At 46.9% G+C, this 72,089-nt stretch overlaps 1 protein-coding gene, 1 long non-coding RNA gene and 1 pseudogene across 4 annotated transcripts; 1 reads left to right on the top strand and 2 right to left on the bottom strand.

Annotated features, from left to right (window-relative positions):
- Positions 1-22,304: 22,304 nt before the first annotated feature.
- LOC123063563 (syntaxin-61) lies at positions 22,305-25,884 on the bottom strand. The gene is made up of 6 exons (XM_044487382.1): positions 25,636-25,884; positions 24,130-24,243; positions 23,866-23,979; positions 23,352-23,506; positions 22,779-22,869; positions 22,305-22,628 (listed from the first exon to the last, which is right to left on the bottom strand). Exons 1-6 carry the CDS (start codon positions 25,687-25,689, stop codon positions 22,452-22,454), a joined length of 705 nt encoding a protein of 234 aa, XP_044343317.1. The 5' UTR covers positions 25,690-25,884; the 3' UTR covers positions 22,305-22,451.
- Positions 25,885-38,161: 12,277 nt separating this feature from the next.
- Positions 38,162-46,764, bottom strand: LOC123057305 (peroxidase 1-like; annotated as a pseudogene).
- On the top strand, positions 42,276-46,366 carry LOC123059522 (uncharacterized). Of its 3 annotated transcripts, XR_006427467.1 has the most exons (6): positions 42,276-42,833; positions 44,464-44,535; positions 44,619-44,940; positions 45,289-45,435; positions 45,788-45,949; positions 46,038-46,366. It is a non-coding gene; the product is annotated as an uncharacterized lncRNA (long non-coding RNA). The 3 variants fall into 3 exon arrangements; XR_006427466.1 differs by having other exon boundaries at positions 44,464-44,940; XR_006427468.1 differs by lacking the exon at positions 44,619-44,940.
- Positions 46,765-72,089: the final 25,325 nt, after the last annotated feature.

The following is a 72,089-nucleotide window of genomic DNA, read 5'->3' on the forward strand; positions in this document are numbered from 1 at the left end:
GGATTATGAGATTCCTCAGGACAAGGTCTTCACTCAACTACAAAGCTGATTTTCAGAATCACCTCAACTACTTGCCCCCGATTGAAGTCCTCAAGAGGACCTATTCCTCAGTTGATGAAAAGGGCAAGGCACCAGCTGTTATAGATGAAGGCATTCGTCCATTGGATGGACAGTTTCACAAAGCTGCATCTTATTCCACCAATGATGACTCTGCCACACATGACTCTGCCAATGCACCCAAGTCTACTCCTCAAGCCACTGCTCCTCGTGTGATGACTGATCGTGAGCTTCTGCTTAGTCTTCACCAGAAGGTGGATCAAAATCATAAATGGGTTAAGCGTCAGTTTGGTTCATTTCTTCACAGCATGACTGCTACGCACAATGCAGTGAAGCAAAACCATTACTACCTCCATGAAGTTTTCGGTCGCACCTGGGCCATTCTATCACATCTGTATGGTGAAGAAGATCTCAAGAAAATGGGTCTCAAGGAAGATTTTGACTGGCCTGCACCTCCACCAAAGAAATTCAAGAAGGTCAAGGTTCCTTCTTTGGTGTCTAGCTCATATTCTTCCTCACGCGATACCGACGAGTACGAAGACTTGGACGACACTGCAACATGCCCTTCCACGACAAACGACCCAAACAACGCTGGCGCTCCTTCATCAACTTGATATTCTTCAGGGGCGTTAGTCCTCATATTCGATCCTTTTGGTCATTTGATGACAAAGGGGGAGAATTTTGAGTTAGTCTTCAAGCGGGTCTTTCTATATGGGCGTTTTTTTTGTTATTAAGTTACAACTCTCGTTCTTCTGAGACTTTATTGGATCGAGTTGTAAACTTAAACCCGATGGTGCTCTGATACTTTTGATATTTTTTTGCATGCTTATTCCTCATATATGCTAATGCACGCATGCTGAATTACATCAGTCGCCATATTTCATCATGCATTTCAAATTCTTCATTGTGATATGTCAAATGCGTGTATGAATTACAAGATATAGGGGCAGATCTCCATGATTCTACTCTTCAAGTGTGCAATGCTTCAAAAGGAAATACCTCACCATGCACATATTCAGGGGGAGTTCTTCTATATCTTGAAATTAAATTCCTCAATATCAGTATTTACACTTCATATGTTTATCCTCGTTGAAAACTTAACCTATATTGTCATCAATCACCAAAAAGGGAGAGATTGTAAGTGCATCTAGTGCCCCTTAGTGATTTTGGTGTATTGAAGACTTATAGGTTAAGGGACTAATGCGTTTGTGAGTGTACACAGGTCTATAAGTCTGAGGAGCTTGATATTTACAGAGAAAGTCGACCCCTAAAAATGAAGTTCTTCGACTGAAGACTTTGGATTTCTGAAGACTTACTGAAGACTTTGAAAGTGAAGAAATTGGTGTGACCTTGAAGACTTGGTATTCATTCGAGGAACATGAAGCGTGAAGACTTTTGTTTTCGTAGTTTCATTTTCTCTTTCTTGGGTCATAGGAAACACCGTACTGTTAAAGGAGGTCGAGGAAATACTAAGGAAAATTTTCCATGTGATGCTCAACTCAAATCCTACACCTACCAATCCCTTCAAGTGAAGCCATTGGAAATCTCATACAGTTTAGTCATATTCTTCAGTGACAGATACGAAGTTCTTCTGGTCTCTGTCGGATTCGTGGGTTTCGGCAGACCCTTAAGGTTCGAACACTGGGGTTCGCGCGCAGATTACGCCTTCAACCTCTCCGTCTCGCAAGGATCTAAACTACTAAAAAGAACTGCGCAAGAGACACAAGATTTATACTAGTTCGGGCCACCGTTGTGGTGTAATACCCTACTCCAGTGTGTGGTTTGTGGATTGCCTCCTGGGGCTGGTGATGATGAACAGTACAAGGAAGAATAGCCTCGCGAGGGTCTGTTCTTGGCCGGGGTGATGAACTGCTAGGAGGAGTTCAGTCACCTTTCTCTCTCTCTCTCTCTCTCTCTCTCTCTCTCTCTCTCTCTCTCTCTCTTGTCTATGATTCGGAACCGAACGAACCGACCCCTTGCTATGTGAGTGGCTAGTCTTATTTATAGAGGCCCTGGTCCTCTTCCCAAATGTTGAGCGGGAAGGGATCCAACAATGGCGGGCTAATTTGAAGGGGGACAGTGAGTACACTTATCCTGACAAAAGCAGTCTCCGCCTGCCAAAGGCTCTGGTGATGACGCCGTGCTGGGCTCCATGGTGACCTCCGTCTCGTAGTCCTCCTGGTCTTGGTCTCATTGCACCGAAGTGGCAACCTTTGCCTGATGCCTCGGTACTCCGCGGCTGCGCTTGCCCCCTTTGCACCAAAGAGGAAAGAAGGACGCTGCGCGCGCTGGCGCCCGCCTGGCACCCTGAGTCGTCACGGCTTACGTCATGGGCACCTCGCGAGGTACCCCGCCTTGAGCTCTCCGCCTCCCCGCGAGCCAGCCTGATGAGGCTGCGCCTGAGGATGCGCCGTGTTGTCTGCCTCGCGAGGCTTGGCCCCTCGCGAGGGTCTTGAGTCTTGTGTTGATGAAGATGGGCCATGTTGGGCCCCCAATTGAGCCGCGCCGCAGGCCGCAGGCAGGCAAGTCTGGGGACCCTCGTTCCCAGAACACCGACAGTAGCCCCCGGGCCCAAGGCGCGCCTGGACTTGGCCGTGCCGAGAGGCGAAAGGGCAAGGGCGAAGCACCGCGGGTCCTAACAGCCTGCGGCCTTGGGCGCCGCGTGGCGGTTGATTGGACGTGGCGTCTCCACTTCCTTGCGACGCCTCGGTGATCGCGCAAGTTGGACGAGTCCCTGCATGTAGATCGTGTTATGATTACCTGTGATCGTGGAGGTCGGCGGTTGGCCTTCACCAGCTATAAGTATGGCACCGCGCGTGCCCTTCCAGTCCATCCCTTCTTGCTCTCTCCTTCGCCTCAGTTCTTGCTCCGTCTTGGTGTGATGGCTCCATCGAGGAGGTACTCGGCTGCAGAGAAGGGGAAGGCCCTCCAGGTTGGTCCTGCCTCTCCTCCGCCCAAGCGCGGTCATGGGCGTCCTTGGAAGCATCCGGTGGCCGCCCCGGTAGCATTTGGTGGTCACGGGGGCGGCTCCCAGCGCGGCGGCGGGCGAGCCACCGTTGCCGAGGGACGAGCCTGGGTTGCGCGCTCCCCCAGGCCGCGCTTCCGTGCTGTGCAGGCGCTGCCGGAGTTCGTCGTCTGGTTGGCGGAACCGACTTGCGCCCGGCTCCCACTCCCTCGCTTCCTCCTTGGTGAACTCCCGGCCGGCGCTCCTGGTGGCCTCTAGCTTCAGGAGGAGGGTTGCTGCAGCAGGTCTTCATGGGTCGCGCTGGAGGTCTCCGCCAGCGGAGGCTTGGCCTTCACCCGTGGCTGGCAGGCGTTCGCCCGCGCTCGCGGCCTGGAGCACCGGTGCACTCTGCACTTCAGGTTCGACGGTGATGCCACCCTCTATGTGAGGGTGTTTGGGGAAGATGGTCACCGCGCGGGGTGCTGCCCCGAGGACGACGACCGTGTCCGCGGGCCCCGCTCTGATGGCGATGGAGGAGATAGCGCCCGCGCGGATGGCAGCGTCCGCGTCTCCTCAAGCTTCGTCGACTCTTCCTCAAGCGACTCCTCCAGCGGTGGCAGCAGTCCGCCCCCACGCCGCCGAGCTTGCTTGGGAGGTGGTGGTTCGTCCGCCCGCCGTCGTGCCCCAGTGAAGCGCGAGAGGGAGTCCGCCTGAGGCCCGGAGGAAGCCCGTGTTGCCTCCGCGGGCAGATGTGAGGAGGGCTGCGCCGGGCTCGTCCCTTTCTTTTCCTTTTGTTTCCTGCGTCAGACAGAACAGCTGCATGGAGCCCCGCTGGGGCGTGTTGGGAAATATTGCCGTTTCAGCTATTACCTTGATCTTATTTTTGTGCTTCTTAATCACACGCCTGTGCATAGATAGCTTTTGACCCCTGCCGGGGGGGCGGCCGACCCAGGCCCTGTGTGTGCGTCGTGGTGCCCGAGGGGCACAGACTAGAAGGGGTGCTCCTGTGATGTGCCAGGGCCATGAAACCTTCCTGCGGCTAGGGCAAAAACGCTCGCGAGGACGTCTGAGCACCATCCCTCGCGAGGTTGGTTACAAGAGAAACCAAAGCGAGGAGCAAAAATCGACGAACCACAAATCAGCAACAGTGATAACTTCAATAAGACTTCAAATGCAAACAAACACGTCAACTGCGGAAAGCAAATGAAAAAGTCGCGTCCGGCACCTAATCTAGTCTTCAACGTCTTCTCACCAGCGCGGAGCTAAGTGCTGCCACTGGGTGTGGGAGGGAGCCCCAGGGCCTGAGGCCGGCGCTCCTGAGACTCCGGGGCGTGTACAGCCCACTCATTATTACGTGAGAGTGTCACGGGGCGGCGAGATTCATAGGCATTGGCCTTGCTTCACAGGCTCCGGGCCTTTTTCCAAAGCGCGATAGCTTCACAGGCACTCGCCTTGCTTCACAGGCTCTGGGCCTTTCAAAGAGCGATGATCTTCACAGGCACTCGCCTTGCTTCACAGGCTCTGGGCCTTTCAAAAAGCGATGATCTTCACAGGCACTCGCCTTGCTTCACAGGCTCTGGGCCTTTCAAAAAGCGATGATCTTCACAGGCACTCGCCTTGCTTCACAGGCTCTGGGCCTTTCAAAAAGTGATGATCTTCACAGGCACTCGCCTTGCTTCACAGGCTCTGGGCCTTTCAAAAAGCGATGATCTTCAGAGGCACTCGCCTTGCTTCACAGGCTCTGAGCCTTTTCAGGGGTAGAATCTCCGGAGGTGCTGGATGTTCCACGCATTCTGGATCGGCACTCCCTATTGAGTCTCCAAGCGCGCAGAGCTGGGCCTGGAAACATGAACAACCTTGAACGGGCCCTCCCACATGGGAGAGAGCTTGTGCAATCCCTCCCTGGAGAGGACCCGCCTGAGCACGAGGTCTCCTACCTCAAGAGTCCTGGGGCGGATGTTGCGGCAGTGATATCGCCGCAGCGCTTGCTGATACCTCGCCGCTCGCAGCGCGGCCTCCCAGCGATGTTCCTCCCCCAACACGAGGTCCATCCCCCGCATGGCGTCCTGCTGCACCTCGTCGAACGCCAGGACCCGCGCGGAGCGACGTCTGACCTCGTGAGGGAGGACTGCTTCCGCTCCGTAGACCAGGAAGAATGGGGTCTCCCCAGTCGGCTTGGTCGCGGTGGTGCGGATGGACCACAGCACGGACTGAAGCTCGTCGTACCAACCTCTGCCAGAGGCCTCTAGCTTCTTCTTGAACGTCCTGGTCTTGAGGCCCCTCAGGAGCTCTGCATTGGCTCACTCGGCCTGGCCGTTGCTTCGAGGGTGCACCACCGAAGCGTAGCATATCTGCGTTCCAAGGTTAGCACAGTATGTTTTGAAGAGGTTACTGGTGAACTGCGAACCGTTATCAGTGATGATGCGGTTCGGCACCCCGAACCGGCTCACGATGCCCCTGATGAACTTGACTGCGGAGCCCGCGGGGATGGTGCGGCCGGCCTCTACTTCAGCCCACTTGGTGAACTTGTCCACGGCGACGTAGAGGTAGCGGTAGCCCCCTGGCGCCCGAGGAAACGGGCCCAGGATGTCCAGCCCCCAGACTGCGAATGGCCACGAAAGGGGTATAGTCTGCAGGCCCCCTGCCGGCTGATGGATTTGCTTGGCGTGGAACTGGCAGGCCTCACAAGCTTTCACCAGTTCGACGGCGTCATTGAGTGCGGTGGGCCAATAAAACCCACTGCGGAATGCTTTGCCGACGAGGGTGCGTGATGATGAATGATGTCCACAGTCTCCGCCGTGTATATCTTCCAGCAGTTCCTTTCCTTGCTCCCTGGAGATGCAGCGCAGGGATACATCGTTTGGTCGCTTCCGGTAGAGCTCTCCATCCTTGATGCAGTATGCCGTGGCCTGCCGTGCCACACGCTCCGCTTCCTCCTCCTTCTCCGGCAGGGTCCCTTGTGTTAAGTAACTCCGGAGCTCCGTGATCCAGCACCCCTCCTGAGGTTCCATCGTCAGGAGCAGGCGTGCTCCTGAGGCCGGGCCACAGACCGGGGCTCCTGAGGCAGGTGGGCCTGGGGGAGCTCCTCCCGAGGCTGAGCCGTGTTTGACAATGACGGCAAGGCTGAGGGCTCGAAGACGCCAGGCTCCTGAGGTAACCGCCTGGACGCCCGTTTGGCGATGTCGTCGGCCTCCTGATTGGTGCCACGGGGCACATGCTGCAACTCCAACCCCCAGAACTGCTTCTCCATCCTGCGGACCTCCGCAAGGTAGGCTTCCATGTGCTCATCTTTCGGCTCGTACACCTTGTTGGAGAAATTGACAAGGAGCTGCGAATCGCCCTTGATGGTGAGGCGTTTCACCCCCAGGGCAGCTGCGGCCTTCAAGCCCGCTATTAAACCTTCATACTCCGCTATGTTGTTGGAGACCTTTTCACCTTGCTGGAAACAGAGCTGTACAGCGTAGTAGAGCTTGTCCTGAGTAGGCGATACAAGCACCGCTCCAGCCCCAGCGCCATGCCTGGAGAACGCCCCGTCGAAGTGCATGACCCAGCCTTCTGGCGCCTCGCTTCCCGGGGAGAGGGACCGATCCTCGTCGGCCTTGAGGCCTGGTGCCTCCGTCCATTCTACCACAAAGTCCGCCAATGCTGCTCCCTTGATAACCCTGGTTGTGCTGAACTCGAGCTGAAACGCCTGCAGCTCTATGTTCCACTCAGTGACCCTCCCGACTGAGTTAGGGCTCCTGAGCACTCTCTCCAGGGGGTATGATGAGACGACTTTGATGGGATGAGCCTGGAAGTAGTGACGCAGCTTGCGCGAGGCTACCAGTAGCGCGAGGAGGAGCTTCTGAGGCATTGGGTACCGTGCCCTCGCGTCCCGTAGCACCGTGCTAACAAAGTAAACTGGGTGCTCAACAAGGCCGAGAGCGTCTGGGGTTGCCGCGCCCTCGGGAGGTAAGGGCGCCTCACGAGGCGACGTGGCCTCGGGAGGTGGACCATCCGGTCGTGCGGCCTCTCCTGCCTCCTGTGCATTCTTCGGCAGCTGACCCTCCTCAACTGCGGTTGTGGCTTCTGCAGGCTTCCCTTGTCCCCGTTTTGTCTTGCCTCGGGCTGCCGCTGCGGTCTTGACTTGGCGCTCCTCCCTAACCGCCACCAGGGCTGCGCTGGCGGAGTAGGGTGTGGCGGCGAGGTACAGCAGCAGGGGCTCTTGAGGGCGCAGAGCCACCATGACTGGGGGACTGGTCAGGTACCTCTTGAGATCTTGAAATGCCTTATCTGCCTCGTCAGTCCATTCAAAGGGCCCCTTTTTCTTCATCAGCTGAAAGAAGGGCAGCGCTCGCTCCCCCAATTTGGAGATGAAGCGCCCTAGCGCGGTCACACGCCCAGTGAGCTTCTGCATTTCTCTGAGGGTCTTTGGTGGACTCATGTCCTCGACCGCCTTGACCTTCTCGGGGTTGGCCTCGATGTCGCGATGGGACACGAGGAATCCCAAAAGCTTGCCCGAGGGGACGCCAAACACACATTTCTCTGGGTTGAGCCGCAGGTTTACTGCGTCGAGGCTCGCGAAGGTCTCCTCCAGGTCTTGTATCAGGGTCTTGGCCTCCCGAGAGTTTACTACAATGTCGTCAACGTAGGCTTCGACATTCTTCCCGAGCTGCGGGCCCAAGGTGATGTGCATCAGCCGCTGAAAGGTTGCCCCTGCGTTACGTAGCCCGAACGGCATGCATGTATAGCAGTATACCCTGCACGGGGTCAAGAAAGCGGTCTTCTCAACGTCTTCCACTGCCATCTTGATCTGGTGATACCTGGAGAAGGCGTCCAGGAAGCATAGCAGGTCGCACTCCGCAGTGGAATCGACGATCTGGTCAATGCGGGGGAGCGGAAACGGATCTTGCGGGCATGCCTTGTTGAGGTTGGTGAAGTTGACACACATGCGTTCCTTCCCCCCTTCTTGGGCACAACGATAGGGTTGGCCAACCAATTCGGGTACCGGACCCCGCGAATGACACCGGCGGCCTCTAGTTTGCGGGTCTCTTGGGCAATGAAAGCCTGCTTCTCCGTGGACTGCCGCCTGGCCTTCTGCTTCACGGGGCGCACATTTGGGCACACGTTGAGGTGATGCTCGATGACACTTCTGGGGATCCCCGCCAGCTGATTGGGCTCCCAAGCAAATACCTTCTTATTCGTGCGCAGGAACTTGACCAAGGCCTCCTCCTGCTCAGGCTCAAGGTTGGCGCCTATGGTGAAAGTGGCACTGGAGGACCCGTCCTCGCCGACGGGTATCTGCTTGGTTTCTGCTTTGTCCTGGGTGAACAACTGCTTCTTCTTGGCGGGCGCAGCCCCCTTGGGCTCCGGGGTCTCCTCATTGACGGGCCATGCCGATGCCGCCGTCTTGAAGGAGAGCTTGAGTACTTGTAGGGCGTCCCCGGTGTCCCTGTGCACGGCGAGGGTACCGCTGCTCCCGGGCATCTTCATGAGGTTGTACGCTGGGTGCGTGGCGGCCATGAACTGAGCCAGTGCCGGGTAGCCGAGGATAGCGTCGTAAGGGAGGTCGATGGGGGTGATGTCGAAGTCGACCATCTCCGTGCGGAAGTTGTCGTAGGTGCCGAAGGTTACCGGGAGCCGGATCTGCCCCAGGAAGTCGGATGATCCGCCCCCGACACCCGAGAAGGATCGACTGAGTCGCAGCCGCTCCTGAGGTATGCGGAGGAGGCTGAAAGTCTCAGTCGAAAGCACGCTGAGGCCCGCGCCGCCGTCGACGAGGGTCCTGGTGACGGCCACCTGGCAGATAGTGGGGGTGCACAACAGGGGGAGTGCGCCCGAGCCGACCGGGTTGGCGGGGTGGTCCTCCGAGCTGAAGGTCAGGCCGTCCTCGTGCGCCGCCCGGTCCGGGGGATCCCCCTGCCGTGCGGAAACGGCGTTGACCCGGCGGGCAAAAGGCTTGACGTGGCGACTTGTGGGCGGCGCCTGCGAGCCGCCCAGGATGGCCGCAACGAGCGGAGGCGTCGATGTTGCGGTGCAGTCACTCCTTCACGCGGACGGATGCTGGGGTGGCGCTCGCCGCTCGTTTCCCGCCGGGCCGGTGGCGGTGTTGACGGCGGGCGACGGGGAACGTCGGGGACACCTACCGACAGGGGCCGTCCAGGCGACGCGAGAAGCGATGGCGGCTGGGCGCTCGGCGCGGGCCCGATGAGCGTCAGACATGGATGCGGCGGTCGGAGGAGAGCGGAGTGGTGGAAGACGAATTCCGGCGCACCCCTACCTGGCGCGCCAAATGTCGGATTCATGGGTTCCGGCAGACCCTTAAGGTTCGAACACTGGGGTGCGCACGGAGATTACGCCTTCAACCTTTCCGTCTCGCAAGGATCTAAACTACTAAAAAGAACTGCGCAAGAGACACAAGATTTATACTGGTTCGGGCCACCGTTGTGGTGTAATACCCTACTCTAGTGTGTGGTTTGTGGATTGCCTCCTGGGGCTGGTGATGATGAACAGTACAAGGAAGAACAGCCTCGCGAGGGTCTGTTCTTGGTCGGGGTGATGAACTGCTAGGAGGAGTTCAGTCACCTTTCTCTCTCTCTCTCTCTCTCTCTCTTGTCTATGATTCGGAACCGAACGAACCGACCCCTTGCTATGTGAGTGGCTAGTCTTATTTATAGAGGCCCTGGTCCTCTTCCCAAATGTTGAGCGGGAAGGGATCCAACAATGGCGGGCTAATTTGAAGGGGGACAGTGAGTACACTTATCCTGACAAAAGCAGTCTCCGCCTGCCAAAGGCTCTGGTGATGACGCCGTGCTGGGCTCCATGGTGACCTCCGTCTCGTAGTCCTCCTGGTCTTGGTCTCATTGCACCGAAGTGGCAACCTTTGCCTGATGCCTCGGTACTCCGCGGCTGCGCTTGCCCCCTTTGCACCAAAGAGGAAAGAAGGACGCTGCGCGCGCTGGCGCCCGCCTGGCACCCTGAGTCGTCACGGCTTACGTCATGGGCACCTCGTGAGGTACCCCTCCTTGAGCTCTCCGCCTCCCCGCGAGCCAGCCTGATGAGGCTGCGCCTGAGGATGCGCCGTGTCGTCCGCCTCGCGAGGGTCTTGAGTCTTGTGTTGATGAAGATGGGCCATGTTGGGCCCCCACTTGAGCCACGCCGCAGGCCGCAGGCAGGCAAGTCTGGGGACCCCCGTTCCCAGAACGCCGACAGTCTCTGAGGAATTTGTTCTTACTGAGGAGTTAGGAATTCGCCAGTGCGGATTGCCTACACAATGAGGAACATGATAGCCCTGAGGATTTCGCCACTCAAAATTCTGACTGTTGCTGTGCTATGCGCCAACTGTCCCAAAATATCTATCCACCTAACGGTCTTATCATTGAAGGGCATTTATGTCTTATCATGTCGGGCTGCTCCATAGGCTATAAATAGCCGCCCCCTACAACCACTAGCTGGTTGGCTGCTCCGAGAGAAACTGACACTTGTCATTTGAGAGCATCCTATCCTCCGAGGACTTTGAGCGAAAATCATCAAGTGAGGAAAACCCAAACCCAAACACCTACAAACCCCAAGTGATTGAGCATCACTGAAGAGATTGATCCTGCGTGGATCTGACGCTTGTTACCTTTGAAGACTGTGCTTCTTCCAGACGGTTATGCGTCATGGTCTAGAGCATCCAAGAGGAAGTGTGGATCGCCGAGTGACCAAATTGTGAAGGTTCGGAAGTCACCTAAAGACTTACCACGAGTGATTGAGCGAGTCTGTGTGACCTTAGCTCAAGGAGAATACGGTGAGGACTGAGTGTCCTGAGCTGCGTGTTCAGGACTGGGTGTCCGGGACTGTGTGTCCTTAGGTTTGAATACCTAGCCGCCCTAACCAGACATACAACTGAGACAGCAGTTGGAACTGGTCTACCAAATCATTGTCTTCACCAAGCTTACTGGTTCTATTTCCTCAACTTTTTCATTTCCTCATAACTGTGTTGTGTGCTTGTTCATATCTGTGTTTGAAGACTTTGCCTGAAGATTTTCTCAATTTCCTCAGTTCAATTTCTTCAATCTGTTTGTCTTCATCTTGTGTTATCCTGTGCTTACGCTTTCTGTACTCTGTGCCTGTCTTCATTTCATCATGATGACTATGCTTGTGTTCTGTTATGTTTACTTCTGAGTACTTATTCTGCTGCTAGTAGTTCTTTGCTGAGGAATTTCCTCACCTGCAAATTCCTCAGTGAAGAATTCATAAAAATTGTCTATTCACCCCTCCCCCCCCCCTAGTCGATATAACGCACTTTCACCAGCTGTGCTGGATTAAGATCGCCCTCAGGCTTGCCCTTGGTGGCGTCATAGCAGCCCATGGTCTGAAACCAGTACACTGCTCTCGTGCGCTACCTCTTATATTGCGCCCCCTTAAAGGCAGGCGGCTTCAGATGCGCAGCAAAACCACTCGGAGTAAATTGCCTATAATCAGGTTTTTGGATTGTTGTAAAAATGAGCAAACTACTACGAGATTTAATCCGAATAAATAGGAAATAGATCATGACAGCAATAACAAAGATTAAACTAATCATGCGAACTAGCATAGTAGATGAACAGATCACATCTAGGGCACATACTAGAAACATGAATTCTACCACGATCTCGAACAAGAAGGATAGAATAACATACGGTGCAGCGGGTGCAGCACCGCCGGCGTTGACATTGTCGCCCATGTTGTCGAGGATGAGGTTGCCGAGGTCGGGGAAGAAGTCGTCGTTCGCGAAGTCGTCGCTGCCAGCAGTCGCACGAGTGCGCTCCACAAAAACCTTATCGCCCCTCTCCCGTACAGGATCAGGAGAGGCGGGGTTCCGAAGGCCTGCTGTCCCTTCTTCCGGTGCACGCCGAAATGAGGGATGGAGAAGACTTGCTTGGCGGCACAATGATCTGGAACGGTGGTGAGAAACCAAACAAAGTGACGGCGGCTAGGGTAGACGTCTGCCTGACTATATAGTGCGGGCCGGGTAGGTCGTGGGAGTAAACCCCACGTCCGAGTCGTCATGGTCCAAAAGAATCGGAAACGGTTTAGTAATTAACGTGTCCATTAATTATTAATTAATGACTCATTAATTTTTCCCAAGCAGCAAAAATATAGACAACGTGCATAGCTCTGTCCTCGGCTCGGCTCAATCCCGCAACCCGCGACGCGTCGTGACGAGGCGTGGCGAGGAGGAGGAGCGCGCGTGTAGGTCTCCTCTTCTCATGCTCATACAAGTGGTAGAAGAGCTCACCTTATAAAGAGGTACAACTCTCTCTCTCTCTCAACTTTCGGGGTGGGACTAAACTTTAGTCTCACTCACTCCACTCACATGTGTGCATGAATGGGCCAAGAGAATTTCAGAATTTTAGTTGGGCTTTGGGCCAAAGGCCTACTAGCAAAATTCCAACACTGGCGGGGTGCGTTCTCGGGTGTACCCAGCGGTTTTCTAGCGATTTGATTCCTGGTCAACTCTTCAGTTTGTTGGTGGTGGGTTGTTTCTACACGCTGCATGCATGCATGATGCTATTGATGATGTAACCACGTGAATGCTCTGGTCATTTCCGGTATTCTCTCCATAACATGTGTTCCTTCATCTGCGGAGGATTATGTAACTTTCCATGGATAGACTTCCACCGCCCACCACTCACCGCTCCATTGTCGCCGCTCTACAAGCTATAAATGGATCTCCTCCGTGTCCCTCCATTAGCATCGTCTCCACGGCCTTGCTCGTTCTTCATCGAAGTTGTGTTCTTCTATTTCTTTTCACGCGCCACAATCAAGTCATATGGGGAGCATGTAAGGTTGATCTTGATGGTGTCCAACTGCTCACCAGGAAGGCCGTCCCATGGGGAGCGCCGCCTGTCTCTCCCGAGGCACGCGGCCTGTCCCCTCGAGCGTTTGGTCCTCCGTGCCTTTGCCATTATCGGGGGCGCGAGCCCCCTCTCCCTCAGCCTCACGGTATGTGGGACACGCTGTGTACCTCGCCTCGCACCTCTAGACGTCGCCCTATTCTATCTTTCCTGGGGAATTTAAGGATTTGCCACGCCTTTAATTACACTTTAAGGATTTGCCCCCGTTTACCCTGAAACTGAGGATTTGCCACGCATTTGCTGTAATCTTGAGGATTTGCCCCCGACGAGACGGGCCACAGCAAAATGACCAACAAGCCCTCGTGTTGATCTACGTGAGAGGCAGCCAACCCCGATCATTCTGTCCCAGATATCGCGCTCGTCTGATACGATTTGGGTGGGTGCGGCGAAGGCGACCTCGATCTCCACCACGACGGCGGCGGCGCCGGCGGCTGCAACCTGGTAAGATGTGCCACTATATGCCATTCCTTCGACCGTCACCTGCTCCCCCAAGGTCGTTGTTCCTCTAGTGCAACATGTCAATACGTCCACCTTTTGCCTTAGTATGAGTCTGAACCAACTCCCAGATTTATCCCTAAAACATAGTTGATCAACAAACTCCAAAAAAATCATCTCCAGATTTTTTGCAAATTCAGAGTCCTGCCATTAGTTTCCACTTAATTGTTAATGTTAAGAAACCTGAAGATAAAATAAAAGCCATTAGGCACCTGTTGAATAAACATGTAAAGAGAATAACAAGTTTGTTGCAGAGCATGTACGGTTGATCTGTGGAGGATGGATGCTATGGATGATGGCCCTAATATGGGTGCTGAGGATATTGCTCTGAAGATACAAAGGTGAGAATGATACTATATCCGCATTTCCGTCAATGAACAACCTAACCGTAAACTTCGAATATTTCACTGTAGGGTGAAGCAGCCTGTTCATGTTAACATTAAAGTTAGAGTTCTTCCATATCGGGCCATGCTTGCTGATGGCGCCGAGGAACAAATGGAGCGGCAGGATATTGAAATGCAGATTAGATGGAAGGGGCTCACTTTAAACAAATTTGCATACGACTTGAGCCAATACATACCATGGGGCCCATGGCAGGAGGTGCATCTGTTTGGCTATGATACGGATTCTGATGAGGAATGCAGACTGTTTAGCACCAAGCAATTGAGAAGCCATTTGCTTGACCATATGTGGGGAGAGGAAGAAAAGGTGAAGATGCTAGTTGAGGTGCATACAAAACCTGCTAAGAAATCTGCCGCGAAGAGAGCTAACAAGCCTACTAAGGAACCAGCTGCTAAGAAACCTAAGAAGGCACCTGTTGAGAAGGCACCTAAAATCCTAAAATCAGCTATGGATGATGTACTATGCAGTGCTACATCATCTGTGGTTGTGGACAATGCGAATGAGGAAGCACTTGAGGTTGTTCAATCAATGGCGAGTCAAACAAGTGCTTTTGTTGACAATGATATTAACTTTGCAACATGTGATGTTGTTCAACCCAATATGCCATCAATTTCTAACATTGCTGAAAGCAATGAGCAATGCGGGTCTTCGGTGGTGTTGGACATAGAACCACCAATTGATTGGAGCCTAATTGAGATTGCTCCTCCAAATGAAGATGAAGTGGATGTTCCAGTTACAGAGGAGAATATGTGTGATTTTCTAGGTATCGAGGAGGATGAGACACATGAAGCACCTTCTTCACCACCTAGTGAAGATGCGTATCTCACTGATGAGGAGGACCAACAACTATTAACTGAGGCTGCTATTCCTGTTGATGACAAGATAGCTCAAGAGGAGGAGATTGCATATGACAAAGAGAACCCTCGTATGTATGTAGGTGCCTTGTTTCCTTCAATGGAAGAGTTCAGGATGGCAATAAAACAATATGCCATTAACAATGAAATTGACATATGGGGATATAAAACAGACAAAAAAAGATATCTCGGACTATGCAGAGGCATCAAGTGTCCATGGAGAATAACTGCTCGTTTAAGGGCTGATAAGAAAACAATAAGGGTACTAAGAACTTTCTTGCTAACAATAACTTCTGTTTCTAGTACTCCAATTCATATTACTTGTCGCAACTGAAGTATGAGTAATATGGATCGGAGGTAGTGATTAATTTTCTTTTATTGAATGCAGTACTATTTCTCATAGGCCATTTGTTTTGTATGGATGCAGGTCACTAAGATGAGTAAGAAACACAAGTGTTCTTCGAGTAGCAGAGTAAAAACCACCATGGCAACACAAGGTTGGGTTAAAGCCAAGGCAATGAGTATACTCCAGAATGATCCTACCATAGGATGTAAAGAACTACAAGAGAAACTCGAAGAAACTTATGACATCACCATTGGTTATGATACAGTTTGGGCGGGTAAATCTAGAGCCGAAAAACAGATTTATGGCACTTTGAAGCAGAGTTTTCAGAATTTGCATAACTTCAAAGCAGAAGTTGAGAAGAGATCTCCAGGGAGCATCGTAGAGGTTGATACCAAGGTAGTAGATGGTAAAGTCCACTTTCACAGATTCTTTATGGCTCTTAAACCTTCCATAGATGGTTTTCTAGCTGGTTGTAGACCATATCTCAGCATAGACTCTACGGCATTGAATGGTAGATGGAGAGGACACTTGGCAGCTTGTACAGCATTAGATGGTCATAACTGGATGTTTCCTGTTGCAATTGGGTTCATTGATGGAGAGACCGAGGAAAACTGGACTTGGTTCATGTCACAACTCAATAGAGCTTTAGGTTCAGTCCCTAACTTAGCTATATGTACAGATGCATGCAAAGGTTTAGAAAATGTTGTCAAAAAGGTTTTTCCTCATGTGGAACAGAGAGAGTGTTTTAAGCACTTGATGGCAAACTTCACAAAAAAATTCAAAGGTGATGTGTTTGGTAGGATGTGGCCTGCTGCTAGGGCATATAGGCCTGAAGTTTTCTCCCATCATATGCAGAAAGTCTTGGCAGCTAGTAGCTGTGTGCATGAATATTCGTCAACCTATCACAGTTTGAAGTGGATGAGATGCAGTTTCAATGCAGACATCAAGTGTGATTATATAAACAACAATCTGGCCGAGTCTTTTAATAACTGGATAAAAGATTATAAAGACTTGCCTGTTGATGAGCTTGCTGACACATATAGAGAATTGTTGATGAAACTAGTATACAAAAGAAGGAGAATTGGGGAGAAATTGAGGGGAAAGATCATTCCTGCTGTTATTCAACAGATTTTCAATAGGACTAGAGGGCTTGGTCATCTAAAAGTTGGAAAATCAGGTAATGGTAGTTGTGAAGTCAGGGACACAAGCAAAAACAGTCTTAGGCATGTTGTGAAGGTTGACAAACATGAATGCACTTGTTTGGAGTGGCAGCACACCGGAAAGCCTTGTGAGCATGCTCTAGTATTTTTGATGGGGAGGAGAAACCCCAAATGGGTAGACTATGTTCATAATTATTTCTCCTTGGACAAGTTTAGGGCAGCTTATGCAGGTGAGATTGAGCCCATGACAGATAGGAGTCAATGGCCTCATGTGGATGTTGGTTTCGACATGGATGCACCGATTGACAAAGGAAGACCGCCTAGAAGGCCTAGAAAGTAGAGGTACAAGAGTGCCCTCGAAGGTGGAAAAGGTGGTCCAAAAAAGAAAGAACCTAAACAATTGGGCAGCCAAAACAGATGCAAAAGATGCAATGAACTAGGTCACAGACAAGCTGGTTGCCCTTTAAATGGTCCCAAAAAAGGTAATTATATAACCAATTATATTTTGCATTACTTTTGTCATGTTATGAATTGTTTCCAGTTATATGCATTTTGTATCATGTTGCAGGAAGAGAAAACAGAGAGCAAGAACATATCCTGCTGAAGATGATGAGCCAGGACCTCAAATTGGTGGTGCTCCTATTGGCACACCCAACAGGCAAATTGGTGGTGCTCCTCTTGGCACACCCAATAGGCAAATGCTTACTATTCCTGCCAGTCTCCATGATAGTCCTAGGCCAGTGACAAGAAGGTAATATACAGTAAAATGATTATTTCATTGCAGTCCAAAGTTGATCTCTCATGTTTACTATTCCACTCTTTATAGGATGCTGGCTATGGCCTTAGATGATGAATCATCAGAGCCAACAGAGATACCTTCAACCTCGCATGCGAGAAAGTTGACCCCTAAGAGAAAAAGAACGTAGATCAGATCGTGACGTGCTTATGTGGTGAACTAGATGCTATGCCATGTCATTTTTGGGGGTTGAACATGCTATGTCGTGTCCTTTTGTGTCGAACTATGTTTGTTGATTCTTATGTATGGATGTCAGAGTCAGACTATCTATTATTGTAACCAAATGTTTGCACTTGCCATGATTTGTGAAGAAATGCTGTCCAAGTGGTAGCCTGATGATGCACAAATTTTTTGGCCAAAAAATCAAACTACCCAGAAAAGGTTGAAACAATTCCAGAAAATAAAGAGTTTTAAATTGAGCATTCTGGGAAAATTTGAGCTCACTTGGCCGAACAGAAATAGATAAACTTAAAAACAGATCATTTCCAGCCTATTTTTGGGTCAAATTTGGCCTAAAATTGAAATTATGCAGGAAACATTGAAACAATTACGGAAAACCGTGAATTTCTGGGAGAATTTGAGATCATTTGGCGGAGCAGAAATTAGAATATTAAGAAGTACCCAGAATGACAAATCTGAAGCTCACAACTTCAGAAAGTACACAGAACCACAAGTCTGAAGTTCCTTAGATTTGGGAGAGCACGAACCTGTGCAGTAGCTCGGGGAAGGCAGAGCCCATTGCGGCAGCAGCAAGCTCGGCGAGGGTCAGCAGGAGGAAGCAGCAGCTCGGGGAAGGCAGAGCCCATTGCGGCAGCAGCAAGCTCGGCGAGGGTCAGCAGGAGGAAGCAGCAGCTCGGGGAAGGCAGAGCCCATTGCGGCAGCAGCAAGCTCGGCGAGGGTCAGCAGGAGGAAGCAGCAGCTCGGGGAAGGCAGAGCCCATTGCGGCGGCAGCAAGCTCGGCGAGGGTCAGCAGGAGGAAGCAGCAGCTCGGGGAAGGTTCCACACAGCGAGACCTCGCTGCATCTCACGGACGCACATCAGCATGCAGCGGCAGCTCGTGGAAGGTTGCGCACAGTGAGGACGTCGCAAGCTCAAGGAGGCACAACACCACACAGCAGCAGCTCAGGGGAGGACGCCCTTGCCGGTATAGCCGCTGCGAGGTCACACGACGTACGGCGAGGTTGCAGGGCGGCCATCCAGACGAACAGAGTACAGGCAAAAGGAAGAAGAGATAAGATACATGTCCGATTGGGATTAATCATCCTGATTTGGACCAGGGGCATTTTGGTCACATAGTTTATACTATAATCTGCCAAATGATACAAACCGTGTACAGAGGGCAAATCCTCAAGATTATAGCAAATGTGTGGTAAATCCTCAGTTACAGGATAAACGGGGGCAAATCCTCAAAGTATAATTAAAGGCGTGGCAAATCCTCAAATTCCCCATCTTTCCTTCTTCTTAATCAGTCGTGTGCAACATCGGAGAGGGGCGGCGGTACAGTTTGACTTTGGAAGCCGGCCATCAAATCCTGTTGTACAACGCAATATTTGAGTGGCGTCCATGGTGGCTGCAGGGCCTCGACCTGCTCTTCGATCATTTTCTCGTTTCTTCCTCCTGAGATGGAATGGTGCTCCGTACGCCACATCCCCGAGCATGCCCCACCATGGTCCGATCCTAGCGGCCTACGCCTTCTTTGACGAGCGGCGTCACGGTCCATGGCGTTGGCGGAGGCGGCGATCGAGAAGGCGGGCAGTGACAACACGAAACCCTGGATGTTGTGCGCTTGGCCGTGAGGATCACGACCGACGAGCGGATGAACGACAATACCGCTGCTATTAGCGCCACAAGGTAGTTAACGCCCGGCCATGCGCCGCGCGCCTCCGCTGTGTAGTTTTGGTAACCTCGAGGGCCTGCAGCTCTGCACCCATGGCAGGAAGTTGGAGCGGGCAAAGCTCCAGCAGTTTGCCTTCTCGCTATCTGCATAGGACAAGCAGGTTTCTCTGGGCACTTATCTCTCTAATTTTCTAGCTAGAAATTGCTCTCTTTCTTGATGTGCTTCACTTATTTCTACTAGATGCATGTTACTACTCAAATTCTTTGTATTTCGCTTGGGATCTCTATGGAACTCTTTTTATCCAATTGCACCGTTTACCTAAAAGCCTGTCAGAAGGCTGGTGCAGGCTTTGGTCAGTCCGCTCTTAACGGACTGAACCCTCTCAACCACCGTACCCATAAGGACACGGTGTTCCTCAACAATGGAAGCGCTTTGCAGCGCTTCCGATAGAGCATCCGGTGCCTCTGGGTGGACAGAGGTCACCGGTGGAATTGGTGCACCTCCTTCTTTTGAAGGAGGCTGTTTGCCAGATTCCAGAGCCGTATAGGTCTCCGGGATCGTGTTCGACTGGGGGCTGAATTGGATATGGCCCCCATCGCCAGTCTCCATGGGTATTTGCTCCCCCATGTGTCCGGCGGCCGAGGTATTACCCTCTGGCGCCGCCCTGACGGCCTCTTGCACCTCTCCCTGGCCGGAGAAGGTCCTTCGGGACAGCACCTCGGCGTCACCCTTGGCCTTGGGAGAGGAGGCCGCCGGCGGTGACCCACTATCCATCGCCTTTGGATCCAGCGAACCCCCGATGAGGATCGCTGGGATCTGTTGTGGGCGGGACTGCACTACACGATTTAAACATGTCAAAATTATAAAGTAAAGGAATACGAGTGTGCTGGTGCCTTTGAGTACTTACGATTCGGCCAGGGGCTTATCCCTGGGACACCACTCCGAGCTGCTATCAGTATCCAGCGCGGCGTCGTCTGTGAGGGAGGCTCTCCCCTTCTTGAACGCTTCAGCCTCCAGATGTGTGGAGGCTGCCCTCTTCTTCCCTCTCCCCTCAGGGGGAGAGTTGCTTTCCTCCTCCTCGTCGTCATCCTCAGTGGGGGAGGAGTGGGTTTCGGCGTCTTCGTACGTCACGTCCGAAGTACCCTTATGGCGGGGGCCACTTCTAGTCCCCTTGGCCTTCTTCTCCGGCGCCTGGTAGGGCGCCAGGACCAACATCTTTGTTGGAAACGGGATGGCTGGTTCCTCGGGCAGTGGAGCCGGACACTGAACCCGCTCCGCCTTCTTTGTCCAGCCCTGAAAAAACAGATAAGGAAGCTTATACATCTTCCTTAGGTAAGAAAGTAAAGGATACACCTTGAAATACGAAAGACTTACCGGACTGGCGGGATGGGCCAGGTCGTGCCCACGGTCCTCGGTCGTCTTCGGGTATGTCTCGTTGGCCTTAAAGAGCACCTTCCAGATGTCTTCGTGCGTAGTTTCGAAGAACTGTTGCAAGGTCTGGTGCTCGGCTGGATCGAACTCCCACAAATGGCAAGTCCGGCTTTGGCATGGAAGGATCCGGCGAACTAGCATAACCTGGATCACATTGACGAGTTTGATGTTCTTGTCGACCATGCTCCTAATGCGCGTCTGAAGCGCTGACAGCTCGTCCGCCGAAGACCAGTCCAGGCCCTTCTCTAGCCAGGAGGTGAGCCGCATCGGGGCTCCGGACTGGAATTCGGGAGCCGCAGCCCAGGTGGCGTCGCGAGGCTCTGTGACGTAGAACCACTGCTGCTGCCACCCTTTGACGGTCTCCACGAAGGTACCTTTTTTCCTCATGGGTCATGATTGGTCCACAAGATCTTGATAGTGGTGGGGATGGTCGGCGTGGTGGCGACCATCCAACTAGTGCCTTTTTTCCTCCGGGTCCGCCTTCGTCTCGGAGTTGTGGTTGTGTCCTCATTTGGTTGCTACACGGCGACCTTCGAGGCATATGGTTGCTTCGACCATTCTCTCCTACGACAATGTAACCGAATAGATTACTAATTGCAGCGCATAAATTTTGTTTGATTGGTATAATCAGCGCATAACCAGGCATGAATGTCCCTTCTTATCAGGGTTTATTCTCTTCGACTATTTTTGCACTCACGTGCCCACAATTTTTATTGATTAGAGCAAAACTAGCATATTCTCTTTTGTTAGCACGTGCCCACATTTTTTTAATTATAGGCTATAGCCAACGGGCATATGGTCTTTTATTGGCACATGCAAGTTACCTCCGGCAATAATTTATGGAGTACCCGTGCTATGCACATGATTCTCGAGACAACTTCCTTATTTTCACATAACCTTCTTATTTCCAGACAACTTAGGGACATATAAAATATGGTGTGATTTAGTATAAAATTCCAAGGTGAGACTATTCCTATCATAATTGGAAGCAAGCTGAGTTGGCTTTGTCTGTCGGCACAATAGGGAAGGTTCATAGTTCAATCCCCTCGCGCCCTTCATTTTTTACTGCTTGTCAGTAACAGAAAAAGAAATGCATGATAGGCCCAGTTCGGCCCACTTGGGGGATAAACGAAAAAAGGGAACTATGTGTGGAATGGATGGAACAAAATCTATACGTATATTTTTGCTTTTGTTGAGGCAGCTGTGTGGATGCTACTATACGACGCTAGTTGAGCCAAATAGCGCATGGAAAAGTGAACATGTTTTGAAATTATGAGCAATGATTTTAATATTCCAGCCATTTTGGAAAACAGAACATGAACAAAATTTGAAACGGCATCATTATCTAAAGACATGAACTTTTTATGAAAACACAAACATTTTTCGCAGTTGTGACCGATTTTTGAAAATAGAACATATTTTGAACATTCAGAACAATTTTATAAAATGTGGTTTTAAACATGGACATTACTTTGAATTTGTGAACATTTTACTAAACAAGAATATTTTTTGAATTTTGAATATTAAAAAATGCATTTTTCTAAAAATCCCATAATTTAGAAAAACTCAAACAGTTTTTGGAAAAAAAATAGAATATGTCCTGAATTTGGAAAAAAATCAGAACGAGAAAAATATATATATTTCCAAACATTTTTAAAAACTGGAACACAATATTGTAATTCTGAACAATTTTCGATAATTTGACAAAAAAAGCTAATTCTGAACTTTTTTTGAAAAGTTTTAATTACGAAATAAGGTAAAATTTAAATTAAATTTGGAAGGAAAAATGAAACGGGCCGGGACAGTTTTGGGCGCCTGTGCAAAGATCTGTCTATCTTCCGCTTAAGGCGACAAATAAAGTTTTTGCAGTATCATGAGCCTGTGCGAAGCTCTTACTATCTGACTAGTTTTACAAGAATCTTACACCTCAGAATAGCACTTTTGGTTCATCAGATTCATAGATATATTCGAGGTACCTTTTTCAAGCCATCTTTTGATGCCGATTGAGCGTTCAGATAGGTGCTTACTACAACATTATCTATATTATGGGGAGACTATCTATGTTTCCCAACTGTCAATACTTCTATCGTCTCTAAGCAATGCTAAATAGATAACATCAATCTTGATAGAACAGGCACAACTGCAAGAGATTTTCCATTCAAACGTGGAACACAGCCGCGAGGTTGAATGCTTAATGTGGAACACAACTTACAGTAAGCAGGTACACGTACGTACGTACACTATATTCTATACGAGTAGTGGTATATTGCTATGTCAAGAACACTAGAACGAAGAGTATGATGAATAGGACCACCAGGAAGAGGATGAGCATGATCTGCCCCTTGATGCCGGCCTTCTTCATCACCATCGCCACTCGTTTCTGCACAAAGTCGAGCCTGTTGGAAGTAGTTTCCATCTCCAGGCTTAGGTTGTTGAGGATCCTTTCCTGTAAAAACAGTAGCATGTACTCCAGTTACTTCCTCTGCCAGTAACATGCTAACATGCACATTTTTTATGTCGCTACACTCATAACGGAAAAACAACTGCACGCCCATGCAGCAACCTAGAAGTCTGCTTGCCAGTCAGTAGCAACTACCTGTCCAGATAGTTCTTCGTGTATGGTAAGCCCTACACCTCCAATCCTCTGAACGCTCGCACTGAGCTCATCGAGTTCATCATCCTGCTGCCTAAAAGAAATTCGGTAAAAAGAGTTAGTTAACGATAACCAAGAGCATACTCATACAGGTCTCTCAAGGGTGGCATGAGAATGAGCACGTACAGATAAGATGATTCAGTTCATGAAAAGGCTGTATTATGCAGGAGGAGCAACAAAGACACTAAATAGAATGTAAACATGATATTTCTACTAATTAGGATGTGTCAAAAGAAAAAATCTTAGTAAAAATACTTAGGATGCTCATGCTGGACTAAAACCATGGAATAAAAAAGGCAGAGGTAACAGTTTTTTTTTGGTGGTAACAGAGTTTTTTTAGCAATGCATAGAACACCATAACTTTAAATTAAACACCGCCTACTTACATAAAAGGGGAATCTTGAGTGATCCTACTCATATTGAACAGATAATAAGTTTCTTTTTTTAGAGCACATGTTTCTAACCAACATATTTGTACAGTATATGAGCAGTAAAAGTAAGAGTGAGCAAACTCACCTCATGAGTAGAAGCTGTCTATCTGATTCTGAAGCAATATAGTCATCATTGTCTTGGGAAGAATAGTAGTTAGTTCTGCTTGTGCCATTGTCCTGATGTCTTGCCATTGCAGGATTGCTCTTCCCCTTTTCAACAGCTCTTTTGACAGTACCGATCTGGTGGTTGTCCAAAGATACGAATCCAAAATAAATAGACTTTCACTTTGCCAATCGTAAAGATAAAAGCACACAACATAAATGTCATTCCCATCCGTCTCCTCTTTTACAGGCTAAAGGATATCATCATATTCAGCTGTAATAGTGCCGTCCATGCATGCTCAAGAGTACCACATTTTTGTTCTAAAAAGGGAGATAACACATGTGCCTCATTGGTAATCCTATGACATAGCTAGAAGAAAAACAATGAAGGAAATCTGTAGTATAACTTGTTCAGGAACAATCCTCAAGCCAGTCCAGTTATTATAATAAAGGCAGATGAAGTATGTAAATGAATGATGGAAAACATAAAGAAATACCTGATTACGAGCAGAGCCAGTCCAGTTCCGTCGTCTGGAGAGTTCAACTTCATCGAGTCCATAATACGCTGGATCCCTTGATGCAACTGAAATTGTCTTTTCTAACTCATCCACCTAAATATAAGCAAAAACTAGTCAGGCCAGAATAAATATATGGCAATAAAAAGTTTAGACTAGATAAATCAGATGCATATCCTGCTGTATAGATTAGTACCGAATGGAGATCAAAGTGACTATTGGTGCTGTCTTGCTGAGTTGTTATACCTGCCACTCGATGCTTTCACAGCTGGTGAGAAGCTCTTTTGTTATATGAACATATTCTCCAGTGTTTGAAGAAACTTGCTCCCACCGATGGAAAGTAGTCTGCAGCTTACCAATCTGCAAAATGAAGATGATATTTATCCTCGGGACCAAGATACATGCAGTTTGATGATGCAATATGTTTCTAAAGATATGGGGGAGTTAAGCAACATATACATGTGAGCTTTATCTTCAGGATTAACAGAAGAAGACAGATAAATTCATGTGTTTCTGAAACTAGAAGAGACTTAGCAGCACTAGCTATTCAAATTTCAACTACTTGTCAAAGAGGCCATGGATTATCAGATAAGGAATACCAGTTACAGAGCTCTGTATAGGTATTCAGGAAGCATGGCTAAAATCAGTAGCTCTTCCCTCATGTCATAAAAAAAATAGAGAGAACCTCCCTTACAAACTCCCATTCTTTTAACCCAGGGGAGAAAAGAAAGGTCCTTATCCTCGGGACCAAGAGAGGAATACAGATGATAACTGCAGGCTGATGATGCAATATGTCTGTGTAACTATGGGAGAGTTTTAAGAAATACAAAGGAGCTTTATCTTCAGGAATAACAGAGCATGACAGATAAATGGACGTGTTTCTGAAACCACAGGAGACTTAGGAGAACATTTACTGCAGCGACTCATCTTTTCAAGCATCCAGCCTAATGGCCTTGTAATGCCAGGCAAAGAGGAGCAGTTACAGAGGTATGCACTCATCAGATATACAGAAACCATGCTTAAAAATCCACATATACATACTTACATACATATCCCTATAGAACAGAGCTACTAAGCAAACTAGCAACCATGCATTTGATAGCCTGCCCTGCACACTCTTATTCCCTCAAGTAACTCCCAGTCCACAAGTGCTGCAGGCGTGCGGTGTTTAAATTGGATATAATTTATTTCCCCTCAGAAGCATGGTTGGAACCCACATGTACATATCTATGCATATATCCCCATACAACAACATAGCTACTACGTCATCTAAGCATATAAATTTTTGGTCCCAGCAGGCAGCACCATCAATCTTCTCAGCTACCCACCAGGTTGGTGACTATCTCAGCCATACAGTACTGGAGAAGCCCTTACTATATACTACTCCCTCCGTTTCTAGATATAAGTCTTTTTATACTTCCTCTGTACCGAAATACTTTTCGGTACAGAGGGAGCAGATTCCAATATGGACTATATACAGAGCAAAATAAGCGAATCTACACTCTAAACTACGTCTATATACATCCATATTAAAATCTTTACAAGGAGTTATATTTAGGAACGGAGGGGTAAAAAATACAAAACCACTTTTCAGCTGCCAGTACGCCACGGCGCAGCCAAATAAACAGCAGCAGCTAGGATGGGCATAGCTCGCGAACGCAGTAACCGGCAGTGTTTCCGGCCCTGATCGGTGCGCGCATACGAAATTTGCAACTACTGTATAGGAAGAGAAAAGGGCGCAGAGGGGATTACCGAGCCCTGGATCTCCTCCCGGACGATGTAGAAGGGGTCCTGCGCGGAGCTCATGGCGGAGGCCGGATCCGCGGGTGGGGTGGGGGGAGGCTGGGATTCGACCGGCCGGCCGTCCTCTCCCGGCGGCGAACGAACCCTACCTAGGATTTGTTGGGCGCCGTGCGGCGGAGATCCATGTCGTGTGTTGGCGTTTGCTCCTCCGGTTCGGCGGTTGGTCGCGTGGACTGCTGCTGGCCCACCGGGTGTGGTGGGTGGTGCCGTGGTGGGGCGCTCGCCCGTGGGTCCGGACCGTAGGCCTGGTCCACGGAGAACCAACGGCTGCGTAGACTCGCCCCCGTGCTTCTTCTGAGGTGGTGTTTGGTTCTCTAGTACTAGTACTAGTATTTTTTCTAGTCCCTAGAACTTTTTGAAAAAGACTTTCAAAGAGGTGCTTCTAAGGATTTTTAGCAAAAAGTTTTAAAAAAGTCTCACCCTGTTTGATTTGCTAGGGACTTTTTCTAGTCCCAATACAAAAAAGTCCCTGAAACCAAACACCCCTGAGTTTCTAACAATCGTGCGTGCGGATTTGTGTTCTGATCCTCAAGGGCGTGTTTGGTTGCCCGCACCGAGCCCAACCAGGCCCGTGCGGGAAGGGAGAGGCTTGTTTGGTTGTCTGGTTTTCCTGTTGGGCCTGCATCGCACGCTTCTCAAAGCAGCCCAGAGCCTGGCTCGCTGGAAACCCTCGGATCATCAGTTTCTCGCGAGCCAAGCTGAGTGCGGCGCGAGGTCGCATGGGCGGGAGCGAGGCGCGGGCGAGGGGGGATGGCGGGACATGGAAATCTGCCGTGCCGTCCCGGCGCCAAATTAGCCTCACCCCCCTTTCGCTCGCTCACCCATAGCCACTGCCCCCCTTTCTTCCCTACTGCCTCACCACCGGCGGCGGCTGCGATTTCAGATCTGCGCTATAGGCGGCGGCGGCGGAAGAGGCGGCAGCGTTTGCGGCGGATCTGGTGCTCCCCTTGCTGTTGGCCATCGTCTGGTCGACCTACTCTGTGCCATGGCTCCCCCTACGCCGTCCTTGTCTCCGATGCCGCTAAGCAGCACCCCCTCCCCCTTTGTTAGCTCAGTGGTTAGGCCTTTAAGCTAGGTGTAGGATCGATTTCCCATTGAACGAACCGTCGATGTCGACTAGGTTATGGACGCATGGATGAGGCTGATAATCCAGGCAGCATCACTGATTAGTGTGATTCAGGCATGGGTCATGTTCATGCACCAGAGAGTTGTTCGTCGTGCTGGGAGACCGTTGATCCGCTATGGTCCATTGTTTCCCTGGGAACAGGAGAGGATCCAAAGTCTGAACTACATCTACAACTGCAATGACGTCGAGGCTATGTCGATGCTTAGAATGAAAAGAGCACCATTTGCCAGGCTTGTCGAGACCTTCAGGAGCAGCGGCCTGTTACAAGATAGCATCAACACTAGTGTCGAAGAGCAAGTGGCCATGTTCCTCCATGTTGTTGGCCATAACCAGAGGTTCAGGGTCATTCACAACACGTTCAGGAGAACAATAGAGACCATCTCTAGGTACTTCAAGCAGGTGCTTTTTGCTGTTGGGGAGCTTAGAGGAGAGATGATCAGGAGACCATCTAGCCAGACTCCACCCAAGATTCGTGGAAGCCCAAGATGGTATCCATACTTCAAGGTGAGCATTGACAATATACACTTTTCATGGCTTGATATGCTTGTATAGTTCAAGTTCAGCACTAACACGGGCTAGTGATGCCATTTTCAGGACTGCATTGGGGCAATAAATGGTACTCATGTCACTGCCAGAGTTCCTAGGTCACAGTCTGCAGCATACAGGGGGAGGAAGCACTACACAAGCCAGAATGTGCTTGCTGCTGTTGACTTTGATCTCAAGTTCACATATGTGCTGGTTGGCTGGGAGGGGTCAGCCCATGATGCAAACATTCTCACTGACAGCATGGGTCGACCTGATGGGATCAACATCCCCGACGGCAAGTTCTACTTTGGAGATGCTGGCTATGCATGTCGGTCGGGTATGTTGGGGAACGTAGCAATAATTCAAAATTTTCCTACGTGTCACCAAGATCAATCTATGGAGTCATCTAGCAAAGAGGGAGGAGTGGATCTACATACCCTTGTAGATCGCGCGCGGAAGCGTTCAAGAGAACGGGGTTGATGGAGTCGTACTCGTCGTGATCCAAATCACCGATGATCCTAGCGCCGAACGGACGGCACCTCCGCGTTCAACACACGTACGGAGCAGCGACGTCTCCTCCTTCTTGATCCAGCAAGGGGGGAGGAGAGGTTGATGGAGATCCAGCAGCACGACGGCGTGGTGGTGGAAGTAGCGGGATTCCAACAGGGCTTCGCCAAGCGCTGCGGGGGGAGGGAGATGTGTCATGGGAGGGAGAGGGAGGCGCCAGGGCTTAGGTATCGCTGCCCTCCCTTCCCCCCACTATATATAGGGCCAAGGGAGAGGGGGGGCGCAGCCTTGGCCCTTCCTCCAAGGAAGGGTGCGGCCAGGGAGGAGTCCATCCTCCCCAAGGCACCTAGAGGGTGCCTTCCCCTTTGAGGACTCTTCCTCTTTTTTATCTCTTGGCGCATGGGTCTCTTGGGGCTGGTGCCCTTGGCCCATGTAGGCCAAGGCGCACCCCCTACAGCCCATGTGGCCCCCCGGGGCAGGTGGTCCCACCCGGTGGACCCCCGGGACCCTTCCGGTGGTCCCGGTACAATACCGATGACCCCGAAACTTGTCCCGACGGCCGAAATAGCACTTCCTATATATAATTCTTTACCTCCGGACCATTCTGGAACTCCTCGTGACGTCCGGGATCTCATCCGGGACTCCGAACAACTTTCGGGTTACCGCATACTAATATCTCTATAACCCTAGCGTCACCGAACCTTAAGTGTGTAGACCCTACGGGTTCGGGAGACATGCAGACATGACCGAGATGACTCTCCGGTCAATAACCAACAGCGGGATCTGGATACCCATGTTGGCTCCCACATGTTGCACGATGATCTTATCGGATGAACCACGATGTCAAGGACTTAATCAATCCCGTATACAATTCCCTTTGTCTAGCGGTACGATACTTGCCCGAGATTCGATCGTCGGTATCCCGATACCTTGTTCAATCTCGTTACCGGCAAGTCTCTTTACTCGTTTTGTAACACATCATCCCGTAAACAACTCCTTGATCACATTGTGCACATTATGATGATGTCCTACCGAGTGGGCCCAGAGATACCTCTCCGTTTACACGGAGTGACAAATCCCAGTCTCGATTCGTGCCAACCCAACAGACACTTTCGGAGATACCTATAGTGTACCTTTATAGCCACCCAGTTACGTTGTGACGTTTGGCACACCCAAAGCACTCCTACGGTATCCGGGAGTTGCACAATCTCATGGTCTAAGGAAATGATACTTGACATTAGAAAAGCTTTAGCATACGAACTACATGATCTTGTGCTAGGCTTAGGATTGGGTCTTGTCCATCACATCATTCTCCTAATGATGTGATCCCGTTATCAACGACATCCAATGTCCATGGTCAGGAAACCGTAACCATCTATTGATCAACGAGCTAGTCAACTAGAGGCTTACTAGGGACATGGTGTTGTCTATGTATCCACACATGTATCTGAGTTTCCTATCAATACAATTCTAGCATGGATAATAAACGATTATCATGAACAAGGAAATATAATAATAACCAATTTATTATTGCCTCTAGGGCATATTTCCAACAGTCTCCCACTTGCACTAGAGTCAATAATCCAGTTCACATCGCTATGTGATTAACACTCAAGGTCACATCCCCATGTGACTAACACCCAAAGAGTTTACTAGAGTCAATAATCTAGTTCACATTACCATGTGATTAACACTCGATGAGTTCTGGGTTTGATCATGTTATGCTTGTGAGAGATGTTATAGTCAACGGGTCTGAATCTTTCAGATCCGTATGTACTTCGCAAATCTCTATGTCATCTTGTAGATGCAGCTACTACGCTATATTTGGAGCCATTTCAAATAACTGTTCTACTTGGAGCTATTCTAAATTGTTGCTCCATTATACGTATTCGGTATCTCTACTCAGAGCTATCCGGATAGGTGTTAAGCTTGCATCGACGTAACTCTTTACGTCGAACTCTTTATCACCTCCATAACCGAGGAACATATCCTTATTCCTCTAAGGATAATTTAGACCGCTATCTGGTGATCTACTCCTAGATTACCTTTGTACCCTCTTGCCAGATATGTGGCAAGGCACACATCAGGTGCGGTACTCAGCATGGCATACCGTATAGAGCCTATGACAAAAGCATAGGGGACGACATTCGTCCTTTCTCTTTCTTCTGCTGCGATCGAGCTTTAAGTCTTAACTTCATACCTTACAACTCATGCAAGAACTCTTTCTTTGACTGATCCATCTCGAAGACCTTCAAGATCATGTCACGGTATGTGCTCATTTGAAAGTACCATTAAGCGTTTTGATCTATCATTGTAGATCTTGATGCTCAATGTTCAAGTAGCTTAATCCAGGCTTTCCATTGAAAAACACTTTCCAAATAACCCTATATGCTTTCCAGAAATTCTACATCATTTCTGATCAACAATATGTCAACAACATATATTTATCAGAAATTCTATAGTGCTCCCACTCACTTCTTTGGAAATACAAGTTTCTCATAAACTTTGTATACACCCAAAATCTTTGATCATCTCATCAAAGCATACATTCCAACTCCGAGATGCTTACTCCGGTCCCTAGAAGGATTGCTGGAGCTTTGCATACTTATTAGCATCTTTCAGGATTGACAAAACCTTCCGGTTTGTATCACATACAACCTTTCCTCAAAAAAACGTCGAGGAAACAATGTTTTGACATCCTATCTGCAAGATTTCATAAATAATGCAGTAATCACTAATATAATTCCAACAGACTCTTAGCATCGCTACGAGTGAGAAAGTCTCACCGTAATCAACTCCTTGAACTTGTCGGAAACTTCTTAACGACAAGTCGAGCTTTCTTAATGGTGACATTTACCATCATTGTCTGTCTTCCTTTTAAAATCCATCTGCACTCAACAGCCTCACGACCATCGAGCTGTTCTGTCAAAGTCTACACTTTGTTTTCATACATGGATCCTCTCTCGGATTATATGGCCTCGAGCCATTTATCGGAATCCGGGCCCACCATCGCTTCTCCATAGCTCGTAGGTTCATTGTTGTCTAGCAACATGACTTCCAAGACAGGATTACGTACCATTCTGAAGTAGTACGCATCCTTGTCATCCCACGAGGTTTGGTAGTGACTTGATCTGAAGTTTCATGATCACTATCATAAGCTTCCACTTCAATTGGTGTAGGTGCCACGGGAACAACTTCCTGTGCCCTGCCACACACTAGTTGAAGAGACGGTTTAATAACCTCATCAAGTCTCCACCATCCTCCCACTCAATTCTTTCGAGAGAAACTTTTCCTCGAGAAAGGACCCGATTCTATAAACAATCCCTTATTGCTTTCGGATCTGAGACAGGAGGTATACCCAACTGTTTTGGGTGTCCTATGAAGATGCATTTATCCGCTTTGGGTTCGAGCTTATCAGCCTGAAACTTTTTCACATAAGCGTCGCAGCCCCAAACTTTCAAGAAATGACAGCTTAGGTTTCTCTAAACCATAGTTCATACGGTGTCATCTCATCGGAATTACGTGGTGCCCTATATAAAGTGAATGTGGTTGTCTTTAATGCCTAACCCATAAACTATCATGGTAATTCGATAAGAGACATCATGGTATGCATCATATCCAATAGGGTGCAGTTATGATGTTCGGACACACCATCACACTATGGTGTTCCAGGCTGTATTAATTGTGAAACAATTTCCACAATGTCTTAATTCTGTGCCAAACTCGTAATTCAGATATTCATCTCTATGATCATATCATAGATATTTTATCCTCTTGTCACGATGATCTTTCAACTTCACCCTGAAATTACTTGAACCTTTCAATAATTCAGACTCGTGATTCATCAAGTAAATATACTCAACATCTACTCAAATCATCTGTGAAGTAAGAACATAACGATATCCACTACATGCCTCAGCACTCATTGGATTGCACACATCAAAATGTATTACTTTCAACAAGTTGCTTTCTAGTTCCATTTTACTGAAAACGAGGCTTTCAGTCATCTTGCCCATGTGGTATGATTTGCATGTTCTCAAGTGATTCAAAATCAAGTGAGTCCAAACGGTCCATTTGCATGGAGTTACTTCATGCATATACACCAATAGACATGGTTCACATGTCTCAAACTTTTCAAAACAAGTGAGCCCAAAGATCCATCAACATGGAGCTTCTTCATGCGTTTTATACTGATATGACTTACGTGGCAGTGCCACAAGTAGGTGGTACTATCATTACTATCTTATATCTTTTGGCATGAACATGTGTATCACTACGATCGAGATTCAATAAACCATTCATTTTAGGTGCAAGACCATTGAAGGTATTATTCAAATAAACAGAGTAACTATTATTCTTTTTAAATGAATAACTGCATTGCGATAGACATAATCCAATCATGTTTATGCTCAACGCAAACACCAAATAACAATTATTTAGGTTTAACACCAATCTCGATGGTAGAGGGAGCGTGCGATGCTTTGATCATATCAACATTGGAAACACTTCCAACACATATCGTCAGCTCACCTTTAGCTAGTCTCCGTTTATTCCGTAGCTTTTATTTCGAGTTACTAACACTTAGTAACCGAACCGGTATCTAATACCCTGGTGCTACTAGGAGTACTAGTAAAGTACACATCAACACAATGTATATCCAATATACTTCTATCAACAGCCTTCTCATCTACCAAGTATCTAGGGTAATTCTGCTCCAGTGGCTGTTCCCCTTATTACAGAAGCACTTAGTCTCGGGTTTGGGTTGAACCTTGGGTTTCTTCACTAGAGCAGCAGCTGATTTGCCGTTTCATGAAGCATCCCTTTTTGCCCTTGCCCTTCTTGAAAACTAGTGGTTTCACCAACCATCAACAATTGATGCTCCTTCTTGATCTCTACTTTTGTGGTGTCAAACATCGCGAATATCTCAAGGATCATCATATATGTCCCTGATATATTATAGTTCATCACGAAGCTCAAGCAGCTTGGTGGTAATGACTTCGGAGAAACATCACTATTTCATCTGGAAGATCAACTCCCACTCGATTCAAGCGATTGTTGTACTCAGACAATCTGAGCACAAGTTCAACAATTGAGCTTTTCTCCCTTAGTTTGCAGGCTAAGAAAATCGTCGGAGGTCTTATACCTCTTGACGTGGGCACGAGCCTGAAATCCCAATTTCAGTCCTTGGAACATCTCATATGTTCTGCGATGTTTCAAAAACGTCTTTGGTGCCTCAATTCTAAACCATTTAGCATTACGCACTGAACTATCATGTAGTCATCAAAACGTGTATGTCAGATGTTCGCAACATCCACAGACGACGTTCGAGGTTCAGCACACTGAGCGGTGCATTAAGGACATAAGCCTTCTATGAAGCAATGAGGACAATCCTCAGTTTACGGACCTAGTCTGCATAATTGCTACTATCAACTTTCAACTAAATTTTCTCTAGGAACATATCTAAACAATAGAACAAAAACGTGAGCCACAACATAATTTGCGAAGACCTTTTGACTATGTTCAGGATAATTAAGTTCATCTTATGAACTCCCACTCAGATAGATATCCCTCTAGTCATCTAAGTGATTACATGATCCGAGTCAACTAGGCCGTGTCCGATCATCACGTGAGACGGACTAGTCAACATCGGTGAACATCTTCATGTTGATCGTATCTTCTATACGACTCATGCTCGACCTTTCGGTCTCTTGTGTTCCGAGGCCGTGTCTGTACATGCTAGGCTCGTCAAGTTAACCTAAGTGTTTCGCATGTGTTCCGAGGCCATGTCTGTACATGCTAGGCTCGTCAACACCCGTTGTATTCGAACGTAAGAATCTATCACACCCGATCATCACGTGGTGCTTCGAAACGACGAACTTTCGCAACGGTGCACAGTTAGGGGGAACACTTTCTTGAAATTTTAATGAGGGGTCATCTTATTTACTACCGTCGTTCTAAGCAAATAAGATGTATAAACATGATAAACATCACATGCAATCAAATAATAGTGACATGATATGGCCAATATCATATAGCTCCTTTGATCTCCATCTTGGGGCTCCATGATCATCTTGTCACCGGCATGACACCATGATCTCCATCATCGTGTCTCCATGAAGTTGCTCGCCAACTATTACTTCTACTACTATGGCTACCGGTTAGCAATAAAGTAAAGTAATTACATTGCGTTGTTCAATGACACGCAGGTCATACAATAAATAAAGACAACTCCTATGGCTCCTGCCGGTTGTCATACTCATCGACATGCAAGTCGTGATTCCTATTACAAGAACATGATCAATCTCATACATCACATATCATTCATCACATTCTTCTTGGCCATATCACATCACATAGCATACCCTGCAAAAACAAGTTAGACGTCCTCTAATTGTTGTTTGCATGTTTTACGTGGCTGCTATGGGTTTCTAGCAAGAACGTTTCTTACCTACGCAAAACCACAACGTGATATGCCAATTGCTATTTACCCTTCATAAGGACCCTTTTCATCGAATCCGATCCGACTAAAGTGGGAGAGACAAACACCCGCTAGCCACCTTATGCAACTAGTGCATGTCAGTCGGTGGAACCAGTCTCACGTAAGAGTACGTGTAAGGTCGGTCCGGGCCGCTTCATCCCACGATGCCGCCGAATCAAGATAAGACTAATAACGGCAAGTAAATTGACAAAATCAATGCCCACAACTACTTTGTGTTCTACTCGTGCATAGAATATAAGCAATAGACCTAGCTCATGATGCCACTGTTGGGGAATGTAGCAATAATTCGAAATTTTCCTACGTGTCACCAAGAACAATCTATGGAGTCATCTAGCAACGAGGGAGGAGTGGATCTACATATCCATGTAGATCGCGCGCGGAAGCGTTCAAGAGAACGGGGTTGATGGAGTCGTACTCGTCGTGATCCAAATCACCGATGATCCTAGCGCCGAACGGACGGCACCTCCGCGTTCAACACACGTGCGGAGCAGCGACGTCTCCTTCTTGATCCAGCAATGGGGAGGAGAGGTTGATGGAGATCCAGCAGCACGACGGCGTGGTGGTGGAAGTAGCGGGATTCCAACAGGGCTTCGCCAAGCGCTGCGGGAGGAGGGAGATGTGTCATGGGAGGGAGAGGGAGGCGCCAGGGCTTAGGTATCGCTGCCCTCCCTTCCCCCCACTATATATAGGGCCAAGGGAGAGGGGGGGCGCAGCCTTGGCCCTTCCTCCAAGGAAGGGTGCGGCCAGGGAGGAGTCCATCCTCCCCAAGGCACCTAGAGGGTGCCTTCCCCTTTGAGGACTCTTCCTCTTTTTTATCTCTTGGCGCATGGGCCTCTTGGGGCTGGTGCCCTTGGCCCATGTAGGCCAAGGCGCACCCCCTACAGCCCATGTGGCCCCCCGGGGCAGGTGGCCCCACCCGGTGGACCCCCGGGACCCTTTCGGTGGTCCCGGTACAATACCGGTGACCCCAAAACTTGTCCCGACGGCCGAAATAGCAGTTCCTATATATAATTCTTTACCTCCGGACCATTCCGGAACTCCTCGTGACGTCCGGGATCTCATCCGAGACTCCAAACAACTTTCGGGTTAGCGCATACTAATATCTCTATAACCCTAGCGTCACCGAACCTTAAGTGTGTAGACCCTACGGGTTCGGGAGACATGCAGACATGACCGAGATGACTCTCCGGTCAATAACCAACAGCGGGATCTGGATACCCATGTTGGCTCCCACATGTTCCATGATGATCTCATCGGATGAACCACGATATCAAGGACTTAATCAATCCCGTATACAATTCCCTTTGTCTAGCGGTACGATACTTGCCCGAGATTCGATCGTCGGTATCCCGATACCTTGTTCAATCTCATTACCGGCAAGTCTCTTTACTCATTTCGTAACACATCATCCCGTGATCAACTCCTTGATCACATTGTGCACATTATGATGATGTCCTACCGAGTGGGCCCAGAGATACCTCTCCGTTTACACGGAGTGACAAATCCCAGTCTCGATTCGTGCCAATCCAACAGACACTTTCGGAGATACCTGTAGTGTACCTTTATAGCCACCCAGTTACATTGTGACGTTTGGCACACCCAAAGCACTCCTACGGTATCCGGGAGTTGCACAATCTCATGGTCTAAGGAAATGATACTTGACATTAGAAAAGCTTTAGCATACGAACTACATGATCTTGTGCTAGGCTTAGGATTGGGTCTTGTCCATCACATCATTCTCCTAATGATGTGATCCCGTTATCAACGACATCCAATGTCCATGGTCAGGAAACTGTAACCATCTATTGATCAACGAGCTAGTCAACTAGAGGCTTACTAGGGACATGGTGTTGTCTATGTATCCACACATGTATCTGAGTTTCCTATCAATACAATTCTAGCATGGATAATAAACGATTATCATGAACAAGGAAATATAATAATAACCAATTTATTATTGCCTCTAGGGCATATTCCCAACAGGGTATTCTTCCACCCTTCAGGAAAACAAGGTACAATCTCAACGAGTTCTCTGGTAGGAACTTTCCTAGGACTGCACAGGAGCTGTTTAATTTCAGACACTCCAGCCTTAGAGTAACTATTGAGAGGGCATTTGGAACTCTGAAGAATAGGTTTAAGATCCTGGATCAGAAGCCATTCCACACATACTCCACACAGGTTAAGCTAGTTCTTGCTTGTTGCATTCTGCATAATTGGATCCTCCAGTGGGGCTTTGATGAACACGTGCCTGAGGAGGAAGAGGTCGAGCCTGACGATGTTGTTAGCTCTGGCCATGGTGTGGAGGCATTTGACAATGACGCTTGGAAGAACAAAAGGTTGGAGTGGGCAGAGGCAATGTGGCTTAACAGAGGTCAGTGCAGGATTTGAAGAAGAGGAAGAAGAAACAGCAACAGCAAAAGCACAGAAGAAGAGGAAGAAGAAGCAGCAGCAGCAGAAGCAGAAGAGGAAGAGGAATATGAAGAGGAAGATGAAGCAGCAACACCGATAAACTATCCCCTATTTAGCCAATGGCTCTTAATAATTTGATCTGTCATTTGATTGTAGTTAGGATGAACTGTCATTTGTTTAACTAGCTGGCACTATGTTCAGATTGTGTATGGTAAAGTCACCACTAGTTAGAAGTGGTGACAACACCTTATGCAGGTTGCAACCAAACACCATGTCATATGTGCACCTAATGCAATGCGGGCAACCAAACGTTGGGTCAAAAATGGTTGTCTCATGCAACTAGGGGCATGCGGGCAACCAAACTATGTGCATCTGGGGTTATTTTGCTTGCATCCCCTCAAACCGGCTCAATAAAGCTAGGCTCGTCAGGCCAGGCTGAATCGGCAATGTAACCAAACACGCCCCAAGTGTAGGAGATGGCTTCTTGAATCTTGATTGGGGAAGTCTTCCTATCATACGTATGTATTGTACTCTCCCTCTGGGTTTTTTCTTTACTTTGCATATAAGATTTGCCTGAAGTCAAATTTCAAACCTCATACATAGAATTTGTCTCAAACGAAACTTCGTAAAGTTTGGCCATGTTCATAGGAAAAAGTTATCAACAGTCGCAATACCAAGTTAATATTATTACCTATACTAGATGCATCATCTTGGAATTAATTTTCCTAATATATAATTTTAATTTTGTAAATCGGCAGTCACAATACCAAATTAATATTATCAGATGCATCATGGAATTAACTTTCCTATTATATAATTTTAATTTTGTAAATTTTGATTATTTTTTAAATATAAATTTCGTTATGGATTATCAAATTTGACTTCAGACAAATCTTATATGCGGAGTAAAAAAGAACGCAGGGAGTAGTTTTACAAGTTTATTTATTATTACAACCCATCTTAAGTCGGTTGATGGTGTCTGTTTGAGGTGTTTTTTTTGGCCTATATATGACATCTAAAAAATCCTATCCAAACGGTCCAAAAAATCCTGTACAGTCGGTTAATCGACCACATGGACCGGATATGTTTTTTCCTTGCACTTTTCGATATGTTTGTGACTACACCTTCTTTCGAACATGTGTATGGCATTATATAAACCTGGTCGGTGCATTATTACAAAAAAAAGGGACGAAAATCTGTTTCGATAAATGATTGGTTATTCGGATCATGAATATTGTAAGCATAATACTTCGAAACGAGAAGAAAAAGGACCAATGGAGTACTTGAATTGACAAAACGTCTTACATTTAAAAAACGAAGGGTGTAGTACTTTGGAGCAAGTTAAGATAAACATCGACAAAACCAAAAATAGCAGAACGGAATTTTACAATCAACGACCGAGGCTGGATTCACCATTTCTCCACATCCTCCTGCACATCAAACTTGTACACGTTACAGATGGTACCACAGTACATGCTTACACACGTTCTACCGTATGAACGCGAGTGCGTGTACATACTCACTAGTCACTACTTGTACACGGTACATAATATGCATCAGCCCGTGGTGATCTCCTCATCGCCATCGGGGGCATTGTTGTTGGAGCCCGAGTGAAGCATCTCGATCGCCCTTGCCGAGGCGAACAATGATGACGCTGCAATTGAGGCGGATCTCTCCCTGGGCGCCGGTTTTCGGCTCAATGTTGCCCATCTTTGGCGGCAATGAACTTTTCCTTCCAGAGCGTCTCATTGGATTTTTTTTTAAACTACGATGATTTTTATAGCAAATTCGGAAACTACACACCCTAATACAGAAAAAATCAAAAGTATCACCTTGTCGGCCTCATGTTGGTCGAAGAGAGACTTTTCGGCCAACAATTGGCCAAAGAGTCCCTCTTCGGCCAACACCTACTTTATTGTTTTAGAAAATTCATATCAATTAGGATTTTTAGTATTTTAATTTGATTCTTTTTGCATTAGATTATAAATTTTATGAAGTTTCTGTAGATATCAAGTTTGACTAGATTTGAAGTTCAAATTTGAATTTTCATGAATTTGCTCAAATCACTAGATTGCCTATAATTTGAGCTAGGTGAATTTTTTCAAATGATTCTTTTTGCTACTGGTTGTTTGTGACTTTGTTTATCAATAGTAATTAATTGGCGAATTTTATAATTATTTAAAATTAGGTTTTTATGAGAACAGTTCTGTTTTAGTGTTTTATAGGTTTTATGCCATTTCTTTTAATTTTAATTGCTTTAAATTGTTTTCTTTAGATTTTTTTGACATATTCATTTTGTTTCTGTTTAGTTATCAGTAGCTATTTTATTTGTAGTATTTTTTTGTTTTTTATTTCTTTTATCCTACTAGAAAACTTGTTTTGAGCTTCATAGGAGTTTATATTCAAAAGTTCCTTATAAATCCTGTACAACCATTGCCGTTTTATACATGAAAAAAAATACTTTTCCGCAATCTTTTTCCCTCCATTTTCTTTCCCACCATCTTCTTTGCCGCCATTCTCTCCCGCCACATTAAGGAGTGTTGCATCGACGGAGGATGACTATGATGCCTTCCTGTGGAGTGTGAAACACTGTGTGAGAGAAGTCATAAGTGTGAAACACTCTCCGATGATGATGACGAAGCTGCAAACACTTATGACTTCTCTCAGACAGTGTTTCACACTCTACCAGCAGCACCGACGCAGGAGACACAGACCGTGTCAGACGATGTTATTTACGGTCATGGACAACATGAGGCTCGTTTTATAAGTTGAGAATTGAAGATGCGATAAAGAAGATGGCGGGAAAGAAGATGGCGGGAGAGAATGGCGGGAAAGAAAATAGCGGGAAAGAAAATGGCAAGAGAGAATGGCAGGAAATAAAATGGCGGGAGAAAATGGAGGGAGAGAATGGCGGCAAATAAAATGACGGGAAATAAAATGGCAGGAGAAAATGGAGGCAAAGAATGGCGGGAGAGAATGGCGGGAGAAAATGGCGGCAAAGAAAATAGCGGGAGAAAATGGAGGGAAAGAATGACGGGAAAGAAAATGGAGGATAAAAGAAATAAAATATAAAAAAATACTACAAATAAAATATCTACTAATAACTTAATAGAAACTAAAAGAATATGTCAAAAAAATAAAGAAATTTTTTTAAAGCAATTAAAATTAAAAGAAATAGCACAAAACCAATAAAACACTAAAACAGAACTGTTTTCGTGAAAACCTAATTTTAAATAATCCTAAAATTCACCAATTAATTACTACTGATAAACAAAGTCACAAAGAACCAGTAGCAAAAAGAACCATCTAAGAAGAATACTCCTAGCTCAAATTATAGGCAATCTAGTGATTTGAGCAAATTCATAAAAATACAAATTCAAACTTTCAAATCTATTCAAACTTGATATCTACAGAAACTTCATAAAATTTCTAATCTAATGCAAAAAGAATCAAATTAAAATACTAAAAATCCCAATTGATATGAATTTTCTAAAACAGTAGAGCCGGTGTTCGCCGAATAAGGACTCTTTGGCCAGCAGTTGGCTGAAAAGTCCCTTTTTGGCCAGCAGTTGACCGAAAAGTCCCTCTTCGGCCAATGGTAAGCCGAAAAGTTCCTCTTGGGCCAATAGGGTGATACTTTTGATTTTTTCTGCATTAGGGTGTATAGTTTCTGAATTTGCTATAAAAATCATCATAGTTTCAAAAAAAAGTAGTCTCATTGGCGGCGAAGGCATCGACGGAGGCCTTGAGCGTGGCGTTGCGGACGAGCTGGTCGTCGGAGAAGTGCAGGCCAAGGTTAAACTGCAACAGCTTGTAGTAGTTGTTGTCCAGCACTGTCGGCGTGCTGAGGTCGATCATTGTCATCACGTTGGCCACTTGGATCGTGTTCGTCGGGCACAACGCCTCCGGCAGCGGTTGGTAACTTGGTATGTCGGGCTGATGGTACCGCTCGCCAGCCTCTCATGGTTCCTGAAGATGAAGGAGTCACAATGGGAGCGGCCCAAGGTGTGGGCGCCGGATAGTATCACCATCTCCTCGGCAGTTAGGGTCTTGTCCTTGAAACTTTGTATGAGCCCATCCGCTGTCAAGTTTGGACTAGGGAGGCCAAACACGCTATCCGCAGTTGAGATGTTCCCGTCGCGGAGGCCAGCAGGGACCTGGTACAATGCATTGCCGCCGGTGAGGTTGATGCTGTCCCGGGCAGCGAAGGCAAGGATGTCGGCGCATGACACGGTGCGGGCAGCTCTGTTCTAGTGCGGCCCTGGCTGCGTCGACAACCTCAAAGCCATGGAGGCTCGGGTTGTTCGGCGGTGCATCTCGCTCCGTTCGACCACCGCTAGGGTTGACAGACAGAAGCACCGACGCGTCACAACCCTGGTGGAGAAATAAAATTAAGTGGTTACGTTCTTGATTAATGGAGTATACAATTATATATGCACCATCTGGTTTACTGGAAAAAAAACTCAAACCGAGGGAGAAAGATGATCAATATACTGGAGCAATACCTTTTACTCTCACTCACGTGTGGCTTCTTCGAGCTAGATCAAAATAATGTATAACCTTTGTATTTAGAAAGCGGGGGCTTGAATTCGAAATCTCCTAGCTCCGATGTCATGTGGAAGAACATGCGCTGGTGTACAAAGGTGACAAATTAGACATTACTCCCTACGTGCGAACGAAGTTAACATGCACGTGATGCATGTGACTCGGAAAGAGAAAGTGCAAATTTGTTATACTCCGAGAGCGCTGTTAATTTCCCGTCTGAGAACAAATATAACTCGTGTACAGATACAAAGCTCAACTGGTTAGGTTTTTTTACGCAACTAGCTCACACCAGGGTTTGAGTCTTAGACATGGTACTGGTGCTCGTATTTTTCTAGATTTATTTCAGTCTTTTTCTTAGGGGTAAGGCATTTATTTCAGTCTTTTCAATCATGGTAGTTCGATGATAGGAGATGTTTCCGTCAACTACGAGATGTCTATAAAAACTTTATCAATCCTAAGATAATGTGTCCGTTCGATCTCTCGAAGATCCTTAGGTTGTGCATGTGTGTTTACAGGTGTAACCATATGCAAGTTTATATGAGTATCTGGTTGTATACGGTACTCCCTCTGTTTTTTTTACTCTGCATATTAGAGTTAACTGAAGTTATACTTCTTAAAGTTTGACCAAGTTTATATAAACGAATATAAATAGATATCATAACAAATTTATATGATGTGAAAGTACATTCAATAATGGATCTAGTGATATTGAATTGTTATTGTATATGTTAACATTTTTGTATATAAATTTAGTTAAAGTTTACAAAGCTTGACTTTGACCACACCTAATACGCGGAGTAAATAAATACGGAGAAAATATTAAAGAAGAGATATACGCGTGTCGACCGTACAGACATGCTACATAGGAGAGAGGGGAAAACGTATACATCCCTTTAACAGTCGCGGAAGGAGCGAGCAACGAGCGTGTACACGTGTCGTTGTGTTACTGTGCAATGCTCGCACAGAAAGAAAAAACGCTGGTAGGTCATCCCTCGCACGGGACGATTCTTTTTCTCTCCCTCTCTCACTTTCCACCCCAACCTAGGGTTGCCGCCGCCGCCGCCGCCGCCCCTGCCCCCATCGCTTCTCTAACGCTGCCCATCAGAGGACAGCCGTTTCTCTGCTGCTTCTTCTCTCGCCCTGCTCCATCCCGACCAGCGCCACTGCCGCCCCTTTTCTCTCGTCTACGGGCGAGCCGTCACCGGTGAGGTGAGACGTCGTCTCCCGGCCAGGACATAGCGGCAGAGAGGAGCAAGGAAGCAGCAGGGGAAGTCCAATTGGAAAAGTTAGTGGCGCTACAGATTTCTTGCTCCCTTGGTCGACGGGGGATGCGGTTTTCGTTGGTGGTGGTAGGAGGGGAACATGTGTGGCGGTGACGGGAGGACCATCAGAAGAAGAGGAGGATAGGGAACAGGGAACGAGGCCAAGCGGGGGAGGAGAGACATGAAGCATTCATTTGCTGCCGTTTCTCCACGTAATCTGATTCTCCGTCATGTTTGCCGGGCACTTCTATTATCTCCACCCCGTCCCACTGAGGTACCAGGCTACCAGCAGCTGGATTGTACTATTCATCTAGTGCACAATCAGTTCTGTTCATTCTAAATCAATCAATCCAACAAGGGTCGGTAGGGATACTTCACAATTTCATCTAGATTCGTCCATGTATGTGTTAATGTTGATCTAGAATTCTGGATCAATCTGATGCTCACGTGGGTCGTACCATGTCATCAGTTGTTTTCCATCAATGCTTGCAAGAATATACATAGTGTAGTCCTTGTTTTACTCCCATTACTATTTGTTTCGAGTGTTCCTACACCTACGTACTCTCTGCGGATCTTGTAATTTAGAATCTGCATGTACCACTGTATTAGCATAATCCAAATACTTAAAGAAATAAAATTATAACTAGACTCTGCATGTTACCACCATATGTAAATCTGATACATATCGGTGCCTACAGCTGTACATGGCATCAATAGAGAGCTTGTGCTCGTGTGAGTGTACTTCATAATTCATTTTGGTTAAATGTACACATATTCTTCAGAAGATATGGAAGTAATGGGAACTTGCTTACCTGAGAATTAATATTGCATTGGGGACTGTGGCAATGATGACAGTGGTGAGTTGTTAGAATCGATAAGCACATATTATGTGGAAGCTTGAATGCCATGATTTATTCTTAGCAGGTCTTGCAGCTAAAGACATTTATTGACTTAAAGCTAACTCTCTTATGTTTTCTAATCCAATCAGGCTGCAGAGGACAGCTATAGAAACTATTTTTTTTAAGCTTAAACATTTGATTTCTTGTGATCCATTTTATTTTCGCTCACTCAATCCAATCCCATCATACATGTTAATTCATGTTTGTCAGCTTGGCTGTTGTCCTGCATCTACTTATACAGAGTAACACTCCTGTATGCAAAGACGACATTTGTTTGGAAAAAATAGCACATGTATGTTTACTTTACAAAATAGGATATGCAGTTGACGAGACTGTCATATGGGGGCCACTTTGTTTTCTCGTTCTTATCAATCATATGAATTGTTGAGAAATTAGAGGTATTTGGTTTTGCAAGGACAAAACTATACTGAAATTCAAATGCTTCCCAACCCAAAATTCAGTTATGTCCATGTTTACAGATATATCGCTTTTGCATGTAAGCTGTTGACGAGCCTTTGCAATAATTCCTCATATGTCTCCCAGTCTTGTTCCTTGTATTATGTGTATATTTAGTAGTATTGTTTATGACTCATTATAACTCACTCAATACAACATGGTTTTAGGTGGTTGAGCTAAAGGTTTTCAACAAGTTCATCTGATATGTTTTTCCGCTACAATCATCATTACTTGATAGCAATGTTATTGCAGTAAGATAATGTTTTTGTCTAGGCATATGTGCAAATTTTTTTTCCGGAAGTATCCCTAAATGAAAGCTATTTTGCAACAACTAAGTGGAATATTTGAACACGAATATCTTTACATTTTAGGCGTAAATGAACATCTTTACTTACCAATAACAGTAGTGAATTGATTATTTGGACTTAAAATAAAGCAGCAAATTGTTTAAAAATGGTCTCACTATTTACCTCTATTTATCAACCAGAACTTCTCTCAGTTCTGTACATGTTCCTTCTAATGTGTAATCCTGATGTGTTCTTCCTGTAGGTGCCTCCATCGCTATCAATCTCACATCGAGATGTCGACGGCAATTCCATCATACCCGGTGTGAAGAAATAAGTAAGATGGACTGACCTAGCCCATTAAAGCACTGGCCCGTCTATCCTATTCTTCTCTTATTAAAACCTGCCGTGTGTGCACAGTCGACAAAATTTATAGGGATCCTCCTCGCACTGCCTCTCTCCCTCTTCCTCTTCCTTGCTGCACCCATGGCAACAAGCCAGCAAAGCTCGATTTCACGCTGGAGAATCTCAACCCCTTGACGGAATCGATCGATTTCTCGTCCGAATGGTCAAATCCTTATCAGGGAGGTCAAATCCTTGCCAGGGAGATTGACGGAGAATGCTGATTTCTTACTGGTCGCCTTTTTGAGCACCTAGGGCCAGTGCGACATTATGCCAGCGTGCCAACGCCCAGCGTTTAAGCACACCTAGGCAAGCGCCTAACAACACTTTTTTAACTATGGTAAGGAGTCAATTGCTGGTTTTAACTTGGAATAATTATTGTTAGGCATAGCTTCACTTCCACATTTGCCTGCATATTCTTAAGCTGGTAAAACAGAGCAAAACACGCACTACGGAATGCAGGGAGAGCATGGTTTATTTTTCTCTTCGTTCGTTTATTTGATAGGCCACATTGCAGGGAGAACATGGGTTTATTTTGCTCTTTCTACTTTTGATAGGTAGGGCACAATGTTTCTGTTTCATTCATGCCTTTGTTGCTGACGATACTGTTGTGTAAATTGAACATTGATGTTCAATGTTATCACATGATTTACACAAACTGGATTTTTGATCCCTTGGGATGCTGCAGGTGCGGACAATCTAATACCAAAGGACTTGGCCCTCAAAATTGCAACCCAGATTAGAGCTGGCGAATGATTTGCAGTTTATGTAGTCATACCAATGTGTCCTGAAGGAATCCCTACCTCAGCCTCTGAGCAAGATTTTTTTCTTTTAGGTAAGCTCTATTTTTGAAAAAGCATTATAACAGTTATTCTGCAAAAAATTACATGCTGAAGTATGAAAGTCCATGCTATTGTGTTTTTCATCTTGAAGTTAAACTTTTTATACGCATTCTTTGAGCATGATATTCAACTTTATGTTTCCGCTTATCGGCAGGTCAATCATCTAGGTTATAAACATTGCCTCATCTAGGTTATAAACACTGTCTCTGTATTTATATGCACCTATCAGTATCTATGATGCTATTGTCTTTGCTTCTTATCCTAATCTTTTTTATGCATGTGCAGTGGCCGTAATGGATTTCAATTTCTGTAAATTAATTTTTTTCAGCGCATTCTGCGTGGCAGGCACATTCGGGCATGATGGGATTCCGGTCCACTCTTCTGGCAAGACCCTCCTGGTGAACGAGCGTGGCGTCCTCATGGAGAGCCTGCAAATGGGGGAATTTTACTACCTAATTCTTCGCTTCTTGTGCTGCATCCAACAAGATGAATGATTCTAATGAACAAGTGGGGGAATGCTATTTCAAGTTGATCGGTTCATCTTCTATTTCATTGCAAAATCAACATAACTATTTACTTGTTCCTGTGTTTGTAGGTACTCATATCGATCTAATTAATCAGCTCCATATCTAGCCGGTTAGAAGAATGAGGGTTTCTGTATATGTATGAAAGGAAACCAAGGAAGCTTGCATTTCTGATCAAGCTTCAATGAGTGCTAGTGTTCTTGCTTTCCATGTTGATGTATGTTACCTCTGGATGAATCGTCTTCCTGCCGAGAGTTTCCTCTTTCAGTGTTGGAGATGTTGTAGCAGCTTACAATTACTAGGAGAAATAAGTTACCAAATCATTCTGGTTGCATCTAATTGGTTTTAGGAATGTCCTGATCAGTTTCACGTGCATGTGTGAACATATACGTAAATAAAAGGCGGGCATGTCCTTGTGCAAATAGGAGAGTGGAAGGGCGTCTCCCATCTGACACTGCCCAGCTTCGTCTCAAGCGGCGCCACCCGGTGGCGCCCCAACTACTAGTATGTGTTTAGCATGCACCCGTGCGGAGCAGCCATGCAAAAGCAGGTGTATATAGCTGCAGCCTGCAGCTGCTTCTGATCCTATGCGACACGTACCTCGACAAAGCAGTCGTGGAAGTGGAGCCGGATGAGCCCGGCGGCCACGCCGGGGTCGGTCGTCGCGAAGGCCGCCGTGACGGCGCGCCGGACGATGGCCTCGGCGTTGGGGCAGGTGGTGCTGTAAAACCCCACCTGCAACTGCCCCAGCGCGCGGCTCGCCGTCAGGCACAGCACGGCGGTGACCAGCGCCGCCATGGTGCTGGTGCTGCTGCTCACCATGATCCTATGTCCTGGCTGGTCACGCTTTAGCAGTGGAGTATTTATAGAGCGAGACAGCCAGGGGTTCGAGTGTTGATCGATTGCATTTGTTTGACAAGTTGTGCAGTGCTAGACACGATGCGTCAACGGAGGGGTTGTCTTCATCTGAAAATACTTGTCATCAAAATGAATAGTAAGAGATATATTTAGAATTAAAATACATTTAAATACATTCTTTTTTATTCATTTTCATGGTAAGTGTTTCCAGATAAAGGAAGTAGTACCTAGCCGAGGTGACACGAGGTTGTCCGGCCCCGCCATGGCCGCTAAAGTCTAGGTGAGGAGAGGTACTGTAGGGACCCGGCGGATGGATGATGGATGAGTGGTTGCGCGGTGACAGGGAGACGGCAACTTTTGCTTTGGAATGGTGATGCGCCTAGATGGAGACGACAAGGCTTCGGTCAGAACTGTCGTAGATGAATGTTACCTATCGGTCCACTGGTCCAGTTGGTGCCAAGCTCCCTCTCCAGCTTGGGACCAGTGGCATGAAGTCAGTCACCTTGGCTTGGCCTATGGCAACCGGAATTTCATACCTAGGACGCAAGCCAGCAAGGTCAGCACTCGCATTCTGCTCGTCGCTTGAGAGGGTGAGGCGGGAGGAAGATGACAAGAGCACAAGAAACCAGCGCTTTACTCACGTGCAGGAAAAGGGAGCCACTAACACCCTCGTCGTCATAGAGACAACCACCATACACAATCTTGTTGATTTCATCCGCTGCTTGTTGTGCCAAGCAAGTGTCTGACTAGTCTTTGCCTGCTCGGTTTCATTTGCCTGTATCCTTCGATCCATTCGCCTGGCCGGTCGTTTGCTTGTGCGAGGATGATGTCATCAACGGGCCGGAGGTGCAACACCACCTCGAATTTGTCAAAAAATCTTCATCCGTACTAGGGATTTCGATGATTTGTATCTATCCCATTCCTAGCGCACCTCCAAAGCGGCTCACCAAACTGACCTCATCAGAATATTCATGGACATGTTCGGACATCCAACTGGACGAAAGACCATCCAACCCTATCCCTCCAATAAGGCAGAAATCGATTTTCCCTAATGGAAAAGATCTCTAAAAGCAACTAAAAAACTAATCTACTCCTCCCGGTCAAAGGCGAGGTTGATGACCCCCGCACAGGAGCCATCGGCATCGTTGTCGTTGACGGTCAGAGCCATATGCCTCTTTTCGCAGCGTTGCCGTGCTTATGCGGCGCCTCATCATCCTTAGCCTCGAGCTTCTCGAAAAGTTACTCCCATAGCGCGTCGTTGATGCGAGCTGGTGGCACTCGTGGTCAATCGTACGGGTGCTCTACACGGACATGAACACAACCGTGTTCTTGTTGACGACATCCGGGTTCACGAGGAGCTTCGCTACGCCTGCATAATCCGTGTGATGCGCCTACAGTTGAGACACCGTAGCGTGGAGCTCCTACAAGAGTGTCCGATTGAAATGATCCTCTACCTGTTGCATGGTGAAGATGTCGTCCGCCGCGCCACCCGCAACATAAGCGACCATCATATCCTCCTTCGGCACGGGTGCCTCCTCCTCCCGCGACCTCCACCATGGCCATGGGATTGTCTTCCTCCTCGTCCTCCATCTCTTCCATAGATCTCGAAGGTTGGCTAGCATCAATGTGGGCCCAACGTCGGGCTTCTGCAACGTGGACCTCCGCTGTGATTTTGGCACAGTGCTTCGGAGTCAACATCTTGTACCATGTGATTTTGGTATGGACCATGGAAATGGTATATGCGAACTAAGGGGGGGTCATACGGTGGCGGAGGGGTGGGGATATGGGCTCCAAGGTAGGCTTTTGGTGGGTGACTGATCGACTTTTCAATAGATGGGGCAGGCGAAGTGGCAAAGGTTCAATGTGGGCAACTGTGACGCCCCCGATTTAATCGTACACTAATCATACACACAAACGTGTACGATCAAGATCAGGGACTCACGGGAAGATATCATTACACAACTCTACAAATAAAATAAGTCATACAAGCATCATATTACAAGCCAGGGGCCTCGAGGGCTCGAATACAAGAGCTCGATCATAGACAAGTCAGCGGAAGCAACAATATCTGAGTACAGACATAAGTTAAACAAGTTTGCCTTAAGAAGGCTAGCACAAACTGGGATAAAGATCGAAAGAGGCACAGGCCTTCTGCCTGGGATCCTCCTAAACTACTCCTGGTCGCTGTCAGCGGGCTGCACGTAGTAGTAGGCACCTCCCGAGTAGTAGTAGTCTTCATCGACAGTGGTGTCTGGCTCCTGGGCTCCAACGTCTAGTCGCAGCAATCGAGTATAGAAAGGGGGAAAAGAGGGAGCAAAGCAACCGTGAGTACTCATCCAAAGTACTCGCAAGCAAGGAGCTACACTACATATGTATGCATTGGTATCAAATGGATTAAGGGTATCATATGTGGGCTGAACTGCAGAATGCCGGAATAAGAGGGGGGTAGCTAGTCCTTTCGAAGACTACGCTTCTGGTAACCTTCATCTTACAACAGAAGAAGAGAGTAGATGGTAAGTTCACCAAGTAATATCGCGTAGCATAATCCTAACCGATGATCCTCCCCTCGTCGCTGTGTGAGAGAGCGATCACCGGTTGTATCTGGCACTTGGAAGGGTGTGTTTTGTTAAGTAAACAGTTCTAGTTATCATAAGGTCAAGGTACAACTCCAAGTCGTCTTGTTACCGAAGATCACGGCTATTCGAATAGATTAACTTCCCTGCAGGGGTGCACCACATTTCCCAACACGCTCTATCCCCTTTGTCCGCACACACTTTCCTGGGTCATGCCCGGCCTCGAAAGATCAACACGTCGCAGCCCCACCTAGGCACAACAGAGAGGTCAGCACGCCGGTCTAAATCCTATGGCGCAGGGGTCTGGGCCCATCGTCCATTGCACACCTGCACGTTGCAAGGGAAGCCGAAAGCAGACCTAGCCTAGCAGGCGTTCCAGTCCAACCCGGCGCGCGCCGCTCAGTCGCTGACGTCACGAAGGTTTTGGCTGATACCACGACGTCGAGTGCCCATAACTGTTCCCGTGTAGTTGGTTAGTGCGTATAGGCCAGTAGCCAGACTCAGATCAAATACCAAGATCTCGTTAAGCGTGTTATTTTGAAGTAACCACGGATGCCGACAAGGGCCAGGCCCACCTCTCTCCTAGGTGGTCTCAACCTACCCTGTCGCTCCGCCACAAAGATCCACTCAGAGGGCCATCGGGATAAACGTCCTTTCGGACCCAATCCGTGAATCACTCGCGGGTACTCCTACGAGCCGACCCGTCTTTAGTCACCACAAGTATCATATATGATGTATATAAGTATATACCCGTGATCACCTCCCGAGTGATCACGACCCGATAGTATAGCAAGGCAGACAGACAAGAATGTAGGGCCATAGATGGAATACTAGCATCATATACTAAGCATGTAGGATTGCAAGTAAAGGTAACAACAGTAGTAGCAAGGACAGGCTATGCATCAGAATAGGATTAACGAATAACAGTAACATGCTACACTACTCTAATACAAGCAGTAGAGAGTAGAATAGGCGATATCTGGTGATCAAAGGGGGGCTTGCCTGGTTGCTTGGGCAAAAGAGAGGGGTCGTCAACACCGTAGTCGTACTGGGTAGCAGCGGCGTCGGTCTCGGTGTCTAGTGAGAGAAGAGAGGGAAGAAACGATAAATATTAAGCAAACAGATGCATAGAGATGCATGACATGACAAGTATCGGTGCTAGGAGTGCCCTAACGCAGTATGAGGTGGTACCGATGAAGGGGGGAAACATTCGGGAAAATATCCCCGGTGTTTCGCGTTCGTGGACAGATGAACCGGAGAGGGAAAGTTGCGTGTTCGCTATGCTAGGGATGCGTGGCGGATAAACGGGTTGCGTATCCGGATTCGTCTCGTCGTTCTGAGCAACTTTCATGTATAAACCTTTTTCATCCAAGTTACGGATTATTTTATATTAATTTTCAAAGTTTTAAACAATTTCTAGAATTTCCGTAATTATTTTTAATTCGAAAATAAATAGACAAAAGTCATGTGTACACACTGTGAGCTAGCCACAGTGGCTTACAGGTGGGGTCAATGGGCCCTGTTGACCGCCCAGTCAACGTCCAGTCAGCAGTCAAATAGTTTGACTATTGACTTGGTCAAACTGGCAGGAGGGACCCGCATGTCATAGACTGCTAGTTTAAGAGAATTTAATTATTTACCTAACTAATAGGGGGGTCCACATGTCGTTGCCACACAGGAAAATGTATTTTATACTGTAACTAATTTAATTAGGGATGGAGGGGTTAGCACTGATGGTGGTTAGCCCCAAAATAAAGCAAGGGCCGGCTCACACACACCCGCGCACACACACATGCTCACGCACAAACAGCACACACCACACACCCACACAGCCATAGTCATGGCCATGGCCATGAGTAGCGGCTGGAGCAGTAGCTAGTAGCATCTAGGAGCAGCAAAAGCCAGCGTCCAGGAGCAGCTAGAGCAGCGGCGACGGCTACGCAGCAAGGTAGTAGTAAGCATCAGCACGGCACACAGCGGAAGCGGCAAGAGCAACAACAGGCAACAAGCAGCGGCAGCCGAGCAGTGACAGCAGCAGGGCGCGGCCCGGGCGCGCGTGGGAGCGCGGGCTGGGCGCGGGGCACTGCGTAGAGCCACTGAGGGCTCAGCCAGGAGCAGCAACAGCAGTACGCGGGCGCGCGCGGACGCTAAGCTCCAGCGGACGGAGCTCACGGGGCGACCACTACGGGCACAGATTGAAGGGGAAAGAAGGGGAATCGGAGGAGGGGCTCACGGCGGAGCTCTTGGACGACGTTGGGAGGTCGGGGGAGCTCGGGAGGCGGCAAATCTGATGACGAACGGCGGCGCCCGTGGCGGGGAAGACGGCTCGATCCACGCGTATGGTGCGGCTCCGATTGAATGGACGCACGGGGATGACGGAGTTGACGACGATGAAGTCCCTGGACAACCTCCCGGTCGCCGGGGAGGACAGTGGCCGCGGGGACGGCGACGGCGCATCGACGACAAGAGCTGGATGGCCGGCACGTGGGCCATCCATGGCCATGAACGTGTGAGGGGAGGGGCTATAGCCGGAGACGCCTTTTGGTCCAATGTGTGAGAGTCCGACGTGGCTCACGCGTGGACTCCCCTTGATTTCCCCTCAAATTGGGGCCAGGCTAGAAAATTTAAATGTTCGGACACGTCGTGGTCAATTTGGTGATCTGTGTTGAACGGCTCAAAGTGTCTGAACCGTCTGATTCGAACATTTGAGACTTATTCGAAGATCCTCACTGGACATGACCTTATTCGGCAAACCAGTATTTTGTCCTCTAACAAGTTGGGTCTACGTGCAATGTCATTTTTTCTCCTCAAATGCAGTTGACCTGAATCGGCCCCTTGTTCCCTCTTATGGTGGCGCAACCTCTCCATGGCAGTCATTCATCGCGCTTTTACTTCCACGTAGTTAGCGTGCTTTGCCTTTCCTCTCTCGTCTTTAGCTTGGTCGCATCATTGATGATTATGACCTGCATGAGAACGGTAGCCATGGAGGTTAGGTCTTCCCTCAAGCAACTCAAAAGGATCGCAGTATCAAGTTGGCCGTCATAATAACCACCAATATGGTGATCTGGTCCCAAAATGGCACTCTAACAGAGTCGCCATATGCATCTCAACCTGACATAAGTTTTGGAGCTGATGCCATATCTAGCCCACGAGCCTCCGTATTTGGAGGCTGTGGGTGTTGGTTTGGAGCATGGGAAAGGGAAGTTTCAATCCGACATGTTCCTCCCGTGCACATCCAAGTCAATGGCGCTCCATCCGTATGGTTACCACTTCCGCCGTGCCAATGGCGTAACTACTTATCCACCAGGAAGACCGCTAATTAATGACTACTATCACGTTTCACACCGGTTTTCCACCCACACGGGACAACCCCCTAGTTACTCCTCGAGTGTATCCATTCGCGAATATATAAACCCCCACAGAAGCATAACTCTGCTTTTCACTTCCTGAGAAGCATAACTTGTGCTTCACGTGGAACAACTGTTCTTTTTCATTTTTCGAGAAGCACATTTTTCTATTCACGTGGGAAGAACAATTTTTTCGCATGATACACAGCTGTGTTCTTCAATTTTGGGATGCATATTTCTTTCACATGGTGTGCTTCATGCGATTAAAACTAGAAAAACTAAAAAAAAATCATTTTCCCTAGGAAAACATAGGAAAAATTAAGTGAAATCCGAACCCCCAAAAAACAGTGAAAAAAAATCCTTGGCAAAACCGTGCAGGAAAAAAACTGGGTTTCCGTGATGCCCCCAACACGCGATACGTGGCGATTGAAGCGCTCGCACGCGTCCGCTAGGAAGCCCCCGAGGGGGTATCCGTGGACTAGTTAGTCCCTGTTTTGGCAACCAAGCAAATACTAGCCAAAATATTGGCATTCAACCGAAGCAAGGTCATCTGTATTGGGAGCTCCTATATGATGCTTATTGTGCAAACAGTAGTCGGCCTTCCGCACAAGGAGAGCCCCGATTGAGCCGACCCATATAGCTACTGTGGCGATTAGTTTTTTTAATTCGGCTTTAAAAAGCATGGATTTTTTAGAAAAATCCATCCATTTTTTGAAACCGCATACTAGAAATTCAGAACATTTTTGAATTATTTTTTAAATTTGGGAACATTTGTTTTAAAAATACTATTTTTGAATTATCAAACAGTTTTGAAAATGGGAACAATTTTCGGAATTCCAAAGCAAATTTGGAAGCATGCATTTTCTTGAAATTCCTATTTTCTTGAATCTGCGAACAAATTTTTTAAACATGAACATTTTTTTGTAACTCCGAACAATACTTGAAAACAAAAACATTTTGAAAACCCCAACATCTTCTTGAATTTATGAAAATAGAAAAACTAAAAGAAAATAGATAGGAAAGCATTTTTGAATTTTTAAATAGGATAGCTCGTCCTTAAAAAAAGGAATTTCAACAAAAAGCTCAATGCTAATGTATAGCACGTGCCAACCCGGGGATGCATTTGCGCTATTTTTTTTTTATAACTATGCCCTCATAGGGGATCTTCTATATTGGGAGCTCCTATATGAGGCACATTGTGCAAACAGTAGTCGGCCTTCCGCACAAGGAGAGCCCCGATTGAGCCGACCCATATAGCTACTATGGTGATTAGTTTTTTTAATTCGGCTTAAAAAAGCATGGACTTTTTTAGAAAAAGTCCATACATTTTTTGAAACTGCATACTAGAAATTTGGAACATTTTTGAATTATTTTTTAAATTTGGGAACATTTGTTTTAAAAATACTATTTTTAATTATCAAACAGTTTTGAAAATGGGAACAATTTTCGGAATTCCAAAGCAAATTTGGAAGCATGATTTTTTTACTTGAAAATATAAACATTTTGAAGACCACAACATTTTCTTGAATTTATGAAAATAGAAAAACTAAAAGTAAATAGATAGAAAAGCCTTTTTGAATTTTTAAACAGCCTTAAAAATGAATTTGAACAAAAAGCCCAGTGCTAATGTATAGCATGTGCCAACCCGGGAGATGCAGTTGCGCTTATTTTTTTTATGACTATGCCCTCATAGGGGATCTTTTGACTGCATTTGTTCTGATCCATGCGCACTTATCGGTGCAGGGTCACGGATGGGTTCGGAGGCCATCTTTTCGTCCGTGTGTACTTTTCGATGCTGGGTCACGGGTTAGGCTCGGCGACCTCTTTTATTTGTGCGCTTTGGCATCTTTCGCAGCTAACAGCCGTGCATAATCCCCGTGTTGGCGATGCAGTTGGCATAATTCGGCCTAATAAACTGATCTGATTAAACTTCCGGTACGGTACTATTCGCCCGGTGGTTTTCTCGTCCCGCAAATGGGCCAGCCCATTTACTTCGTCCCTGTGCGTTGCCTCCTCTCCTTCCCGAGCCCCGACGACGCCTTCGGCCTTCCCACTCGCCGCCGGCGCCGGCGCCGGCGCCGCCACCGGGGTTGGCGCCGCCGGCCACTCCTATGCTCCCTCCAGTCTGAGTCTTCGACTGCCCACTGACTCTGCTCATCCCCCCATTGAAGTCGGCGCCTCCCTGGAACACGAGCTCAGCCATGTGTTCGCCGCCTCTCCCCTGAAACCCTATCCCAGCCGCGCCCGAGCTCTCGTTGCCGGGACCTAGGATTCGGGCATCCGTGCTTGGTGCCCCGCGTCTCGAGGTCCCCGTCCTTCGTCGGGACGCCGGAGCTGGCCGCTGCCGTCTCCGTCGTTCAAGCAGGTGAGGCTCGGCCCCACCCTAACGTCGTTCAAGCAAACCGTTTTCCGGACGAATTTGCTCCTGAATTGTCAGGTGTGCATACTTTCCTCATTTGTACGAGAGGAGTAGCGAGATGTCGTGCTAAACACACAACAAATATATTTGACCATTAAGAGCGGCGGAGAGATATAGGATTTTGGAGTAGGGTATGCATCATAATGTGATTGTTCAGTGTGCAAGTGTCGCGTCGATGTGTAGTCACTGCCATAAACAACGAACCCGCACGATCGCAACCAGGTTCCTGTAGAACTATGTGAAGGATCTGGTAGGTAGTATTGCATGACTGGCCGATTTTGATGCTCCTGTGTTTAGTATTCTCTTTCTAGGCATTGCTATTAATTTAGAATAACGGGTTAGTGAAGCCGAAAGTACTGTATTCTAGAGATTAGAGATGAATTAATTTTGTTAGTATTGTACTTGCTCTTGTAAACACCCTAGCTCTGTGAATTGGTCGTTTCTTTAGGTCCTGGTTCCATAACTGTATAAAATACATCTTTTCATTTATTTTGTTAATTCCGTAGTTTATGGCCAAGCTGCCTAGTTGGCGAGGAAAAACTGGAATATAAATCAGTTATGTAAGGATACTCTCCGTTATTATCTTTAAGGCCAGTTTTCTGCGCAACTCACAAAAAACTCATGCGTGCCCATCCTCTGTTTTTGTTTGTCAATCATAGTTAGAAACCTCATGACAAACATAGCATTGAAACTATCCTGCAGATCTCGTGTCAGAGAATGAAACTACTCGGTATATCTTTATTTATGTAGTTTCTCCATTCTCGTCTAGGTTTTGTAGTCTTCCTTTCTAATATGTGTTAATGACGTGGGTAAGAGTGAACTAATTCAACTGTATATTCTACCATTTCAGATGCATTAGAATCCCTTAATTCTGGATTCGGAAAACCATCCAAGTCATGATGCAGTATTGGCCGCTTGAGCTTATTTTGCAAGATTACTTTGTAGAAAAGTTTCCTCCCATATCTACTGATTTTAAGTAGGTAAACTGAGCTTCCATTTTCTGTATTTGATTGCGCAAGTTCTTTACAGAAGACTGGAAATTTCTGTGGTTGAGTTCTCCGCGAGATGACATGCGTTTCTGTATTTCTTTGTTGCATGTGTTTCCTAGTGGACTTTAAACCAATAGTGATCCTTGTCTTGACATTTTCTCATGTTCTGCCAAATTGTTAACGATGCCTGGTAATTATGTAGTTATGATTTGAAGTCCATGTACTGTAGTAAACTTTCAGTCGGTTTGAGGCTTCGTTTGCTACATTTTCTCACCATGCAGTGGATTTTATTTCGCAAGTTAAAATTCTGCTGCCACACTATTACTGAAGGCGACCATTGATCTAATCTGGCCATGTGCAATCGAATGAGGTCTTCAGAAAATTTGCCTAGTAACTTGTTAACATTCTGATTTCAAATATTGCTTTACTTAGCATGTATTCATGTGTGCACACAATTATTTTCTTTTTTAAAATCTTTGCAAGGCTCAGTTGTGGTTACTCAAGTTCACATTTAATCTTCCCTGATATGTTTGATTGTCTTTTCATTTTTCTTAGGAATGAAATGGTTAGTCTTGGATGCCATTCAGTGATGTAACTTTGTGATCTAGTGTCATCCTTCATGTACCAAGGTAAGCCATTGTGGCTTCTTGGATGCCATTTCCTGCTTTTTTTTTTGTAGATGGCCTTGTCAATTAAGCCATTGTTACATCTGCAGTTGTGCCCATGCTGTAACCTTACTAGATCATAGTGTCATTTATAACCATAGTTACCATTTTCAGTAGTTTGTAATGCTTTATTTGTGTGAAATAAAATTAAGAGCTGGTCACCAAAGAACTAGCCATGGACAGGGGTATGTGGAAACTTGCTATCCATGTGCCAGAACCATGAGTTGGTCGCGAGATCTTATGGGTTTCACCTCTAGCCTACCCCAACTTGTTTGGGACAAAAGGCTTTGTTGTTGTTGCTGCTGCTGTTGTTGTATTTGCGGCAATTTTTTGTTCTACTGGCTAGCATTTAATTAGGATGTGATATGTTCTTCTGTATGTTTGTAGTTTGTAATCCTTAGGATAGCCATGACGTAGACTTAGATTTTTTTTTGTATCCCAACTTTTCTAAAGTTGAAAATAATTGGAATTACACTAATTGGAAGTCTAGATAGATGCTAAGAGTCGAGCATGAATTAGGTGCGGGATATATACTAATCAAGCAGGAAAAGTGCATGGCTAGCATTTAAATGCTAGGGTTTTGCTGTGAGTAGTGAAGAAATGCATGACTAGCCACTTTAAATGCTAGCTATTGCTTGCTTTTTTAGTCCTCAAAATCAACAAAGTCATCAGTGTCGATGGGAACCGATGCAATTACGAGCATGTGAGCAAGCATTAGTTCCTAGCTTGTTTTTTCTCAAGAATCCCGAGTAAGTTTTCAGCTTCTGGTTTCCTCTGAATCCTAGAGAGATAAAATATGTTTCCTGTTTTTTTTACCTGATCACATTTATAATCTTAGATAGGTAATCCGATTGGAACTTCAGCAACTACATGATCAATTTGTTTTGTGGTTATCCTATTTCCAGTTGTCTTATGTTTTGAAATTCATGTTGGTAGGTGCAGCTGAAGAGGTGATCCTTTAAATCTCCTCAGCTTCCATGCCCCAACCACACTTCAGTCCACAACAAAGTGGAGGAGCTGCATCGACATTAGTTTGAATCAGATCGGGCAGCCGCCGTAGTTGGAGTGGAGAAACTATGGCAGATGGCACTACAGTTGACTTCCCCTGCACTATTGTGAACTGTAGTAGGCTTATGGCACCACGGTTCACCTTCCATATATGGTTCGAATATGTTGCCCAACACTTGTTACCAGGCAAGTAACTCGTTATTCTTAAATCCTGTTCCATTCTCCAGTCCAAATTCGATTAATGCAAATAAATCGGATTAATCCTTAAATGTCTGATCAAGAAAAATGTGCATTGTAGATGTCTATCTACCAGAACTGCTCATGACCAGACTCTGCATCATACGGACTAGAGAAGAACCAGCAGGTGTAGTCTGCATCATCTCTAGCGGCAGCACGCAATCCTTTATCTCTTCTATTGCTTCTTAATACAGGCTAAATATCACTGATTATCTTCATGGTATATCTAATCATTCTGCCTTCCAGCATTAAGCAAATTTATTAGGCCTAGGAGTCGAGCACTGAATTGATAGTCTCTCCACGAGTTTCTAGCTTTTTGAATTTCTATTCATGTTCGCACACGAGTATATATGGGATATTTATTGTGCCTTAAGGACAAGGGGGGAACCAAATGTATTTTCTAGAGTACTTATGAGATTGAGTTGCTGCATGATTTATCTGTATAAATTTATATGCTCATGTCTGTGTTTAATAGGATCTGGCTAACTAAAGTTTGGCAGGTGATTCTCTTGAATGGAAGGTTTAATCCAGGATTGAATTGACCACAAAATATAGCAGATGCAGGGCATCAATCGGCTCAGAAGAAATGCCAAATGAACCTAATTGGTTTCTCATTGATGTCACTGACAGTGATGAGTTTGCTCGATTTCTGGCCTGCAGGCTGTAGCATGTGTAAAAACTAACCAATGTATTACTCCCTCCATCCCATAATGTAAGATGTTTTTTGACACTACCTTATGGGAGTGCCAAACAATGTCTTACATTATTGGACGGAGGGAGTGCCAAACAATGTCTTACATTATAGGACGGAGGGAATGTCAAACAATGTCTTACATTATGGGACGGAGGGAGTGTCAAATAATGTCTTACATTATAGGATGGAGTATTATCTACTTTAGCAACGTCTGCAGATGGATATTAGCAACACATGGGCGTATTTACTAGTTATCAGCTTTATTTTCTTGTCATAGTCTAGGACTCTAGGTCGTTACAAGCCAGCTTTGTTTTCTGTTTGACGCCAGCATAACAGGCCACGTCATTCCCTGTCAAGGAATATTATATTTGCGTGTCGTTGTGTTCATCACAGAGATTAAGTTTAGACATCTGTAATGGTCACTGTCATTGTCATCGTCATTGTCTCTGATGAACATTTATGTGGCATGTCGAGCTGAACCATAATAAAAGAAGGAAGACCTTATGAGATCCCATCGAACTGTTAGCATCTTGATGTCGTAACTGATCCTTGGGAGATTAAGTTTATGACTTGCTTATTCATAACTAGTCTCTTCAAGGTACTTCTAATTTACTGCAATCAAACTGACAGCATCTTGATTCGATCTGATCCTTGACACCAAAATCTAATCAGCACATTAATTGGATCCACATCCCGAGATTAAGTTGACGAGTACAATATGCGGGTATTTGGTTCCAGGGACTTTTTTGTGTTGGGACTAGAAAAAGTCCCTAGCAAACCAAACAGGGTGAGTCTTTTTCAAAAAGTCCTAGGGACTAGAAAAAGTCCTAGGACTAGAGAACCAAACACCACCTATATATACTAGATGCATGTGGCGTGTCAAGGTGTAGTCGTAATAAAAGATGGGAAGACCTGATTAGATCTCATCGAGGACTTGCCTATTTATAATTAGTCTCTTCAAAGTCCTCTTAATTTACTGCAATCAAACTATTAGCATCTTGGTGCAAAGCCTGTCCTTCAGATGTGAGATATGGCAATTTCCCGCACTTATAAATTACTAGTAGTACTGAAAGTCTTGCTGAAATTGAAATGTTTTGCTACTGATAAATTCTTCTGCTATAAATTTAATCTGTTGCAGTTGCGGTTGAATTGATGTTTGTTAAAGCCTTATTGGTTGTTTTTGGCTCCTATTGTATCGAGTACTCCTACAATCCCTTAGAAGTGTGTGCATAAGAGATTTCTTGGAGCGGTTACTTGGGAAACATAGTGTTTGTGGTAACAAATTTATTTTAGATAAGTGTTTTGCTATCGAAAACGGTTCTTAAAGATGGTGAGTTGGTGACATTGTGGTGGGAATACATAATTCTACTTATTTTGGATACCCGTGCATGCCAACAACAGTGCGTGGGAGTATGGACGTAGATAGATTCTTTGTCTATGTTTAGGCCTTATCCATGCAAAAAATATGTGGAATTCCAAACATCAAGGTGCCAAGACTTGACCCCAAACATGGAGATTATTGTTTTTTATGAAAAGCGCAAACCAAGTCTAGAAAACATAAAAATTTGCAGGGTGTCATTATATAATCCCTAGAGGTTGTGCTAAAAATCTGAGAAGGTTTGGCTAAAGTTATGGGACGTGGATCCTCTGAGTTTGCAATCCCTGCCATACCCTGCCTTTGAGTCACTGACAAGTGGGGCTCATGCTCTGTGGGACCCATGTGTCAGTGACTCAAAGGTAGGCTAGGCCACCAAGGGGATCCTCGTCCAAAGTTTTGATGTACACTGCTTAGAAACCGTACCATATCTCAGAAAGAATCTAGGTTTCAAGATAGAACGAATTAAGTTTGAAGGTGAAGTGATGATTGCTTCATCGGTTGGCCTTTAAATTTTTCCTACACTCTACATACACCGTTACATGTTCCATGTCAAAGTTTGGCATTTTTGGGGATTGATTTACTCTATTTAAGCCATTAAATGCATTTCTAGGCATTGGGAGAGGGGACCACCACTAGTAGAAAACAGGGCTTTGGTCCAGGCCGGGTCAGCCCATTAGTCCCGGTTCAGTCCAGAACCGGGACCAATGAGGGCATTGGACCCGGTTCGTGAGCCCGGGGGGCGGCCGGGCCACGTGGGCCATTGGTCCCGGTTCGTCTGGACCTTTTGGTCCCGGTTGGTGGGACGAACCGGGACCAATGGGCCTCGCTCCTGGCCCACCACCATTGGTCCTGGTTGGTGGCTTGAACCGGGACCAAAGGCTCCCCTTTAGTCCCGGTTCATGCCACCAACCGGGACCAATGAGGTGCCTATATATACCCCCTCGCGTAAGAGCAGGGCACATTGCTCTGTTTTTTTCTGGCTGAGGGGGAGAGGGCTTGGTGGTGCTCTAGCTCACCTCCTATGCACACAAGGTGTTTGATGGAATGCCCGAGCCACACTACTTAAGCTTTCTCCTCTCCAAGCTCGACCTCCAAACTCCATTTTCCTCAATATTTGTCTAGGTTTAGCGGTCCGTCACGCCCCGTCCCTGTCTTCACCGCCGTCGATCACCCGCGCCGAGCTCATCGCCGGCACCACCGTGGTGAGCCTCTTGTTCTTATCTTCTTTCTGAAAGGAAAAATATTCTTACTTGTATGTTTACATAGATACTTGTATTATTTTCTTACTTTTATTATTGCATCTTATATAGTGCGATGGTTTTGGTATCCGCCCCCGTCGGCCCTCGTCCTGTCTATGATTCGGATGTGGTATATATATTATCTTTATAACTATTAGTTCATTTATTGTTCATGAAAATTATGCCGACCAACGTGACATAGATTTTATTTATGTAGGATGTATGTGAATCGGAAATGCCAACCGACCCTATTATCGAGAGGTTAAATTTAGTTGAAGAAGAAAACAATTTGTTAAAGGAAAAAATAAAAAAAATTGAGGAGGAGAAGATGATATTGGAGTTGCATGTTGCGGATGTCGTCGATGATCACAAGATCAAGATGGATGCAATGCGCTTGAAGATTAGAAAGATTAGAAAATATGCCATTCATACTGAGGCTTGGTATCATTATGTCGTTGGATCAATTGTTACCTTGGTTGCGATTATGATTGCATTTGTTTTCGCATTGAAATGTTTTACATAGTTTCAATGTATGTTTAATTAATTAGATGCTCTGGAGAGCTATATGTTGTTAGATGAGAACTATGTATGCACTTTGGTTTTAATGTGATGATGAACTTCTATTAATTTGGACACTTAATTATATATAATGCACGCAGATGAACCGGCAATGGATGTACGGTGACAAACACATCTCCGAGTATATTAAGGGCGTGCATGAGTTTCTCGATGCAGCTGAGGCAAACAAGCAGAATGGTTTTATGTGTTGTCCATGCACTAAATGTGGGAATACAAGGTCTTACTCTAACCGGAAAATCCTTCACTCCCACCTGCTTTACAAGGGTTTCATGCCACACTATAATGTTTGGACGAGGCACGGAGAAATAGGGGTTATGATGGAAGACGGCGAAGAAGAAGAGTACGACGACAACTATGTGCCCCCTGAATACGGTGATGCTGCAACGGGGGGAGCTGGTGAAGATGAAGAGGAACCAGACGATGTGCCCAATGATGCTGCAACGGGTGAAGCTGCTGAAGATCAAGAGGAACCAAACGATGTGCCCGATGATGATGATCTCCACCGGGTCATTGTCGATGCAAGGACGCAATGCGAAAGTCAAAAGGAGAAGCTGAAGTTCGATCGCATGTTAGAGGATCACAAAAAAGGGTTGTACCCCAATTGCGAAGATGGCAACACAAAGCTTGCTACCGTACTGGAATTATTGTAGTGGAAGACAGAGAATGTTGTGGCTGACAAAGGATTTGAGAAGCTATTGAAAATATTGAAGAAGAAGCTTCCAAAGGATAACGAATTGCCCGACAGTACATACGCAGCAAAGAAGGTCGTATGCCCTCTAGGATTGGAGGTGGAGAAGATACATGCATGCCCTAATGACTGCATCCTCTACCGCGGTGCATACAAGGATCTGAACGCATGCCCGGTATGCGGTGCATTGCGGTATAAGATCATACGAGATGACCCTGGTGATGTTGACGGCGAGTGTCGGTGTCAAAACTGTCAGATCTCGGGTAGGGGGTCCCGAACTGTGCGTCTAGGCCGGATGGTAACAGGAGGCAAGGGACACGAAGTTTTACCCAGGTTCGGGCCCTCTTGATGGAGGTAAAACCCTACGTCCTGCTTGATTAATATTGATGATATGGGTAGTACAAGAGTAGATCTACCACGAGATCGGAGAGGCTAAACCCTAGAAGCTAGCCTATGGTATGATTGTTGTTCTGTATATTGTCCTACGGACTAAAACCCTCCAGTTTATATAGACACCGGAGAGGGTTAGGGTTACACAAAGTCGGTTACAATGGTAGGAGATCTACATATCCGTATCGCCAAGCTTGCCTTCCACGCCAAGGAAAGTCCCTTCCGGACACGGGACAAAGTCTTCAATCTTGTATCTTCATAGTCCAGGAGTCCGGCTGAAGGTATAGTCCGGCCATCCGGACACCCCCTAATCCAGGACTCCCTCAGTAGCCCCCGAACCAGGCTTCAATGACGATGAGTCCGGCGCGCAGATTGTCTTCGGCATTGCAAGGCGGGTTCTCCTCCAAATTCCGTGTACCTGTTGAATAAAGTCCAGTTTCTTGTAAATGTTGCGCTCCTTGGCTTCTACGCCCAATAATGGCCATCTCCCACGTGTCAAACGAATATGAAAAGTCTGAGTGTTTTTACATCCACACCCCTAGCCGCGTAAATGAACCACCCATTTAAGGGGACGAGGATTTAGATCCAAACCACACCTTCTCCCCTTCGCGAGTGTTCATCAGAGCGCATCCGACAAAGGTCCATTCCACCATGGCCAGCCGTCGCAACTCCTCCTTTCGCCCTTCCAGCCCTCAGCCTGGATATTAGGAGGGATACTCCATCCCGCATAGCGAGCTAGTGACGCTCCAGACCAAGGGATTTCTCCCCCCGGCCTATATGGTCCCGGTTCGAGCCGGTCTTGCCATCTATAATGGCGGAGAGCAAGCGGAGAGTGCCCCTAATCCTTCCAAAGGAGAGCGAGTATGCCTTGTCCCTTATTTAATAAGAGGGCTCGGATTTTCAATCCATCCGTTTCTCCGGGGGCTCCTGGAGTTCTATGGCCTCCAGCTACACAATCTTACGCCTGCCTCCGTATTGCATATCGCGGGCTTCGTAGCCCTCTGCGAGCTGTTTTTGGGTATTGAGGCTCATTTCGGGCTTTGGAAAGAGCTATTCTGCCTTGTGCCCCATTCTCGGAAGGGGTCAATATATCAAGTGGGCGGAGCCAAAGTGTGGTGCATCGCCGGGACCGGATATCTATCCGGAACCCCAAAGAAGGCGTCCGAGGACTGGCCTTCGGAATGGTTTTACATAGAGGACGTCCCGCTGCCGGATCCTATCCGGATCGGCCTCCCTGAGTTCGACAGTGCTCCACTAAAGAAGTGCCTAAGTTGGCATCCACGGAGCCCTCAGAGGAAAAGTGACAAGGACGTTCGTTACCTGATGGGCCGGATAAGATTGTTAGCTCATTCCGGACTAACCATGATCAAGGTCATGGCCGCATGCATCATGCGAGGGGTGCAGCCGCTACAGTATAGAGGCCACCCAATGTGGGACTTCAACGAGGAGGACGATGCCACCCGCTACGGCCGTAAGGGGCCGGATTCGGCTGCGGCTCTAACAAAGACCTTGTCCGCTTTGTACAAGGGAGAAGAGGAGGAATTTCTCCGCGTCGACCCACAGGGTGGATTTTCTATGTACAATCCCCCAAGCTGGGTAAGTGGACACATTTACTTGCCCATCCGTTTTATATTCCCATTGTTAAATATTCAGTCTAACAACTTCAACGCATGAACTGCGCCAGGCTGTTAAAGAAATAAACGGCCCTCCTCCACAATCCGAGGACCCAGGACGGTCCCTCGACCCGGCCTCTCAAGAGGATCCGGACTTATCTGTGGAGCTGATTGATGGAGTGTTCCATTAATTGAGCAAGGACAACGCCTTGGTGGCCATTACGGCCGATTATCTAGGGCTAATCCCGGCCTCCCAGGTAACTGAGATCAAAGTCCCAGTACCCCAAATAGGGGTCCGCCCTCTCGTGTTTTCAGTTTCCTGATTACAACCGAGCTTTGCAGGGGAGGTTTTTGAGACGGGAGGCCGAACCTGTGGCGACAAGCCAATGAGGGGCCGCAGGGCCCCGTGGGCAGAAAAGAGGTGCAGTCCGGACCGAGGCATCAGCGCAAAGGTATGGCGCGCCCCCTTATCCCAGGTGTCATACCTTCAAGGCATATTAACACTCGTGCTCTCTTTAGGATAAAGAGACCTCGCCGGACTATATCCAGAGAGGCTGCCAATCGCGCCTCCACCAGCCAGGCTCCAAAGCCTGGTCCGGAGGCGAACACAAGGCGCGCACCGGACGCTCCTTCGACGGAGGATGTGGACAGGTTGTCTGCCACCAACTCTGAGGTGGAGAGTGCCATGAACCACAAGCGTCGCCGGACAATTCTTCGTGACGCTTGTTTCTCCCGAGAGGCATTAGATGCCTTTAATTCGGGAGATGCATACCTCTGTGCCTCTCAAAATGGTCTAGCCAGAGCCATAGAGCAATATGTAAAAGACATACGGGTAAGAAAATTTTGGTAATTATATATGTATATATATATATATATATATATATATATATATATATATATACCAGTAGCCCCCGAGACTTGAAACAGTTAGAATAACCGATTTAAGGATCATTTGTTATGCAGGTTCTTACAGAAAAGAATTCCCTACTGTCCCAGGAGCTGGAAGAGTGCAAAGCCCAACTTGAGGCCGCACTAGCCGCGACAGGGGAGCCCAAGGAGACCCCCTCTGGTAATATACACTTCAAAAGATAAGTATTTTGCGAAGCACGACATGGGTGCGAATCTGACAAATGAAATTGCAGATGGCGCCGGATTGAGTCCGGAAAGGCAACAACTCCTACGCCAGTTGAAGGCTGGTGAGAAGGTGCTGACAAAGGTGAGGCGGGAGAAGAACGATCTCCAAGATACCAACACCAAGCTGGGCGTCGACCTGAAAGATGTTCGTGCCCAGCTGTCAGACTCCGTTAAGGAGAATCAGCGGCTTCGGCGCGGCATATTTTGTAAGTGCTTGAACGAACCTTTGAAAAAAAGTTTGGGGGGAAGTCGACTAACAGAGTAATGTTTGTAGGTGTGCTAACAGGTCATCCTGCAGAGGAGATGCCCGGTTCTACGGGTGACCTTCTTCCCGAGCTCTCGCAACTGCTCGAGCGAGTTCGGCAGGCGATGCAAGGCGTCGCCCAGGCCTTGTGGCCATCCATCTCCATGCCCGAAGGTCTTGGAGAGCTTGCGGAGAAGCTAAAGGGAGCATGGCAGCGCTTCCAATTGTGGAAGATATCGGCCTGCCGTCAAGGCGCTAGGGAGGCCTGGGCCATGGTGAAGACGCGGTACACAAAGGCTGACCCCAACCACATGGCCGAGGTTGGTCCGTCAAGGCGCTAGGGAGGCCTGGGCCATGGTGAAGACGCGGTACACAAAGGCTGACCCCAACCACATGGCTGAGGTTGGTCCTGTGGGGCCCGATGGGAAGGAGATCCCTATAAGCTTAGTATACGGCCAAGTAGAATTGGCCGCAAAGTATTCCCAGCAGGACTGTAAATTAGACAACCTGTTAGATGGTATTGACGAGGAATACAATCAGTCAGAATGACTATGTAATATAATTGACATTTATAATGCCTTCTAGCCGGATTGTAGATCGTTTGTCATGGCCAACCTTTTCGCTTTAGCCTCGGGACCTGAAGGTCCGGAGTGTGTCTGAATTTCCATGCGTTTATATAAGAACAGGGGAATGCATGGAGACCAGGCGTAGGGGTCATTAGTGCGTGAACAGACAAGTGCCCGACTAGTTATGTTATGTTACATGGTTAGTAAGAAACACCTTCCAGGGAGAATAGTTCCGTTAGGGGTTCCTTTCCCTGGGAGGTATGCCCTAAAGTGCATGCCCATTCTGCGAAAAAAACGACCGCATATTCCCTTAAGAACGCTAGGGGTTCCTTTCCCTGGGGGCGCATAAATAAATAAGTGAAAAGATCATCTTTTAGGTCACCGACCGAATATTTCCTTAAGAACGCTAGCTTTCGGCTTCACCCAGTCTGAGGTACACATCCGGCTGATCCGGCAATAACAATCGCAGAGGTGCTCACTTTACCGCCTAGCCGAATAATCGGGAAAGTAGGGGTAAGCACAGGAGCCAGGCAACCCAGCTTGGCCAAAACTTAAGTCATATCGATGCATATAATGGTGAAATAAAAGGTACATGCGGAAGTATAACACATGTGTTGGGCATGATGTTGGAAATATGCCCTAGAGGCAATAATAAATTGATTATTATATTTCCTTGTTCATGATAATCCTTTATTATCCATGCTAGAATTGTATTGATAGGAAACTCAGATACATGTGTGGATACATAGACAACACCATGTCCCTAGTAAGCCTCTAGTTGACTAGCTCGTTGATCAATAGATGGTTACGGTTTCCTGACCATGGACATTGGATGTCGTTGATGACGGGATCACATCATTAGGAGAATGATGTGATGGACAAGACCCAATCCTAAGCATAGCACAAGATCGTGTAGTTCGCATGCTAAAGCTTTTCTAATGTCAAGTATCATTTCCTCAGACCATGAGATTGTGCAACTCCCGGATACCGTAGGAATACTTTGGGTGTGCCAAACGTCACAACGTAACTGGGTGGCTATAAAGGTGCACTACGGGTATCTCCGAAAGTGTCTGTTGGGTTGGCACGAATCGAGACTGGGATTTGTCACTCCGTGTAAACGGAGAGGTATCTCTGGGCCCACTCGGTAGGACATCATCATAATGTGCACAATGTGACCAAGGAGTTGATCACGGGATGATGTGTTACGGAACGAGTAAAGAGACTTGCCAGTAACGAGATTGAACAAGGTATCGGGATACCGACGATCGAATCTCGGGCAAGTATCGTACCGCTAGACAAAGGGAATTGTATACGGGATTGATCGAATCCTCGACATCGTGGTTCATCCGATGAGATCATCGTGGAACATGTAGGAACCAACATGGGTATCCAGATCCCGCTGTTGGTTATTGACCGGAGAACATCTCGGTCATGTCTGCATGGTTCCCGAACCCGTAGGGTCTACACACTTAAGGTTCGATGACGCTAGGGTTATAAGGAATAGATATACGTGGTTACCGAATGTTTTTCGGAGTCCCGGATGATATCCCGGACGTCACGAGGAGTTCCGGAATGGTCCGGAGGTAAAGATTTATATATGGGAAGTCCTGTTTTGGTCACCGGAAAAGTTTCGGGTTTTACCGGTAGTGTACCGGGACCACCGGAGGGGTCTGGGGGTCCACCAAGTGGGGCCACCAGCCCCGGAGGGCTGCATGGGCCAAGTGTGGGAGGGGACCAGCCCCAGGTGGGCTGGTGCACCCCCCACCAAGGCCCAAGGCGCCTCCAAGAGGGAAGGGGGGCAAACCCTAGGGCAGATGGGCCCTAAGGCCCACCCCAGGTGTGCCTCCCCCTCTCCCCCTTGTGGCCGCCACCCAGATGGGATCTGGGGGCTGCCGCCACCCCTAGGGAGGGAACCCTAGGTGGGGGCGCAGCCCCTCCCCTCCCCCTATATATACTTGAGGTTTGGGCTGCCCAAAACACACGAGTTCCTCTCCTTCTTGGCGCAGCCCTACCCCTCTCCCTCCTCGTCTCTTGCGGTGCTTGGCGAAGCCCTGCTGGAGTACCACGCTCCTCCACCACCACCACGCCATTGTGCTACTGCTGGATGGAGTCTTCCTCAACCTCTCCCTCTCTCCTTGCTGGATCAAGGCATGGGAGACGTCACCGGGCTGTACGTGTGTTGAACGCGGAGGTGCCGTCCGTTCGGCACTAGGATCTCCGGTGATTTGGATCACGACGAGTACGACTCCTTCAACCCCGTTCTCTTGAACGCTTCCGCTTAGCGATCTACAAGGGTATGTAGATGCACTCTCCTTCCCCTCGTTGCTGGTTTCTCCATAGATAGATCTTGGTGACACGTAGGAAAATTTTGAATTTCTGCTACGTTCCCCAACAGTGGCATCATGAGCTAGGTCTATTGCGTAGATTCTATGCACGAGTAGAACACAAAGTAGTTGTGGGCGTTGATTTTGTTCAATATGCTTACCGTTACTAGTCCAATCTTGTTTCGACGGTATTGTGGGATGAAGCGGCCCGGACCGACCTTACACGTACTCTTACGTGAGACTGGTTCCACCGACTGACATGCACTAGTTGCATAAGGTGGCTAGCGGGTGTCTGTCTCTCCCACTTTAGTCGGAACGGATTCGATGAAAAGGGTCCTTATGAAGGGTAAATAGCAATTGGCATATCACGTTGTGGTTTTGCGTAGGTAAGAAACGTTCTTGCTAGAAACCCATAGCAGCCACGTAAAACAAGCAAACAACAATTAGAGGACGTCTAACTTGTTTTTGCAGGGTATGCCATGTGATGTGATATGGCCAAAAGGATGTGATGAATGATATATGTGATGTATGAGATTGATCATGTTCTTGTAATAGGAATCACGACTTGCATGTCGATGAGTATGACAACCGGCAGGAGCCATAGGAGTTGTCTTTATTTATTGTATGACCTGCGTGTCATTGAACAACGCCATGTAATTACTTTACTTTATTGCTAACCGGTAGCCATAGTAGCAGAAGTAATAGTTGGCGAGCAACTTCATGGAGACACGATGATGGAGATCATGATGATGGAGATCATGGTGTCATGCCGGTGACAAGATGATCATGGAGCCCCAAGATGGAGATCAAAGGAGCTATATGATATTGGCCATATCATGTCACTATTATTTGATTGCATGTGATGTTTATCATGTTTTTGCATCTTGTTTACTTAGAACGACGGTAGTAAATAAGATGATCCCTCATAATAATTTCAAGAAAGTGTTCCCCCTAACTGTGCACCGTTGCGACAGTTCGTTGTTTCGAAGCACCACGTGATGATCGGGTGTGATAGATTCTAACGTTCACATACAACGGGTGTAAGACAGATTTACACACGCGAAACACTTAGGTTGACTTGACGAGCCTAGCATGTACAGACATGGCCTCGGAACACAAGAGACCGAAAGGTCGAGCATGAGTCGTATGGTAGATACGATCAACATGAAGATGTTCACCGATGATGACTAGTCCGTCTCACGTGATGATCGGACACGGCCTAGTTGACTCGGATCATGTAATCACTTAGATGACTAGAGGGATGTCTATCTGAGTGGGAGTTCATAAGATGAACTTAATTATCCTGAACATAGTCAAAAGGTCTTCGCAAATTATGTCGTAGCTCGCGCTTTAGTTCTACTGTTTAGATATGTTCCTAGAGAAAATTTAGTTGAAAGTTGATAGTAGCAATTATGCGGACTAGGTCCGTAAACTGAGGATTGTCCTCATTGCTTCATAGAAGGCTTATGTCCTTAATGCACCGCTCAGTGTGCTGAACCTCGAACGTCGTCTGTGGATGTTGCGAACATCTGACATACACATTTTGATAACTACGTGATAGTTCAGTTAAACGGTTTAGAGTTGAGGCACCGAAGACGTTTTGAAACGTCGCGAAACATATGAGATGTTTCGAGGGCTGAAATTGGGATTTCAGGCTCGTGCCCACGTCAAGAGGTATGAGACCTCCGACGATTTTCTTAGCCTGCAAACTAAGGAGAAAAGCTCAATTGTTGAGCTTGTGCTCAGATTGTCTGAGTACAACAATCATTTGAATCGAGTGGGAGTTGATCTTCCAGATGAGATAGTGATGTTTCTCCGAAGTCATTACCACCAAGCTGCTAGAGCTTCGTGATGAACTATAATGTATCGGGGACATATATGATGATCCTTGAGATATTCGCGATGTTTGACACCACAAAAGTAGAAATCAAGAAGGAGCATCAATTGTTGATGGTTGGTGAAACCACTAGTTTCAAGAAGGGCAAGGGCAAGAAGGGATACTTCATGAAACGGCAAATCAGCTGCTGCTCTAGTGAAGAAACCCAAAGTTGAACCCAAACCCGAGACTAAGTGCTTCTGTAATAAGGGGAACAGCCACTGGAGCAGAATTACCCTAGATACTTGGTAGATGAGAAGGCTGGCAAGGTCGGTAGAAGTATATTGGATATACATTGTGTTAATGTGTACTTTACTAGTACTCCTAGTAGCACCAGGGTATTAGATACCGGTTCGGTTACTAAGTGTTAGTAACTCGAAATAAAAGCTACGGAATAAACGGAGACTAGCTAAAAGGTGAGATGACGATATGTGTTGGAAGTATTTCCAAGGTTGATCAAATATCGTACGCTCCCTCTACCATCAAGATTGGTGTTTGCGTTGAGCATAGACATGATTGGATTATGTCTATCGCAATACGGTTATTCATTTAAGGAGAATAATGGTTACTCTGTTTATTTGAATAATACCTTCAATGGTCTTGCACCTAAAATGAATGGTTTATTGAATCTCGATCGTAGTGATACACATGTTCATGCCAAAAGATATAAGATAGTAATGATAGTACCACCTACTTGTGGCACTGCCACGTAAGTCATATCGGTATAAAACGCATGAAGAAGCTCCATGTTGATGGATCTTTGGGCTCACTCGTTTTTGAAAAGTTTGAGACATGCGAACCATGTCTATTGGTGTATATGCATGAAGAAACTCCATGCAAATGGACCGTTTGGACTCACTTGATTTTGAATCACTTGAGACATGCAAATCATACCACATGGGCAAGATGACTGAAAGCCTCGTTTTCAGTAAAATGGAACTAGAAAGCAACTTGTTGGAAGTAATACATTTTGATGTGTGCAGTCCAATGAGTGCTGAGGCATGTAGTGGATATCGTTATGTTCTTACTTCACAGATGATTTGAGTAGATGTTGAGTATATTTACTTGATGAATCATGAGTCTGAATTATTGAAAGGTTCAAGTAATTTCAGGGTGAAGTTGAAAGATCGTCGTGACAAGAGGATAAAAGATCTATGATATGATCATAGAGATGAATATCTGAATTACGAGTTTGGCACAGAATTAAGACATTGTGGAAATTGTTTCACAACTAATACAGCCTGGAACACCATAGTGTGATGGTGTGTCCGAACATCATAACTGCACCCTATTGGATATGATG

The sequence above is a fragment of the Triticum aestivum genome, chromosome 3A (genome assembly GCF_018294505.1).
Source record: "Triticum aestivum cultivar Chinese Spring chromosome 3A, IWGSC CS RefSeq v2.1, whole genome shotgun sequence".
NCBI lineage: Eukaryota > Viridiplantae > Streptophyta > Magnoliopsida > Poales > Poaceae > Triticum > Triticum aestivum.

What these genes read in the sequence shown, in the direction of transcription:
- LOC123063563 (XM_044487382.1), bottom strand. Translation starts at nt 25,689, where the DNA reads ATGAGCTCCGCGCAGGACCCCTTCTACATCGTCCGGGAGGAGATCCAG. An exon ending in CTGGCTCTGCTCGTAATCAG is followed by an intron (nt 23,507 to 23,865) that starts GTATTTCTTTAT and finishes GACAACCACCAG; the next exon opens with ATCGGTACTGTCAAAAGAGC. An exon ending in AGACAGCTTCTACTCATGAG is followed by an intron (nt 22,870 to 23,351) that starts GTGAGTTTGCTC and finishes AATTTCTTTTAG; the next exon opens with GCAGCAGGATGATGAACTCG.